Source organism: Somniosus microcephalus, chromosome 33 (assembly GCF_052327205.1).
Source record: "Somniosus microcephalus isolate GS21.2 chromosome 33, FLI_Smic_1.0, whole genome shotgun sequence".
Classification (NCBI taxonomy): domain Eukaryota; kingdom Metazoa; phylum Chordata; class Chondrichthyes; order Squaliformes; family Somniosidae; genus Somniosus; species Somniosus microcephalus.
The window spans coordinates 24,327,070-24,399,158 of record NC_141019.1 but is presented as its reverse complement, the minus strand read 5'-3'; positions in this window follow the sequence as shown (position 1 = coordinate 24,399,158).

Below are 72,089 nucleotides of genomic sequence, written 5' to 3'. Positions count from 1 at the left end.
CTGAGCCACGGGTGACCTTAGCTTAACAACGTTTGAGTGGAGACCTTTTCATCATAGCTGGAATGGGAAGGTGAGGCGAGGTTCAATGTGACCTCACGTTTCACCTATTTCCAACTTTTTCAACAGAAGAGAAATGCCCACACACCATCGAGCAACCCGCTGACGGTCACTTTCCGAGCAGGCACAGGAGGAATGGCCGCTTGGGAGAAGCGTGACCAGCTGGGCCGGCCTGTGACCACGGAAGCCAAACCTCAGGAAAAGTCGTCGCTTTCAGGAGCGGAGTGGAGAAAAGTTAGAGGGGAACAATAAAATGCCCTTGGGATTCCTTGGGTTTAATTAGAATGATTAATACAGCAACTGGAACGCTGCACTTGCGAAAACAATGGGTCACAAAAGCTCTTAATTGCCGAGACTTATTTGAGCACCGTGGAGGTGGGAGGATTTTTTTCCCCCAAGGACCCCTTTTAAGAGCCATAAGGAAAATGTATGCATGCAATAGGACAAAATTACACACCGCATAGGTGTGAATCTTTGGAATTCTCCCCCAGAGGGCTGTGGAGGCTCAGTCGTTGAGTATATTGAAGACTGAGATCAATAGATCTTTGGATATTAAGGGAACCAAGGGATCTGGGGATAGTGCAGGAAAGTGGAGTTGAGGTAGAAGATCAGCCATGATCTTATTGAATGGCGGAGCAGGCTCGAGGGGCCGAATGGCTGACTCCTGCTCCTATTTCTTATGTTCTTAAAGGGGCAGAAAAGCCAGGATTCCACAGCAACTAAGCTGCCAAGAGAAAACGGTCCAATCAATGAAGAACAGACAAAGATGATCAAAAAGTATCTTGCTGTCTGTATTCTGCTGGAACAATTATTAAGAGTGTCAAAGATCGTAAACATTGTGCTTTGAATTACCATTTTAACTGCTGTTTTTGCCTTCTGGTTGCCAATTAGCATCAGCCCACTGCTTATCGCATGCAGCTCTCCGATAACTTTAGACTATATTAATTTTCTTTCATTTTTTTTTAAAGCCAGCACAAAATTAGTACTTGATTATCTTCCGTGCGAACGTCTGCGATTCCTTCTCTTTGAGAATTTTTGGTTAAATTGTTTCGATTTAATGGATGTAATTAAATGCCTGTTGCAATGTCGGCTCCTGTGCACAGGTGTGTGTGGGTGATTGGAGTGTGGATTTATGAAATCATTTTTTTCTTAATGGGGAGCAAACACAACACCATCAATTTGGAATCATTTGGCAAGCACAAAAAACATGAGGCATTGTGTGTTGCCGAACTCAACAATTTGTATTTTTTGAAACCTCTTTTTGAAACTGCCAACTCCCGCTGGCAGTGTCCCTTCTGAGACAGTGAGCCGGAGAATTTGAACTCTTTGCCCATCCGCTCCAAGTGAGTGATTCCTGTGTTTTGGGTGAAAATCAACTATTGTTGTTGGGTACATTTTAGACGGATTTTTCGATGGGATTCACAGGGAAAGAAAGCTAAAGAGGGGAAAAACCTATATTTAGAATTAACACCTTATCACAGCCCTTCACATATATATAAAAAAAGACTTGCATTTATATAGCCCCTTTCATGATGTCTCAACGCGCTTTACAACCAATGAAGTACTTTTTGGAGTGTAGTCACTGTTGTAATGTAGGAAACACGGCAGCCAATTTGCGCCCAGCAAGCTCTCACAAACAGCAATGTGATAATGACCAGGTCATCTGTTTTAGTGATGTTGGTTGAGAGATAAATATTGGCCCAGGACACCGGGGAGAACTCCCCCTGCTCTTCTTCAAAATAGTGCCCTGGGATCTTTTATGTCCACCTGAGAGAGCAGACAGGGCCTTGGTTTAATATCTCATCCGAAAGGCAGCACTTTCGACAGTGCGGCGCTCCCTCAGCACTGCGCTGGAGTATCAGCCTAGATTTTTGTGCTTAAGTCTCTGGAGTGGGACTACGAACCCACGACCTTCTGACTCAGAGAAGTGCTACCCACTGAGCCACGGCTGACACTTTTGAGCTACTTTTGAAGACTAGTGGGGTACCGCAGGGATCGGTCCTTGGACCCCAGCTATTCATCACAATATATGTTAATGATCTAGACAACGGAACTAGATGTAATATCTCCAAATTTGCAGATGACACAAAGCTGGGTGGGCGTGTGTGCTGTGAGGAGGATGCCGAGAAACTCCAGTATGATTTGGACAGGTTGGGTGATTGGGCAGAAGCATGGCAGATGCAGTATAATGTGGATAAATGTGAGGTTATCCACTTTGGTGGCAAAAACAGGGAGACAGATTATTATCTGAATGGCAATAGATTGGGAGAAGGGGAAGTGCAACGAGACCTGGGCGTCCTTGTGCACCAGTCGCTGAAGGTAAGCATGCAGGTGCAGCAGGCGGTTAAGAAGGCAAATGGTATGTTGGCCTTCGTAGCGAGAGGGTTTAAGTACAGGAACAAGGATGTCTTGCTGCAGTTGTACAGGGCCTTGGTGAGACCACATCTTGAGTATTGTGTGCAGTTTTGGTTGCCTTATCTGGGGAAGGATGTTCTTGCCATGGAAGGAGTTCAGCGAAGATTCACCAGGCTGATACCTGGGATGGCAGGAATGACGTAGGAGGAGAGATTGGGTCGATTGGGCTTGTACTCGCTGGAGTTTAGAAGAATGAGAGGGGATCTCATTGAAACTTTTAAAATTCTGACAGGACTAGACAGACTAGATACAAGAAGGATGTTCTCGATGGTCGGGGAGTCCAGAACCAGGGGTCACAGTCTAAGGATAAGGGGTAGGCCATTTAGGACAGAAATTAGGAGGAATTTCTTCACCCAGAGAGTGGTAAACCTGTAGAATTCTCTACCATAGAAGGCAGTAGAGGCCAATTCATTAAATATATTAAAGAAGGAGTTGGATATATTTCTTAAGGCTAAAGGGATCAAGGGGTATGGGGAGAAAGCAGGGACTGGGTACTGAATTTGGATGATCAGCCATGATCGCATTGAATGGCGGAGCAGGCTCGAGGGGCCGAATGGCCTACTCCTGCTCCTGTCTTCTATGTTTCTATGCAGTTACTGTTGTTTTTGTAGGGGAACGCAGCAGCCATTTTGTGTACGGCAAGGTTGCACCAACAGCAATGATGTGGCTGTTTTGGCTGGTGTTGCTTGAAGGACACCAAGTGAACTCAGAAAATTGGGGCTTTTGTCACTGGAGCAAAGCAGGTATAGAGGAGATCTAATAGAAGTTTTCAAAATTAGGAAATGTTTCGAGAGGGTGAATGGTGAAAAATTGTTCACACAGATTGGCGAATCGGGATATCAATTCAGAATGAACACGAGAAAAATAAAGTTGGAGGATAGAATTTTTTTCGCATAGAGGGTTATTAGAAAATGAAGGCCTAGAAATCAGGCACTACGCGGCCTACTAAGGCCCCCAAATCGTGGGTAAGAAGCGAGGGCACTCTACCAGCCGGAAGTGCAGCGACCGCCATATTGTGTAAGGACAAACAAGCCCATTCTGGAGGTCCATTGGCATTGGAGAAGGTTCTGGGCCAGAAGCTAGACCCCGATTTTAACCTGGGGCGGGACAGCGGCGTGTGGGGGCCAGGACGTGAGTGAAGTGGCCATGACGACGCCACTTTTGAGTGGTCCAGGCCATTTTAACTCCTGGGCCTCATTCTAATAACAGAAGTGAGACTTCCACTCGAAGCTGGCGGGAATGACGTGGAAGCTGGTGGGCGGGAGTAGGATTTCAGGTGGCTGGAGGCTGTCATGCGGACCTGAGGGAACGTTCTTTGATATTAAGTCATGGGGGTGGGGTCCAGTGCAAATTGTGACTGCGGGGAGGGGAGCAGGGGAAGCCCCGGGGGCAGAGGAGGCCCATGGTTTCCTTGTGGGGGCGGGGGGAGATCCTCCTGCTCCTCGCGGCCCACAAAGAAACCATTCAAAAATGTTAGTGTCACTTACCTAGATCTCTCCTGGCCCTGGATCTTCTCTGTCGCCATCTTCTCCAGCATCTCTGGCATTGGGCGTTGCAGCTGCGATCCCCAGTTAAGATCGGGGTCCGAATAGGAGCTAAAATGGCGGCGGGCGCGAATGCTGTGGGGACGCAATGGGTAGCGGCCAGCCGCCATTTTAAACCACTCCCACCAGGGTTAGTATCGGGGCTATAAAATGTGGAAGGTGACTTTGAGCAAGCCTGTTCAATGGCACCATGCCATCATCACCTCACCACTACACATCCCTGTTTACTAGAACACGGCCGAAATCTGTCGCCCTTGTCCCAAAATCTATCCCGAGCATTTTACCAGAACGTTGATGTCCCTTCAACTCATTCCGTTACATCATCAATTCAACAGCCAATATAAATTCCAAGTTGAGAGCTGTCATGAAATGATCGCCGTCGCAAGATGGAGGCGATAGAATATGGTAGCTTTGATTTACGTAACTGCACAACGTGCCATCATCAACCGGTTACGGCGAATAATACAAGAGTGTGTCTGCCTCGCAGTAAGATGGCACGAGACCAACCTTTTAGCATGCAGCCAAGAAAACTAGTGTTGTGGAAGACAGCAAGCCCTGTAACAGTTTTATCATGCTGTGATTGTTGATGAATCTCTATATGTTGTCAAGATCCATTTTTTTTTACATGATTATGGGGTTTTTCTGCTCCCTTTTCTGATCACTTTCTCCCCTTCCCTCCTGTACTCCTTGCCGGGATATGGTTCCACAGGCATTGCGTGCCCATTGATACCTTGCCCAACTCGCCATTCTTCATATCTTGGCCCAGGCCGTGAGTTCTGGGAGGATAGTCAATTGGCGGCTATCGCAGCTGACCCCGATCCCGACCTCACCTGAAGTCCAGTTTCGGCAGGGGTAGCTGGATAGTGATTGTGAACGTGGCCCTGGCTGGTTTCCCCCTCCCTAATCCAGGGGTTCCCAGTCCAACTGTAGCGCCCCCGCCTGCCACTCTCGCTGAGCTGAATGACCTCAGCGCAGACTGAGATCTTCCTGGTCTTTGTGGCTCAGCTACTCACTGCCTGAACCAGCTGCTAATTACTTTCTAATTGGCTTCTAGGAGCGGTTTAATCTAGCTCTTTTGATGCCCTCCAGTAGCCCATTTCCTGATTTATGCCCTGCGCTACAACTGGAATACCGTGTCAAGTATTCAGAGGATCTCGAGGCCGCCTTCTTTTTAAAAAATTTGTATTTGGGATGTGAGCATCACTGGCAAGGCCAGCATTTATTGCCCATCCATAGTTGCCCTCGAGAAGGTGGTGGTGAGCCGCCTTCTTGAACTGCTGCAGTCCGTGTGGTGAAGGTACTCCCACAGCGCTGTTAGGGAGGGAGTTCCAGGATTTTGACCCAGCGACGATGAAGGAACGGCGATATATTTCCAAGTCAGGATGGTGTGTGACTTGGAGGGGAACTTGGAGGTGGTGGTGTTCCCATGCGCCTGCTGCCCTTGTCCTTCTAGGTGGTAGAGGTCGCGGGTTTGGGAGGTGCTGCCGAAGAAGCCTTGGGATAAGAGGTCTGTAGTTTGTTCTACGCCTGGAGTTTGCTTACAAATGTTATCGTTAGGCTGACCTTGAAAATTCAACCGTGAACAGCCCACCATGGGTCGGGCAGGCCATTAGTGTACGACCCAACTTCCAGTCCGGCTTGCGTTTGTGCCGTGTTATTTTAAAGTACATGGGCATGAAGTGGACATTTTTGTAGAAGATGCAAGTGGATTTCTCAATGCGCATGTAAATAGAATGTACAGCACAGAAACAGGCCTTTCGGCCCAACTGGTCCGTGCCGGTGTTTATGCTCCACACCAGCCTCCTCCCACCCCTCTTCATCTCACCCTATCAGCATATCCTTCTGTTCCTTTCTCCCTCATTTGTTTATCGAGCTTCCCCTTAAATGCATCAATACTATTCGCCTCAACTACTGCCTGTGAGAGCGAGTTCCACACACCCAGTAATTCTGTGCTGTTAACCACATTGTATCCTTCTCCAGATGCACTTCTCCTCAGGCTGTGCACTGATGCACACTTAGGCCGTGATTTTCTGTTCGGTTTCGGGATGGGTGCGGGCCAGCTGCTTTCTGGTTCTGCCCCCAGCTGCCTCCGCTCCACAGACGTGATTTTCCCTTGACTGGCCTTGTTGAGCCCGCCCTGCGGGCTTGACGGCCAATTAACAGGACGCGGCTCTGATGACGTCATTTGATGATGCGTCATCTGCCGGTTTCCTTAAAGGGACCACGCACAATTTTATTTTGACAGTTGATTTCTCAGTGTTTGACATTGAGGTGCTGAAAACACTGACAATCAATGCACAAAGGTGAACTCTTGCACCTAGGCTCTCCAATGACTCCCTCCATAGGCTGGAATAGATGGCAGCTGCAGATGAGATGACAGAAGCGATCTGTCACTGGTGAGAGAGGTTCTCCCAATGAGGTGGCACTGGACATATAGTTGGATTTAAAAACTTGTAAGCTAAAGAAGTCTGTAACTGTTTTTAAAATGCAGTACCCAACATTTTCTTTGCTCTGAAACTCACCATCTGTAACATTGCATCCTTCACACCACTTCTGCAGCTGTTATCATTGCACAAACATTACAGCAGACTCACAACACTCCACACTTACCTGGTGTGGTGTCCGGACGTCGGGAAACCCGACCCAGAAGCGGGAAAATCGAAAAACAGGCTCAACACTACTGACAAGTACTTGTTAATAGGCAGGTAATTGCCTTTAATCCATTTCCCGCCACTAGGTGTCGGGTCCATTCGCAAATCGGGGACCCGACACTTGGGAAGGTTGTTTGGAGGCGGGTTGACGGCGGGTTCGGGACCCGCCGTCAATCAATAGGACTTTAACCTCTGACCCGCCTCTCTGAGCACCGGCAAAACCGCGGCCTTAACTTTTACAACTGGCGCATACATCAAGTTGTATGAGGTCGCAGTTGTGTGGGTGAAAACTGCCCTAATATGGCCAGGCTGTGAGTGACTGGGAACTGGGAGGTGAGGAGGTGGTTGATGCAGACCCACGTGCGCTACAGGCTCTGTTATCTGCGAACGAAGCGCCTTTGGCGTGTGCGCGAACTGTCAGGAAAAACTGCGACGCGTACGCCAATCTTCTGCTGTAAATGTTCAAAATGCAAATAAATAAGAAACATTCTGGTTGCTGGTGCCATGGGGGAGGGGGGGAGAAGTTTCAACAAACCATTAGTCACGGCTTAATGGTTGCATAAACGCATGGGCAGGCTTGACATTCACAGATTGAATCCAACCATAACTGCGAACAATTCTACCCTATCGTTCCTGACCATCCTTTCACACACTGAGTATCCCATCCATGAGAAATGCTGCTGTTGCTCATCAGCCTGCCAGTCTTTTTTTTCTCTCAAATCCAAAACACAGTCGGCTTCTTCATTAAGGACATCATTTTGTCGTGAAGGTATAATTGAATATCAGTAATTCACTGGTGAATGTGTTTCGAAACCGACCAGCTGGCTAAGGACTCTCAATTTGCAATCTTCTTCTGCGCTTGGCTGTCCGAGCCTGAATTTCCCCACTACAGTTAAAGCGCATTTGTGCGCTGTTGTTTCGTTACTCTTAACGGTCAGAAGTACATGTTGGAGTTTTCATGGAAGCAGAACGTCAAGAAACAGGCCCCATTAAAGTGAGTTGCACATTTGGCCTCTCGTCTCTAGGCACAAGGCACGGCAATGATAATCGGGAGAGATGCACGACGGGCATCCGAATCTACATCGCCTGTTTTATACTATCACCCAAAGTCAAAATTTCCCCCCCTCCTCCCCCACTGTGTCTAGACTGATGGGGTCAAAGTTTCCTCTGTCTGTTTGGTCCCACACGAAATGGGTTTGGGCAGTCTCAGTCTGGTTTCTGGTCGGTGTTACGTCCGTGAATAATTGAGACACGGACAGCAGGAGTGAACAAAATAAGTCTTTATTGGTGGAAGTCCATAGTGAAACTAAAAACACAGAGGCTCACTAGCACCTTTTATACAGGGGTGGTCACTGCCGGTACTGCAGTCTGAGACCAGTTATTCTCTTAAAGGTACATACACAACAGTAGGATTTTGGGCCCTTGGCACTGTTTTGGCCATCTGGCTCGCAGCAGCCACCTGAAATGGAGACTGTCAGCCTGGCGTGCTCATCTGAGGCAGTTGGCGGAGAGTGGAGGGAGCTTTATTCTTCATCTTAACTGTGCCATACCTGACTATGGGAGCACTTGATGTTGCGTCCGGCTGTCGGAAATGGGAACGTGTTCCATTCTGCGGCGAAACACGTTCCTTGTTGAGCTCAAAAATCAACCTGTTTTAACGAAAAAATGTAACTGACTGAAATTCTGTTGGAGACCTGTGAGGAGTAACGCTGTGAAGCTCTAAGCTGGCAGCACAGTCTCGTACAATGATTCCTGTCGTGTGCAAGCTGTTTCATCTGAGCACCAGCTTGACACGTTACTTGGTTTCTCCTCGGTCGTTCCTGGAACGCTGGTGGACCTTCGCTTGGCTGTCGCCTGCAACTTGTGGTTGCGCCTTAATTCTAAAGCCTTGTTGTACGTAAACATTTGCAATGCCGTAATACAACAACAACTCGCGTTTACAGGGCACCTTTAATGTGGTAAAAGGTTCCAAGGCGCTTCACAGGAGCGTTACCAAACAAACATTTGACACCGGGCCACATAAGGAGAGGTGACCAAATACCTGGTCAAAGATGTGGAGGGGTGGAGGGGGAAGGGACAAAATGTCTGGTCATGATGCCCCGGCCATCACAGTGTGGGGCGGACTTGATGGACCAGCTGGTCTTTTCCTGCCCGTTAATTTTGTATGTTCATTTCAGTCTAAACCTCTCTACCTCTCTCTCCTCCTTTCAGACGCTCCTTAACACCGACCTCTTTGACCAACCTGTCCTAATGGCCCAGAAATTCGGGTCGGGGGCTTCCCGCGGGTGCAAGCCCCCGACCTGCACTTACCTTGCGCGCCGGCCGTTGAGCTGTGGGCCCGCGTGGAATTCCGATCCGGGGCCTGGTCCAGCTGCCGGCGCGCAGTGCTTGCGTATCCCAGGGGCACAGTTAGTTCGATGCGTCCCCTGGGATCACGTGGGCCATGGGGAGCCAATCGGAGCAGGGAATGCTTCATTCATAAGATTGACAGGAAGACCTCTCAAAACTTATAAATACTACGGCCCCAAAATAGCACTAAATCTTCAAATAATTTTTTTTTAAAACATCACATTTTTTAAATAAACTATAAATTACATGAAATAACTATTTTAAACAATAATTTAAATTTTTGAAAAAAATAATTTTATTTTCTAACGGGGCTAAAAATAAACTTACCTTTCTTTAAAGTATTTAAAAATAATAAACCTGTGGAAAAAATGTTTTAATTTTAATTAATTCACCACTTACCTTGTAAAAAGCAGGTCTTACGACTGCTTTTTACATTTCTAAATTCTGCAGACTTACCCTCCCGGGAAAACCTGTAAAAAAAAACTAAGTTCGATGCGTACGCGCTGCCTCTCCTGCGCACGCGTTCGACCTCTGAACCCCTTTGTTCAGGGGAACGGAAGTGCCGGTTTCCCGCGCATGCGCAGTGCATGCAGGAAACCGGCACTTCCATTGGGCCTACGGGTGAGTACCCCGTGCGTACTCACCCGTGGAGACCCGAATTTCTGGGCCAATATTGTCTCCTTATGTGGCTCGGTGTCACATTTTGTTTGATAACCGCTCCTGTGAAGCGTCTTTGAACGTCTTATATGACGATAAAGGCGCCGTATAAATACAAGCTGTTGTTGTTGTTTAATATTTTCAAGTGTAACAAGTCCTTTAGAATTGGAAACTAACAGTTTGTGTAGGGTTCTGTATCTATGATCTTCCCTTTTCATGGTAAAGATTGTAACTCAATCCAGAACACATTGGCGATAATTGCGAATCATTCAACTCAAAATACACTCTTGAGCATTGCGACAAACGAGACCCGCCCCAACAGTGTGTAAATGACTCAGACTCAAACCTGCACTAGGGAGACCACCTGTCTGTTTATTCAGAGCTGGTGCTTAGATCTCATTCTGGCTTTTAGTAAGTAAAGCAGGGTACGATGAGCAAGGATGTGTCACTCGTGCTTAAAACACTTGCCACCCCGGAGCACCAAAATAAGCGATTCATTGAATCCTACCAAAGCACGCCCAGCTCGGAAGTAACCTGCAATTGTCAGATAACGGAATTTTTGTTCCGTGACACCAAGACTCTCTTCTTTCTTCACGAATTGACAATGAGCCCAGTCGGCAGTAGCGTGATGTGCCCATTTCCCACAGGTAGATGTGTTTGTGTGGCCTGCCTCGCCATTGTCGAATGTTTGAAAGAGAACATCTTTCAAAATGGGGTGGTGGCAGAATTTCAAAATAATCGACGGACTGGGAAACCAAAAGGGCTCTGTGAAGTGTACCAATGATTGTTTTTAAAAAAAAAAAGAAAACCTACTTCATCATATTCAGTAGGTTAGTGACAAAAGGATTGTGTGGTATATTTGAAACATTTAAAAAAAAGATATATTTGAGGTTGCCTCTCCTCTCCGCGCACCCCCCCCCCACCCACACATTCATTGTTCACCACCCTGTACAATGCTCTGAGACATCTCCCTGTACATGAGGAGCTCCGTAGACATGCATGTTCTTGCCTTTGTATGGTGACCCATGATTCTTTGAACCCCGGGATTTGACATTTGACCTGTGACGCCCCAGGCAGCAGTTTACGATGTGCTGGGTTGGTTGCAGGTTGGAGGCCGAGACTGGTTTTCTGTCTGAGAAGTTGCTGAAGGTGTCACTGGATTATATTGACATGAATTCCATTAGCGCAAGAGTAATGTGAAGTAAGAGGGAGAAATATTGGAAGAATTGGAAATAAACCATTTTTGAATTCTGATGCATGTTGTATTGACATTTTTTTGGTAATAAATAGTACCCAGTGATGTAAGTATATAAAATGTTGTTTGGTGTCCAGATACAGTGCATGCACAAGAGATTGATTGCTAACACATATTGAACCAATATACATCCTTGTCTTTCATATAACATTAATATAAAACTGGATGTCTGGCAGCAATCCTGGATAGTCCTGATCTGACTGACATCTGGAAGTCCCCCTTATCCTTTGCGCTCCACTTCCTGTGCAGGGCGGTAAGCCGAATTTAGCCGCCAGGGCGGTACTTCCGCGCCGGGCGCTAAATGTCCGGCCTTAACTCGGTTACCGCCCCCAAATGGGGCGTAACCGAATTTCGCACCCCTAACTTTTCCAACCTCTCCTCACAACTGAAGAACCCTCATCCCTGGTAACATCCTGGTAAACCTCCTCTGTATCCTTTCTAAGGCCTTTACATCTTTCCTGAAGTGTGGTGCCCAGAATTGTCCACAATACTCCAGCTGAGGCCTAACCAGTGATTTAGAAAGTTCGAACATGATCTCTTTGCTTTTATATTCTATTCCTCTATTTAGAAACCCAAGTAACCCACATGCTTTTTTAACCACCTGCTCAACTTGCCCTGCCACCTTGCTTACAATATCCTTTTTTTATTGGTTTAAAGGACTTTTTATCTTGGGTTAGGATGGATACAATGGCCCAGAAATTCGGGTCGGAGGCTTCCCGCGGGTGCAAGCCTCCGACCTGCACTTACCTAGCGCGCCGGCCGTTGAGCTGTGGGGCCGCGTGGGATTCCGATCCTGAGCCTCCTCCAACTGCCGGCGCGCAGTGCTTGCGTATCCCAGGGGCGCAGTTAGTTCGAAGCGTCCCCTGGGATCACGTGGGCCATGGAGAGCCAATGGTAGCAGGGAATGTCCATTCATAAATTTGACAGGAAGAGCTGTCAAACCTATGAATAGAGATCGGCCCCAAAACCTAAATAGAACTTCAAATAATTTTTTTTTTAAATCACATTTTTAAAATAACTATAAATTACATAAAATAACTTTTAAACAATAATTTAAATTTTTGAAAAAATTAATTACGGTTTTTAACGGGGCTAAAAATAAACTTACCTTTCTTTAAAGTATTTAAAAATAATAAACCTGTGGAAAAAATGTTTTAATTTTACTTAATTCACCACTTACCTTGTTAAAAGCAGGCCTTGCGACAGCTTTTTAAACGCGTAGCTCCTGGAGACTTACCTTCCCAGAGAAAGCTGTAAAAAAAAACGGAAGTTCCAGGCGTACCCGCTGCCTCTCCGGCGCACGCGTTCGACCGCTGAACCCCTTCCTTTAAGGGAACGGAAGTTCCGGTTTCCCGCACATGCGCAGTGCATGCACGAAACCGGCACTTTCGTTGGGCCTATGCGTGAGTACCCAGTGCGTACTCACCCGCGGGGACCCGAATTTCTGGACCAATTTCCAGTAAAAATGTACCTAGGAGAGCTGATGCCGCTCTTACTTCCACATGGCGTGATCGTGAGCTATGGTTCTGATTGAAGATGAGGAAATTTTCAGTTACACAAAATTTGACCTTCTGATATTTGTACATTTTTAAAAAAAACTTCTATTTTTGTGGCCCACTGTTATTATTTAATAGGATCATAAAATCTCCTGTCGGCACCTCAATGTCCCTAAGCGTTTAGATTTCAATTCGGCAAAGCAATTTTGTTTTAATCGAGACAGAAGTGTAATTTTGCAGCAAGCTATTAAAAAAAAAACCTGTTTAATAGGGCCCACTCGTCAGGAGTTTTTAAACTACTTATCGAAGATTACCTGTCAGCCATTTTGACACCTTGACATTGTCACTAGCCATTTTGACATCCTGATGTGTCACTGTGCAGAGAGAGCTGATGAGTCTTTCATCGCAAGCTGTTGTCGGAGAAAAATCATAGACGCACTGTTACATTTTCTTTGGCTCTTTTTAAAAAAAAAAGACATGTTAATTTTCTTGCCTCAGATCTCCCTCCCTGCTCGTCCACTGTGGTGACATCAATTATGAGGAGCGATCTTGGATCTTGGTTCTCTCTCAGATAGCATGCGACACACCCACCATCAAGCAGGCCTGAGAATGGCTTGGGACCCATTCGACCTGAGGGAACCATATTTAGAGCAGGGAATGCAATATTTCCTTTTATGGAAAGGGGAGCATTTTAAACAAGTTGGACATTCCCTCTTATTTACTGGTTGTACTCAGTAAGGTCTCCACATCATAAGACTCGAACGAAGTGGGAGAATTAATTTTGAAAAAATTCTTTTGATGTGTGGTTTAGTAATCTCTGGGTAATCCAATAATTGGCAGGATAGGCGCACCAACGTCCGTGTTCTCGCTCAGGCCAACATCCCCAGCATCGAAGCTTTGACCACGCTCGATCAGCTCCGATGGACGGGTCACATCGTCCGCATGCCCGATACGAGACTCCCAAAACAAGCGCTCTACTCGGAGCTCCGACACGGCAAGAGAGCCCCAGGTGGGCAGAGGAAACGCTTCAAGGACACCCTCAAAGCCTCCTTGAAAAAGTGCAACATCCCCACCGACACCTGGGAATCCCTGGCCCAAGACCGCACAAAGTGGAGGAGAAGGCGCCGAACACCTCGAGTCTCTTCGCCGGGAGCAAGCGGAAGCCAAGCGCAAACATCGGAAGGAGCGCACGTCAACCCAAGCACCCCACCCACCCGCCCCTTCAACCACCGTCTGCCCCACCTGTGACAGAGACTGTAGGTCCCGCATTGGACTCATCAGTCACCTGAGAACTCATTTTTAATGTGGAAGCAAGTCATCCTCGGTTCCGAGGGACTGCCTAAGAAGAAGAAAAGAAGATAATCCACTCAAAAACCTGATTGTCTGGATCAAAACCAGGCTTACTCCACGGTTTTGTGACATTTCACAACTTTGGATTAGACCAGAGGTTCCCAAACTGTGGCATGTCTACCCCTGGGGTTACACGAGACATCTCTGGGGGGGAGGGGAGGGTGGGGGTATGCGGGAGAAATTGTCTAATGGTGGATTTTATTTATTAATTATTTGTTTATTGCATTTTGATCATCTGGAAGGGGGCTACGCAATAAGTAAAGTTTGGGAACCTCTGGTTTAGACGATACATATGGGTCGTTCCCTAGGCAAGAAACCGAATGAACGCTCTCTTAAAAAGGGTTCCCTGCATTGTTCTTGGGTTGTATTGTTGTTGGGACTCCCAGTAATCCAGCATTAGTGTGGGTTTAAACAGTTTTACATACAGCAACTCCCTGCTAGCTTGCAAACTCCGCCTTGCAGATTGATCCAACCAGTTGTTTAATTGAAACATCGACACTTTAATGGAAAGTGTCAGCCGGGGCTCAGCGGGCCGCACCCTCACCTCTGAGTCAGAAGGTCGTGGGTTCAAGTCCCACTGCAGAGACTTAAGCACAAAAATCTAGGCTGACACTCCCAGTGTGGTGCTGAGGGAGTGCTGCACTGTTGGAGGTGCCGTCTTTCAGATGAGACGTTAAACGTCTGCTCTCTCAGGTGGACGTAAAAAATCCCACAGCACTATTTGAAGAAGAGCAGGGGGAGTTCTCCCTGGTGTCCTGGCCAATATTTATCCCTCAACCAACATCACTAAAACAGATTATCTGGTCAGGTGTGCCAAATGGTTGCTGCATTTCCCTACATTACAACAGTGACTACACTTAATTGGCTGTGAAGCACTTTGGGAGGTCCTGAGGGTGGTGAAAGGCGCTATAGAAATGCGAGTCTTCCATTCTCTACATTCCCAAACTGATATCACACACACAGTATATATTACCATTTGTTCAGGCAATACCTGAAGCCAAGATTATTGGCGGGGAAGCTGGGCAGTCCAGAATAATAAAATTCACGAGACCCGTGCAAGAGACACATACAGAAAGTGCAGCACTCCCGATCAAAACAAGAGCAGACCTTCAGGTAACTGGTTTCATTCCATTGCTCCCACCAAGGAGACGAGTTCAAGTGTTCCTGCTTTAAGTCAGCACCTCAGACAAAACCGACTATACTCATTGTATTTTTTTTTTACCTTTTCTGTTAGAAAAATGTGTCATTTGATTGATGAATTCAATATTAAACTGTACAGCAAATTACTCGGCAGACATACCACAACCTGTTGGGAGTGTGTGAACGACACCACATGCATACTGAATGTGGTACTTAGATCTGTGTAACCACCACAAAATCTATGCTGCCACCAGGCTTCTTTGCTTTGATATCTTCAGTGAGGCTGCTTTTTTCAGTGGTAATTTAACATCCGTTCTAGTGTCTTGAGATTAAACAGTGAGCCTTGCTGTCAGTATATATAAAAAAAGAGAAAAATTAGAATTCTAGTTGCCTTTTACACTGAATTCGCTTTCTTTCCGCACTGACTTTCCCCTTGATTTGTTGCTGTTAATATTTTGTTATGAGAAGGGAGCACTCGTGACTTTACTGAAAGGGCGAGGGTGTCTCATTTAGAGGAATGAGTGAGCTTCAGAGTTCAAGGCAGGTGTACAGCTGAGGTAATGGAAGTTTGGAAACACACTTGATAAATGACTGTACCTCCACAGAAGTGAACGCGGCTCGTTTACAGTCTCCTACTTTCACACATTCTTTCTCCTGCCCTCAAAACTGTGGAACTCCTTTTGCCTCCCTCATTCTTTCATTACTCTGACAAACCACAGGCTTTTAAAAAAGGAGAGAGGGGGACGGGGAGAGGGAGGGGGAAGGAGAGAGCAAGGGGGAAGGAGAGAGGGAGGGGGAAGGAGAGAGGGAGGGGGAAGGAGAGAGCGAGGGGGAAGGAGAGAGGGAGGGGAAGGAGAGAGGGAGGGGAAGGAGAGAGCGAGGGGGAAGGAGAGAGGGAGGGGGAAGGAGAGAGGGAGGGGAAGGAGAGAGCGAGGGGGAAGGAGAGAGGGAGGGGAAGGAGAGAGCAAGGGGGAAGGAGAGAGGGAGGGGAAGGAGAGAGGGAGGGGAAGGAGAGAGGGAGGGGGAAGGAGAGAGGGAGGGGGAAGGAGAGAGGGAGGGGAAGGAGAGAGGGAGGGGGAAGGAGAGAGCGAGGGGGAAGGAGAGAGCGAGGGGAAGGAGGGAGCGAGGGGAAGGAGAGAGGGAGGGGGAAGGAGAGAGCGAGGGGGAAGGAGAGAGGGAGGGGAAGGAGAGAGCGAGGGGGAAGGAGAGAGGGAGGGGGAAGGAGAGAGCGAGGGGGAAGGAGAGAGGGAGAGGGAAGGAGAGAGGGAGGGGGAAGGAGAGAGCGAGGGGAAGGAGAGAGGGAGGGGGAAGGAGAGAGCGAGGGGGAAGGAGAGAGGGAGGGGAAGGAGAGAGCGAGGGGGAAGGAGAGAGGGAGGGGAAGGAGAGAGGGAGGGGAAGGAGAGAGCGAGGGGGAAGGAGAGAGGGAGGGGGAAGGAGAGAGGGAGGGGGAAGGAGAGAGGGAGGGGGAAGGAGAGAGCGAGGGGGAAGGAGAGAGGGAGGGGGATGGAGGGAGAGAGGGGGGAAGGAGAGAGGGGAGGAAGGAGAGAGGGAGGGGGATGGAGGGAGAGAGGGAAGGAGAGGGGGGGAAGGAGAGAGGGAGGGGGATGGAGGGAGAGAGGGGGAAGGAGAGAGGGGAGGAAGGAGAGAGGGAGGGGGATGGAGGGAGAGAGGGAAGGAGAGGGGGGGAAGGAGAGAGGGAGGGGGAAGTGAGAGGGAAGGGGATGGAGGGAGAGAGGGGGAAGGAGAGAGGGGGACGGAGGGGGGGGAAGGAGAGAGGGGGGACGGAGGGAGAGAGGGGGGAAGGAGAGAGGGGGAAAGGAGAGAGGGAGGGGGACGGAGAGAAGGAGGGGGAAGGAGAGAGGGAGGGGGACGGGGGAGGAGAGAGGGGGAGGAGAGGGGGCAGGACAGAGGGAGGGGAGGGGATGGAGAGAGGGAGGGGGAAGGAGAGAGGGAGGGGGACGGAGAGGGGGGAAGGAGAGAGGGAGGGGGAAGAGAGAGGGAGGAAGAGAGAGGGAGGGGAAGGAGAGAAAGGAGAGAGGGAGGGGGAAGGAGAGAGGGAGGGGGACGGAGAGGGGGGAAGGAGAGAGGGAGGGGGAAGAGAGAGGGAGGAAGAGAGAGGGAGGGGAAGGAGAGAAAGGAGAGAGGGAGGGGGAAGGAGAGAAGGAGGGGAAGGAGAGAGGGAGGGGAAGGAGAGAGGGAGGGGAAGGAGAGAGGGAGGGGAAAGAGAGAAAGGAGGGGAAGGAGAGAAAGGAGAGAGGGAGGGTGAAGGGAGGGGGACGGAGGGAGAGAGGGAAGGAGGGGGAGGAGAGAGGGAGGGGGACGGAGGGAGAGAGGGAAGGAGAGAGGGAGGTGAAGGAGAGAGGGAGGGGAAGGAGAGAGGGAGGGGAAGGAGAGAGGGAGGGGAAGGAGAGAAAGGAGAGAGGGAGGGGAAAGAGAGAGGGAGGGGAAAGAGAGAGGGAGGGGAAGGAGAGAAAGGAGAGAGGGAGGGGGAAGGAGAGAAGGAGGGGAAGGAGAGAGGGAGGGGAAGGAGAGAGGGTGAAGGAGAGAGGGAGGTGAAGGAGAGAGGGAGGGGAAGGAGAGAGGGAGGGGGAAGGAGAGAGGGAGGGGAAGGAGAGAGGGAGGGGAAGGAGAGAGGGAGGGGAAGGAGAGAGGGAGGGGAAGGAGAGAGGGAGGTGAAGGAGAGAGGGAGGTGAAGGAGAGAGGGAGGGGAAGGAGAGAGGGAGGTGAAGGAGAGAGGGAGGTGAAGGAGAGAGGGAGATGAAGGAGAGAGGGAGGGGAAGGAGAGAGGGAGGGGGAAGGAGAGAGGGAGGGGGAAGGAGAGAGGGAGGGGGAAGGAGAGAGGGAGGGGGAAGGAGAGAGGGAGAGGGGGAGGGGAAGGAGAGCGGGAGGGGGAAGGAGAGAGGGAGGGGGAAGGAGAGGGAGAGGGGGAGGGGAAGGAGAGCGGGAGGGGGAAGGAGAGAGGGAGAGGGGGAGGGGAAGGAGAGAGGGAGGGGAAGGAGAGAGGGAGGGGGAAGGAGAGAGGGAGGGGGAAGGAGAGAGGGAGAGGGGGAGGGGAAGGAGAGAGGGAGGGGGAAGGAGAGAGGGAGGGGGAAGGAGAGAGGGAGGGAAAGGAGAGAGGGAGAGGGGGAGGGGAAGGAGAGAGGGAGAGAAAGGAGAGAGGGAGGGGAAGGAGAGAGGGAAGGAGAGAGGGAAGGAGAGGGAGAGGGAGGGGAAGGAGAGAGAGAGAGGGAGGGGAAGGAGAGAAGGAGGGGGAGGAGAGAGGAGGGGGAAGAATCAAAGGGAATCCCTAACTACCACTCCCGCACATACTGACTCAGGAATGCCAGTGGGAATGGTGGCCATTTCCCATCACAATGATGCTTGCAATAATGGGGGGAAAGCTTCCATATGTTGAAAGGTAAGAATGAGAAAATGCCACAAAATGGCTTCTAGAAAGTGGAAGTTTGTGTCTTGCAGGAGCCGGACTGTATTGTACAGTGTGTCGATTCTCTCCTCACCTCAGGCCCACTCACATCTCCACCCTGGCTCAGAAGACTTTTTCCGATGTCTCTTGCTGTCAGTCTGAGTGGAGTGTTGTTTTTTCTTCCCTTTCGCCTGAGCTTTGTGCCAGTGTTTGAATTTTCACTTCACGGCACAGTGTGCAGAAGCGTGGCTTCAGCCTAGCAATTATTGATACAAGGGTGATGCAGCATGCTGAGGTACCAAACTGCTGTGCCACATGGGCCGAGAATGTACATGAAGCCCTGCAGGCTAAGTTCACTATCTTAAGGAATATCAGCAAGGCAAGGAGTCAAGCTGTGGCGTGTAGTTCCTCAATCATAGGGAGAACGAACTGGAGATGAGATGTCCTGTCCTCGTTCCTAAAAGGGAGGGGGGCGGGGGCGGCGCCCCAAAAAAATCATTTGTATGTGTAATAAAAACCTGCATCATAAGAACTGATTCTTAACGTAGATCAATCACTTGATTATGGACAGTCGACCGCACATTGATAAGTCAAGAGCCCCTTTCTATTTTCATTAGCAGATTCAGGCAATCCCTCAGCCACAAACCAGTAACAGTTACAAATGTAATCAGACAAAAACGTCAAGTGCATACCCCGAAAAATTTATCGGTGGTCGGAAAATGCAGCCGGTGTCGGACTTCATTTGGTGTTCAACAATCATCCAAGCCTCACCCCAGTGGTGCAGGAGCCCTGCTGGACCACCCCACCCCACCCCCATTAGATTATGTCTTTGCCATGCACTCCCTTCTGTCCAATCGTCTATACATTAGCGGCTGCACAAAGTGAAAAAACAATTCTGTGACTGTAAATTAAGTTTACAGTTCTGGCATTCAGACTGCTCCAGCAGTACAGTAAGCACTCATATTTAAAGGGCGGTGCCTCTTTATTTAAAGGGGCGGTGCCTCTGTATTTAAAGGGGCGGTGTCTCTTTATTTAAAGGGGTGGTGCCTCTGTATTTAAAGGGGCGGTGTCTCTTTATTTAAAGGGGCGGTGTCTCTTTATTTAAAGGGGTGGTGCCTCTGTATTTAAAGGGGCGTTGCCTCTGTATTTAAAGGGGCGGTGTCTCTTTAGTTAAAGGGGAGGTGTCTCTTTATTTAAAGGGGCAGTGTCTCTGTTTTTAAAGGGGCGGTGTCTCTGTTTTTAAAGGGGCGGTGTCTCTGTTTTTAAAGGGGCGGTGTCTCTGTTTTTAAAGGGGCGGTGGCTCTGTATTTAAAGGGGCAGTGCCTCTGTATTTAAAGGGGCGGTGTCTCTTTATTTAAAGGGGTGGTCACTCTGGGGGAAATTTTAACTTGAAAACACAGATGGGTTGGGGGCAAGGGGGGGAAATTAAAGTATTAAAAATCTAAATCCCGACCCCAACCCGCCTTCAGCCCACCCACTTTCGGCTTTTACTCAGGCATGACAGGGGACGGGCAGCCAACCCGCTGCCAGGAGGCGGGTGGGCATTTTAAATATGATAATGAGGCCCTGAAGCCTCTGCTTTAACCTGCTGTGCAGGTTTTACTGCGGCCAGCCAGGGATCCCGGGCCTTGGGATTCCCGGTAGCTGCAGCGAGGCGAAGACAGCCTCGGGGAGCAATTACTGTGAGCTGGGAAGTGCAGGAGTGCTTTCCCCCGGCCCCACAAGCTCACCCACCAGCTGCCTGCCCCATACAAACACCTCCCCCCCGCCCCCCCCGCCCCCCCGCCGGGATCGGGGATCAGTGGTAGCACTCTCACCTCTGAGTCAGAAGGCTGTGGGTTCACAGAATCACAGAAACCCCACAGTGCAGATAGAGGCCATTTCGGCCCATCGAGCCTGCACCGACACATATCCCACCCGATCCCCGTAACCCCTACACCAACACATATCCCACCCCTATCCCCGTAACCCCACGTATTTAATTCCCCCTAACACTAAGGGTCAATTTTATCATAGCCAATCATCCTAACCCGCACATCTTTGGACTGTGGGAGGAAACCGGAGCACCCGGAGAAAACCCACGCAAACACGGGGAGAATGTGCAAACTCCACACAGACAGTCGCCCGAGGCCGGATTCGAACCCGGGTCCCTGGCGCTGTGAGGCAACAGTGCTAACCACTATGCCACCGTTCAAGTCCCACTCTCGAGCCTTGAGCATAAAAATCTAGGCTGACACTCCAGTGCAGTGCTGAGGGAGTGCTGCGCCATCTGAGGTGCTGTCTTTCAGATAAGACATTAAAAAGAGACCCTGTCTGGTCTCTCGGGTGGATTTAAAAGATCCCATGGCACTATTTCGAAGAGCAGGGGAGTTATCCACGGTGTCCTGGTCAATAATTATCCCTCAATCAACATCACTAAAAACAGATAATCTGGTCATTATCTCATTGCTGCTTGTGGGAGCTTGCTGTGCGCAAATTGGCTGCCGCGTTTCCCACATTACAACAGTGACTACACTTCAAAAATGTACTTCATTGGTTGTAAAGCGCTTTGGGACGTCCGGTGGTTGTGAAAGGCGCTATAGAAATGCAAGTCTGTCTTTTTTTATATATCAATCTAGTGAATCTGTTATAACTAGCATCGACCTGTGTGGGAAAGTGTTCCTGTATCCTGTTGTACAGCAGTGCTGGTCAGAAGCAATGGGTTTCACATCAAGGCTTCATGGAACATTTACTAATTATTTTCATAATTAAATATTGATTTTTCTATTTTGTGTGAAAAGATTAGGAATAATACAGAACCCACTTATAATGAAACTCTACTTATGGTAAAAAAAAATTCAAGGTCCCAATTCAATTATCTTGAAAGTGAGTTCTAAATTTCCACTACCGTTTGTGTGGAACAATTGCTTCCTGATTTCACTCCGAAATGGCCGAGCTCTAATTTTAAGATTGTGCCTTCTGGATTCTCCATCAGAGGAAATAGTTTCTCTGTATCTACCCTGTTGAATCCCTTAATCATTTTAAACCCCTCGATCAGATCACCACTCAACCTTCTAAACTCAAGGGTATACAAGCCAAGTTTATGAAGCCTGGCCTCATAGTTTAACCCGTTAAGCCCTGTTATTATTCTGGTGAATCTGCGCTGTATCCCATCCATACTCAACATGTCTTTCCTGAGGTGCGGTGCCCAGAACTGAACACGGTTCTCCAGATGGGGACTGACCAAGGCTCTGTACAACTGAAGCATAACTTCCCCCCATCTTCAGCTGCTTCATCAATGACCTTCCCTCCAACATAAGGTCAGAAATGGGGATATTTGCTGATGACTGCACAGTGTTCAGTGCCATTCACAACTCCTCAGATAATGAAGCAGTCCATGCCCGCATATAGCAAGACCTGGACGACGTTCAGGCTTGGGCTGATAAGTGGCAGGTAACATTCGCGCCACACAAGTGCCAGGCAATGACTATCTCCAACAAGCGAGAGTCTAACCACTGCCCCTTGACATTCAACGGCATTACCATCGCCAAATCGCCCACCATCAACATCCTGGGGGTCACCATTGACCAGAAACTTAACTGGACCAGCCACATAAATACTGTGGCAACAAGAGCAGGTCAGAGGCTGGGTATTCTGCGGCGAGTGTCTCACCTCCTGACTCCCCAAAGCCTTCCCACCATCTACAAGGCACAAGTCAGGAGTGTGATGGAATACTCTCCACTTGCCTGGATGAGTGCAGCTCCAACAACACTCAAGAAGCTCGACACCATCCAGGACAAAGCAGCCCGCTTGATTGGCACCCCATCCACCACCTTAAAAATTCACTCCCTCCACCACCGGCGTACCGTGGCTGCAGTGTGTACCATCTACAAGATGCACTGCAGCAACTCACCAAGGCTTCTTCGGCAGCACCTCCCAAACCCGCGACCTCTTCCACCTAGAAGGACAAGGGCAGCAGGTGCATGGGAACACCACCACCTCCAAGTTACCCTCCAAGTCACACACCATCCTGACTTGGAAGTATATCGCCGATCCTTCATCGTCGCTGGGTCAAAATCCTGGAACTCCCTCCCTAACAGCACTGTGGGAGTACCTTCACCACACGGACTGCAGCGGTTCAAGAAGGCGGCTCACCACCACCTTCTCAAGGGCAATTAGGGATGGGCAATAAATGCAGGCCTTGCCAACGACGCCCACATCCCATGAATGGATAAAATAAAAATTCCAGCCGCCTTAAGATAAAGGCCAATATTCCATTAGCCTTTTTGATTGCTCTTTGTATCTGTCCACGAGCTGTTAATGACCTGTGTACTTGGGCATCCAAAGCTCTTTGCTCCTTCACAGTTCCTAGTCTCCCGCCATTATGAACAAAAGACCAATTTGGGGGGGTGGGGTTGGTGGAGGGGTGTGGTGGTAAATTAAAAGATCTATGTGAAAATGTAATTGGCCGGGGATCTCCTCAGAGCTGCTCCCATTCTGCCGCCGGAAGCGCGGCGGAAAACCCCGTTTACCCGCGGCAGGGTGGGAGCAGCTCCGAGGGAATTCCCGGCCATTGCTTCTGTCGCAGCATCAGCTTTCGTGGTGGCGCGCATGGCAGCTGTAAAGTAAGGTTTCAGAGCAGGTTGGCCCTGGCTGTTCCACAAGCAGCCTGCCTCAACATTTCCACAACAGTGTAATGATACCCTTAAAGGAGTTAATTTAAAAATTGTAGGGCACTGCGCTTTTAAGCTGCCTTGAGTACCAGGCTGTCTCCACTCTGTTAATTCACCTCGGCTTTCTCTGTTTACCTCTAATTTAATGGTTGCCTCGTCTGATACACATAACCTCGTGAGCCAGCTCCAGATTATATTCCAAATTTCTCTCACCAAACAAGATCTCATGTGTACTTAACGTTGCAATACCAAGAGGTTGCCTCTGCAAAACACAGGGCAGTATTACAAGTGGACTGTTGCTCATTCAGGTTATATTTTTTGCCGTCAATACGTGTCAACCATTCGCCTTTAAACTATCGACTATATGTCAATTTCAATATTTGATTTGATACACTGAAGAGATTGCCTCAAAATTGCTCCCTACAGCCCCAAACATATAGGGCTGGATTTTCATTGCGGAGGCGGGTAGGAGGCGGGACTACAACTTTCGGGGTTGTAGTCCCGCCTCCATCGAGTTCGAGCCAACCCACGCAGTTTTGACTTGATTGACCTTGTTGAGCCCGCCCAGCAGGCTCAGCAGGCCAATTAAGGGCCACCTGGCAACAAGTGACGTCACAGATTGATATTTCATCTGTCAAGGCCTTTTGACAGATGAAATATCAGCGTTTGACAGCTGTTTGAAGCTGTCAGACACTGACAATCTGTACTCCAAGTTAATTCCTTCCTCTCAGGATGATTTAGAGATCTCCCCGGAACAGAAAGCTGAATGCTGGAACTTTTGACAGCTCGCGGCCATTCTGCTTTCTGTGCCGGTGAGATGAGGGACTCCCGAGACCTGAAGGAAGGAAGGCTGTAAAGGTAAGTAAAGGTATGTAAAACTTCTTTAAATACTTTACACACACCAAACACACTTACCTCTGCACTCATGCACCCATCACTCACCTGAACACCGGACATCTCGAACCCTCCAAGTCCTTCAGCCCGACGGCCCGCCTCGCTAACTTGGCATGGTTTGGAGCCGTCGGGAATCCCACACTTCACCAATGAAAATAGGGATTAGGCTAAAAACTGCCTGTTAACTACCTGTTAACAGGCAGTTAATTGGCACTAATCCCCTTCCCACCTCGGGGAGGCGGCTCCCAGTGCGGGTCGGGTATCCGCCTCCTTTGAAACTGGCATGGAGGCGGGTTGGGGGCGGGATGGGTTCGTGCCCCCCCGATTTTGGGATTTTAACCCCCTACACGCCCCCAATCCCGCCTCCACGGCCCAATGAAAATCCTGCCCATAATGTTCTGACGATTCGCAACTACACAGATAATGAAGCAGTCCGTGCCCGCATGCAGCAAGACCTGGACAACATTCAGACTTGGGCTGGTAAGTGGCAGGTAACATTCGCGCCACACAAGTGCCAGGCAATGACATCTCCAAAAAGAGAGTGTCTAACCACTGCCCCTTGACATTCAACGGCATCACCATCGCCAAATCCCCCACCATCAACATGCCTACTTCATTGGCTGTAAAGCACTTTGGGACGTCCTGAGATCATGGAAGGCGCTATAGAAATACAAGTCTTTCTTTACTCCTTTCGCGAGTACTCCATTTTGTGACCAACTTCTGATCCATCCCATGTGCTACCCTTGACCCACGTTTAATCCTGGATAAATGTTACCAGTCTGGCGTGCTCAGATGTAACTTGTTTAATTTGGGTTAGAACGAGGTTCTGATACATCTCTGCTGGAGGATATCCGTGGAAATGAAAAAATAAACAAAGGACACATTTTCAGCATCCCAGGGTACAGTTTAGCGGTTGTACTAACACGTTCAATAAATACTTGCCTAAGTATGGACACATGGCATGTGCAGCCCTGACAAAACACATCAGACCTTGAGTGAGAAACACTCATGGGACTCCAGCGCACTACCTCAGAGCTGTGTTTTTGCCTCTATACAGCTGGGCCTCTTGGTTTCATTCAAGTAAAGAAAGCGAGACACTTTTAGCATATCCCCTTGCAATAAACAGGACATGTCGGTTCTGTAATGATGACTGGGAGACTTCACAGGGTGTTGGCAGCCTGCCTGGAGAGAGAAGGGTGGTGTGCTGTTAATTATGTTCTTCACGTCTTCGGCAGCAGTGAAGGGATCCTGGGTGTACAGACCAAATCCTTGTGTGTGGTCTTGACTGAAGTCGTTTAATTACTGGTTTAATTGGAGTCTGAGATTGATTTCTCTCCGTGTCGTGACTGTGCTTGGATCTGCAGTCTATTCCCTGAAACGAACCATTTTCTCCCGAACCGCGCTCCATTTGCCAAGTTGAAGGAGAGCTTGACGGTAATCAAACCTCCTGGAGAATTGGAATCGGCAGAGTAACGGAGCCATTTGAAAGCAGCCTGGACGAATCCATTTTGCAGCGGAGACCCCATTGAGTAAACATCAGTTCCATGTCTCCCTCACAGAGATGCTGGACAATTTGGGGGTCAGCTCTCTATACTGATGTCAAGTAAAAATGAGGCAAGGTTGTAACTTTCCAGTTTACTGAAAAATCTCATGAATCAGTGCAGGGCAATTAAACGGCCAAGTGTTCTCCGTTAACGATCAGATTGGTTTCTGCCCCTGTGGACGGTTTATGTAACGTCCGTGTGTAATTGAGACACAGACTGCAGAAGTTGGTTATAACAGGTGTTTACTGAATGGAGACAAAACTGGAACTACTATACAAAGTTACTACACAGGCTTATATACAGGGGTGGTCACTACTGGTACTGCAGTATACAGGGGCTGCAGAATATAGTTCCTTCTTCAAGGTACATACACTACAATTCCTCCCCTTTTAGCTAAACAGTACATAACATTCGATTAATAATTAAATAACATATTTACAATTACAGTTGCTATATACATTAGCTGAAGTTAATCAATTATAAATTCAGTCTTTGAGGAGGCTTCCTGATTCTGTCCGGATAACGCCTCTTTGGGGTATCAGGTTCTTCTGGCAAAGTTGATTCGGGATCAACGTCGTTGTTTGGTTCGTCTGCTTCCAATATCACCGATTCTGAGGTAGATGCAATTGGTACTTCGGTTTCATCACCAGGTGTATAGGATCGTGGTGTAGATTTGACGTTTTCCAGTGACTCTAGAATCTGGTCAGCATGGCGTCTTACAATGCTCTCTCCAACGTCCACGGTATACATTAGAGGTCCTTGCCGTGTGCAGATCGTTCCTGGCTGCCATTTCTCTGTGCGGTAGTCCCGGGCCAAAACTGGTTGACCTATCTTAAAACTCCTGGTTGGCCTTTCATTCATATTCTGAAACTGCCTGTTCTCCACATCTCTTCTGATGTTTGGCTTAACCAATTCCAAGCGGCATCTTAGTCTTCGATTGAAGAACATCATGGCTGGAGTTTGGTTGGTAACCGCATGTGTCGCATTCCGGTAGGCAAACAAGAAGTTATCCACCTTGTGTTGTAGGGGTATGTCTTCATTACACATTGCCTTGATAGCCTTCTTGAATGTTTGAACGAACCTCTCAGCCAATCCATTGGTGGCTGGATGATATGGGGCGGATGTGTAATGCTTAACACCATTGTTCTTTAAGAACCTCCGGAACTCTTCAGACACAAACTGTGGTCCATTGTCAGAGCAAATCTGTTCAGGCAGCCCATTTCTGGCCAATATGGTTCGTAAGACTGATAGTTTTTTCTGTGGTGGTTGAGGACATTTTTATTACCTCTGGCCACTTTGAATGTGCATCCACCGCAATTAAAAACATCGAGTCCATAAATGGACCAGCAAAATCAATGTGTACCCTTTGCCATGGAGATGAGGGCCACTCCCATGGATGTAGAGGGGCTTGTGGTGGGGCGTTTTGGACCTTCTGGCATCCTGTACAGCTCTTGGTCATCTCTTCGATTTCTCTATCGATTCCCGGCCACCACACAAACGCTCTGGCTAAGTTCTTCATTTTTACCCCTCCCAGATGACCCTCATGAAGCTCATTGAGCACTCTATCCTTCAATTTGGGTGGAATTACTACTCTGGATCCACACATCAAGGTTCCTCGGCACACTGACAACTGTTCTCTTCTCGGCGAGAATGCTGGCAACAGTGGTTCGCCATGTGCTGGCCATCCCTTCACCGTTAAATCATAGACCCTGGAGAGTGTCAGGTCATTTCGTGTTTCCTTTTCTATGTTTGCATTCGTCACAGGTAGACATTCGACTATGGTCGAGTGGAATATCTCCACAGGATCCACTGCAGGTGCTTCTTCCACCGTCGGCAACGGTAGGCGCGACAATCCATCAGCATTCCCATGCTGTTTAGTTCCTTTGTACTCGATGTCATATTGGTGTGCCCCTAGGAAAAGGGACCACCTCTGTAGCAGTTGTGCTGTCATTATCGGGACGCCCTTCTTAGGGTTGAAAATGGAGACAAGAGGTTGATGATCAGTTAGTAGAGTAAATTTCTGTCCGTGCAGGTAGTGATTGAACTTCTTCACCCCCCACACCAGGCTGAGGGCCCCTCTGTCAATCTGGGCGTAGTTACGCTCGGCTGCAGTTAACGAGCGTGACGCAAAAGCTAGCGGCCTCTCTGAACCATCAAGGGATTTATGTGACAGTACCGCTCCAACGCCGTAGGGAGACGCATCACACGCCAGTCTTATCGGCAGTGATGGGTTGTAGTGAGCCAATACATCTCTTGAAGTGATCAGGCCTTTACACTTCTGAAAGGCCCGCTTACATTCATCACTCCATTTCCATGCTACTCCAGTTTGTAGCAGGGCGTTCAGTGGGTGCAGAATTGTGGACAAGTTCGGCAAAAACTTATGGTAGTAATTCACCAATCCGAGGAATGACCTCAGTTGCGACACATTTTCAGGCGCTGGAGCCTTAACTACCACTTCAATTTTGTCAGGGGACTTATGTAACCCCTCTTCATCAATCACGTGGCCACAATACGATATTTGTTTCTTAAAAAACTCGCACTTGGGATTGGCTCGTAGCCCATGTTCTCTTAGTCTAGTGAGCACCTGCTCTAGGTTGGCAAGGTGTTCACTGTCATTTTCACCCATCACTAGGATGTCGTCCAAGTAACACTGAGTCCCCGGAATCCCTTGCAGGACTTGTTCCATCGCTCTTTGCCATATAGCCGGAGCTGATGCTACTCCGAGTACCAGTCGATTATACTGGTAAAGACCTTTGTGAGTGTTTATCGTGAGATATTTCCTAGAGGATTCTTCAACCTCCATCTGCAAATATGCTTGCGCTAGGTCAATTTTTGTAAAACGTTTCCCTCCAGATAGTGACGCAAAAATATCTTCTATCCTCGGAAGAGGATACTGTACTGTGTGAAGGACTGGGTTCACAGTCACCTTGAAGTCCCCACTGATGCGAACCTTCCTTGGCTCCTCAGACTTATTGTTTAACGTTTTGTTCATGACAGGAACGATGGGTGTCGCCCACTCGCTCCAGTCTACCTTAGTTAACATGCCTGCATTCTCCAGATTCTCCAGCTCTGCCTCGACGGCTGGGCGAATTGCATACGGTACCTGTCTTGCTTTGAAAAACTTGGGAATTGCATTCTCTTCTATTTTTATCGAGGCGGTTACGCCTTTAAGAGTTCCCAGTTCTTGTTGAAATACCTCTTTAGCGTTAGCCAAGATTTTTGACAATCGTCCAGGTGTGACGTCGTCATTCTTTTTACCAGCCACCGTCAGTGCCTGAATGGAGTGCCAGTCTAAACTTATCTTTCTGATCCATTCACGTCCCAATAATGGTGGTCCACCATCTTGCAGTATGTTCAGATACAATTTCTGTATTTCCTTGCCGTTGTATTCGACAGGCACCCTTATTTTCCCTCTGGGGTATACGTTCTGCCCCGTATATGTCTTCAAGACAATGGATGTGTCTTTCAAGGGTATGTGTGAGTATAGCCGCTCGTAGTCTCGTCGATTCATGACGGTCAGGGCTGATCCTGTATCCAATTCCATTTTGACTTGGGACCCTGCTATCGTGAGGGTGACCCAAATGGTTCGGTGATCCTCTTTTGTGATTACGTTGTGTAGTTTGAGACAGCTTAGTCTCTTGTTCCCGGATTCACTATCGCTCTTCTGGTCTTTGGAACTACTGTCTGTCATCTTTTGTACTTTCCTGCACTTTTCATTAGTAGTCTTTTTGTTGTCGTTAGTCTTCTTCCCGGACCTGCAAACTCGTGCAATGTGTCCCATCTTTCCGCATTGCCTGCATGTTTTGTCCTTGGACCAGCAGTCCTTCTGGTCATGGGTTGTTCTGCCGCAGCGATAACATTTTTCAAATCCCCGTGTCATTTCATGGGTGCCATATTCCTGTGGCTTTTGCTGTATTTCCGCAGCTCCCCTTGCTGCTGCTTCGTACGATACTGCCACGCTGAAAGCCTTATCTAGCGTCAGCTCTTTCTCTGAGAGTAACCTCTTCTGGGTCCCGTAGGGTATCTGCCAGTCCTGCTCCGAACTGGCAGTGCTTTGATAGCTTGCGTAGTTCCGTAAGGTAATCAGCGTTGCTCTCATCTTTATGCTGATTTCTCTTGTGGAATTTAAATCTTTCTGCTATCAGCAGCGGTGTAGGATTTAGGTGTTCCTGTAGGATATCAACAATTTCGTTAAAACTCTTCGCCATCAGTTTGACTGGAGTGATCAGGTTCCGCAATAGGCCGTACGTTCTTGCGCCCATTAAGTTTAGTAGTACCGATGCCTTTTTCTCATCGGCTACTTCATTTGCCTTGCAATATACTTCGACTCTTTCCACATACGTGGTCCAGTCTTCTATTGCATTATCGAAGGCAGTGATATTGCCAGTCTTCGGCATCTTGGAGATCTAAGATGGCGCCTCCCGCGCTTTGCCTTCTTCCCCGATTGAACAAAATGGCGCCTCCCGCGCTTTGCCTTCTTCCCCGCTGGATTAAGATGGCGCCTCCCGCGCTTTCTGTCTTTTCCGCTGCTGCTAGCGCTGTTGCTGGCGTTTTTGTGCCTTGATGGCGACGCCCTATGGTCTTCGCGCACTTCCCCCCCGCGCTGCTGCCAACGCCGCTCTCCGCGGTCCCCGTGGCAAACTGCAGCTTTCTGCGCTTCTAATTTCTTTTATTTTAATTACTGTTCCCGTCGTCAGAGCAGACCCTATGGGACACTTTCCTCCCTCTTCTCGGGTCTGTACGCTGCCCGGCTTCGTAGCACCGGCCGCGCCCTGTGTGCTCCACCCTCTCTCTCTCTCTCCTCTTCCCGACAACGCTGCTTGGCCCCGTTGAAAAGCCACCCGATCGAGCTCTAGCCCGCCGCAGCCCAGGAAGGATCAGTGTACTACCTGCCACCAGCCCGATTAGCTGGAACAACATAGACTGGATAACCAAGCCCAGCTCTCAACAGCCTCTCCTGCAAATCTTCGAATTCGATGAATCAGAGGGCGGTTGCCCACGGTCGACGCCCGTTTCTTCTGTTTGTTTTTTTTTTGGATTTCTTCCTTCTGGCCTCGACCTCTAACAACTTCGCTTCAGGGATGGATCCCCGTGAGGTGGTGCAGAACTGTAGGTAAGTTCGGATCTGCTCGTCGCCAGTGTAACGTCCATGTGTAATTGAGACACGGACTGCAGAAGTTGGTTATAACAGGTGTTTACTGAATGGAGACAAAACTGGAACTACTATACAAAGTTACTACACAGGCTTATATACAGGGGTGGTCACTACTGGTACTGCAGTATACAGGGGCTGCAGAATATAGTTCCTTCTTCAAGGTACATACACTACAGTTTATTGCCCCTTTTATTGCGGTGATGGGTTTCCATTCTTTTCCCCAGCACTTTTCTTCCCTCCTCTCCCGAAGGCGCTGACGCTTGCTGGGGTACAGTTCCACGGGCGCCAGCAGCCCTTCAGTGCCTTGCCCAACTATATGGGTCTAGACGGTGAATGAGGGCAGGATTTTGGACCGTGGTTGAGGGCGGGGGTGGGGGTATCCCGACCGAGCCCAATTCCTAACCTCACCCAACGTGCACACTTAACACTTTCCGGCATGGATCACTGGACGTTGATGAGGAATGGGAACCCTGGTGGGTTATTTTTTATGCCACCCCCCCCCCCCGCCATATTGTAGCTACCGTATGGCCAGCCTTGGCCACGATCACCTAATCCAGCACAGACCAGGAATATGGACCACCCTGATCTGCATGGCGAAGTCCCACGTTGAGTCGTTCATTAACTGAGCCATTGGGCATCTTTGATGTGCCCTGTGTGTGCCCATCAAGAGCGTGGCATAAAGCATAGATAAAAAGACATTGGCCTATCGAGCCTCTTCCTTTCAAAAGGCCTGGTACAACTTGTGCTCTCACACGTTCTCTCTCCTATTTATTTCATCTCCTTGGGTTGTTGGGAGCATGGAATGCTTGAGGCAAAGACCATTGCATGTTTCAAGAGAACAGTAGATAAACCTTTGAAGGAGAGGAAGTTACACGGCTATAATGAGCAAGCAAGGCAGTGGGATTGGTCTTTGATTGCTCTAGCAAAGAGCTGGCGCAGACACGATGGGCCGAAAGGCCTCCTTCTGTGCTAGCAATGTCTACAGTTCGAATGGGCGATGATAAAGCACAGGCAAGAACTCCAAGAATACAAAGGTCTGTGAAATTGTGCCCGATGGTAAGCCAGTTAAACTCCAGGATCTCAATCTACAAGAGTACTCAACCCTGAACGGCATTCCTCAGGTGGAGAGTCCACAGTCCTCACACAGCACTTACTACTCACCTGTATTGGTGCTGATAGTTAGAACTAAAAATTCTGTTTTAAATTTGGTTTTTGTTCATTTCATTTTAAGAGTGAAAATACACCATAAAAAGCAGGCTAAGAATGAAATCCTGTTCGTTCGCTCGCTCTCTCTCTCTCTCTCTCTCTCACTCTCTCTCCCTCTCTGGCTTGCTCTCTCTCTCTGACTCGCTCTCTCTCTCTCTCTGACTCTCTCTCTCTCGTTCTCTCTCTCTCTGTCTCTCTCTCACTCTCTCTCTGTCTCGCTCTCTCTCTCTATCTCTCTGTCTCTCACTGTCTCTCTCTCTCTGTCTCTGTCTCTCACTGTCTCTCTCTCTCTGTCTCTCTCTCTCTCTCTGCCTCTCTCTCTCTCTGGCTCGCTCTCTCTGTCTCGCTCTCTCTCTCTCTGACTTGCTCTCTCTCTGACTCTCTCTCGCTCTGTCTCTCTCTCTCTCTCTGGCTCTCTCTCTCTCTGACTCGCTCTCTCTCTGATTCTCTGTCTCTCTCTGTCTCGCTCTCTTTCTCTGACTCTCTCTCTCTCTGTCTCGCTCTCTCTGACTTTCTCTCTGACTCTCTCTCTCTCTGACTCTCTCTCTCTCTGACTTGCTCTCTCTCTCTCGCTCACTCTCTTTGACTCGCTCTCTCTGTATCGCTCTCTCTCTCGCTCTGACTCGCTCTATCTCTCTGACTCGCTCTCTGTCGCTCGCTCTCTCTGACTCGCTCTCTCTCTCTCTATCTCGCTCTCTCTGTCTCGCTCGCTCTCTGTCTCACTCTCTCTGTCTGTCTCGCTCACTCTCTCTGGTCCGCTCGCTCTCTCTCTGTCTCGCTCGCTCTCTGTCATGCTCTGTGACGTAAGAAAACTACGAGGCACTTGGTCTGAGTATTAAACAAGGCTTTAATCAACTGTTTTTCAACATGGAGATCTAGTTGTGTCCTTCACTAGTTCCTGTTAAAGAATGTCCTGAGCAAGCTGGGCCCATGCCCGAGTATTTATACTCTCCCTGGACAGCGCCACCAGCAGGCCACCCAGTATTACTTCATAAGTCATTTCCACATGAATGACAAGATTCATGTCACTCTGTCTGTCTCGCTCACTCTCTCTGTCTCACTCTCTCTGTCTGTCTCGCTCACTCTCTCTCTGACTCGGTCTCTCTCTGTCTCGCTCGCTCTCTGTCTCGCTCTGTCTGTCTCTCTCTCTCTCTGCCTGTCTCGCTCACTCTCTCTCTGACTCGGTCTCTCTCTGTCTCGCTCGCTCTCTGTCTCGCTCACTCTCTCTCTCTCTCGCTCTCTGCCTGTCTCGCTCACTCTCTCTCTGACTCGCTCTCTCTCTCTGTCTCGCTCACTTTCTCTCTGTCTCGCTCTGTCTGCCTTGCTCACTCTCTCTGTCTCGCTCGCTCTCTGTCTCGCTCTCTCTGTCTGTCTCGCTCACTCTCTCTCTCTGACTCTCTCTCTCTCTGGCTCATTTGCTTTCTCTCTGTCTCGCTCTCTCTCTTTCGCTCGCTCACTTTCTCTCTGTCTCGCTCTCTCCCTTTCGCTCGCTCACTCTCTGTCTCACTTGCTCACTCTCTCTCTGGCCCGCTTACTGCATCTGTCTCGCTCACTCTTTCTGCCTCGCTCACTGTATCTGTCTCGCTCACTCTCTCTGTCTCACTCGCTCTCTGTCTCATTCATTCTCTCTGCCCGCTCGCTGTATCTGTCTCGCTCGCTCGCTCGTTCTGTCCCGCTCTCTCTCTGTCTCACTCGCTCTGTCTCGCTCGCTCTCGCTCACTCTCTCTGCCCGCTCGCTGTATCTGTCTCGCTTGCTCGTTCTGTCTCGCTCACTCTCACTCTGTCTCGCTCGCTCTCGCTCTGTCTCATTCACTCTCTTGCTCTCTCTCTATCTCTTCACTGACTTCAGCTCTCTGCCAGTGTTCTTTTTCACTGCATATTTTCAACTTAAATTTAAAAAAAAAATTAGTCTTTGATTTTTTTTAACATTATGCGAAAGGCATGCTGAGCGTGGTAGGGATGATGTGACATATGGGAAAAGGAAATATGATGATGGTGCCTGCAGATACATACATATGTAATAAGTTCCTTTGTAGTCGGAGTTTTCCTGGCAGTGGATAGCTAAGACATGATTAAGTATGTATTAAAAAGTGCAAAATGTTGTCTGCTTTTCCCTTTTATTTGTCATTCTTTAGATGTGAAGAGGTGGATTTTCCTCCGTTATTCTGCCCGCAATTGGCAGAAAAGTGGCAAAAATTGGGCAGCGAAGCCTACTGCTGCCTCACTGCCCCAACCTGAATTCCCCTCTCCCCTCCCGCCCCTGTTGGGGTGACCACTGGTCGATCCTTCACCACCCGCCCCATGGAAATGCCAGTGGGGAGGGGAGGGTGCCGGGCTGGGTTCTTGGCCCATTTCCCTCCCGTCCATCCCTATTCCCTGGCACCGCCAGGTGAAGCCTGGCCGTAGTTCCTGGGGTAGTGGCAGGAAGCCCCCCACACCCCACCCTGCCGACCAAAATCTCTTGATGGAGGAAGAAAGCCTTGTACTAATCTCTTCTCCCTCCATTTCAGCATCCAACACTCACCACGGTCTCAGCCGAGGCCTTCAGTGGGAGGTTAGATGAAACCTTCGGAGCTCTAATGCAACTGTCCCACTCCAGGACCACTGGGATTTCCCCCTGGGCCACTGGGATTTCCCTCTGGACCATTGGCATTTCCCTCTGGACCTCTGTCATTTCCCCCTTGGCCACTGGCATTTCCCTCTGGACCACTGGCATTTCCCTCTGGACCATTGGCATTTCCCTCTGGATCACTGGCATTTCCCTCTGGACCCTTGGCATTTCCCTCTGGATCACTGGCATTTCCCTCTGGACCACTGGCATTTCCCTCTGGACCATTGACATTTCCCTCTGGATCACTGGCATTTCCCCCTGGGCCACTGGCATTTCCCCCTGGGCCACTGGCATTTCCCCCTGGGCCACTGGCATTTCCCCCTGGGCCACTGGCATCCCCCCCCCCATGGCCACTGGCATTTCCCCCTGGACCATTGGCATTTCCCTATAGACCTATGGAATTTCTCCCTGGGCCACTGGAATTTCCCTCTGGACACTGGCATTTCCCCCGTGGCCACTGGCATTTCCCTCTGGACCATTGGCATTTCCCCCATGGCCACTGGCATTTCCCTCTGGACCATTGGCATTTCCCTATAGACCTATGGCATTTCCCCCTGGGCACTGGCATTTCCCTCTGGACCACTGGCATTTCCCCCATGGCCACTGGCATTTCCCTCTGGACCACTGGCATTTCCCCTATGGCCACTGGCATTTCCCTCTGGACCTCTGGCATTTCCTTTTGGACGACTGGCAATTCCCCCTGGGCCACTGGCATTTCCTTCTGGACCGCTGGCATTTCCCCCTGGGCCACTGGCATTTCCCCCTGGGCCACTGGCATTTCCCTCTGGACCACTGGTATTTCCCCCATGGCCACTGGCATTTCCCTCTGGACCACTAGCATTTCCCTCTGGACCACTGGCATTTCCCCTTGGACCACCGGCATTTCTCCCATGGCCACTGGCATTTCCCTCTGGAACACTGGCATTTCCCTCTGGACCACTGGCATTTCCCCCTGGACCACTGGCATTTCCTTCTGGACCGCTGGCATTTCCCCCATGGCCACTGGCATTTCCCGCTGGACCACTGGCATTTCCCCAATGGCCACTGGTTTTTCTCTCTGGGCCACTGGCATTTCCCCAATGGCCACTGGCTTTTCCCTCTGGACCGCTGGCATTTCCCCCATGGCCACTGGCATTTCCCTCTGGACCACTGGCAAGCTTCCACTTGCTGGCGGGATTCTTGTCAGGAGCCCGCCATGAATGCCTACTGACCCTGACTCAGGAAACTGAACCAGGGTCATGACGGGGTTGGGATTAGTAGGCGTAAGTCTACCTCGATCCTGTAGGGACAGGAGGAGGGACATCCAGCTGAGAAGGCATTGATTGAAGGAAATTCTTCCTGGATCTCTTCAGGCCTGTATTATCCTCAGTTGAAAGGGCCGGCGGATGGGTGACCTATTCTTAAGTGCCTGCCAAAAGCACTTTGAAAGCAGATGTTGGTTAGAGCCCTAAGCCGCAGAATTATCCTTCTTGTTCTGCTCTCAACTCTCATTGTCCTTTTGTAGGTAGACTACACACAAACTGCACTATCATCTCAAAGGGACAGGGAGAGCTCAGCTTACAAGGCTACTTCTCTCACATTTGATTCAGCTGTAAATTTCTACCTCAGACAGCCAATAAACATTTTAAGGGCATCACACATCCAAAACAAATACAACCGTAACTGCTCAGGTGGCAGTCTATCCTCTGTGGGTTTTAATGTTGTGCCTACAGCTTCTCTGTTCAAGTTTAGCAATTGGATCTCACCTCAATGTCTTCACCTTCGCTGCATAGATGTGTCGCCCATTGTTTTTTTTAAATTCGGGTCATCAAGATCAGGCATGGGAAAGAGAACTTTTTCCCACTGCCTCCGCCCTGTGTTTGCACTCTCAGGTCAGGCCTAGTAGGGTAAAGATCCCTCGACTGTGCCACAAACGAGCCTTTCCCCCAGTCCCAGAAGACCTTAACTGCATCAGTGTGATACTTTCCATTTCTCAAACCAGCCACCCCATGTGTTGTCTGAGTGAGATTAAGGGTCATTGACCTGAAACGTTAACTCTGTTTCTCTCTCCACAGATGCTGCCTGATCTGCTGAGTGTTTCCAGCATTGTCTGTTTTTATTTCAGATTTCCAGCATCCGCAGTATTTTGCTTTTTATTATTACTAACTCGGTACCAATTCGCATTGGAGCAGTTTTGTGATGTGGACCCAACCAGGGACTGGATTGAGACTACCCAAACTCGTGTCATGTAGGACCCTTGCAGGCCACAGACAAAGGAGCCTTTCGTCCCACCAGGCTCAGGTGAATGAAAATACAGGTTCAAGAAGTAAACAATCAGTGTGCCAACCCACAAATCCACCCAGCCTTCCTTATAGTAACTGTTAATGCCTTGATTTTAAAATTCTCATCCTTGTTTTCAAATCCCTCCATGACCTCGCCCCTCCCTATCTCTGTAACTTCCTCCAGCCCCACAACCCCCCGAGATCTCCAATTCTTGTCTCTAGCGCACCCTCGAGATATCTGCGCTCCTCTAATTCTGCCCTCTTGAGCATCCCTGATTATAATCACTCAACCATTGGTGGCCGTGCCTTCTGTTGCCTAGGCCCCAAACTCTGGAATTCCCTGCCTAAACCTCTCCGCCTCTCTCCCTCTCTTTCCTCCTTTAAGACGCTCCTTAAAACCAACCTCTTTGACCAAGCTTTTGATCACCTGCCCTAATTTATCCTTATGTGGCTCGGTGTCAAATTTTTTGTCGTAAAATATTCCTGTGCCGCGCCTTGGGACGTTTTACTACGTTAAAGGCGCTCTATAAATACAAGTTGTTGTTGTTGTTGCCTGGGCCCTAAGCTCTGGAATTCCCTCCCTAAACCTCTCCGCCTCTTAAGACGCTCCTTGAAACCTACCTGACCTGTCCTAATATCTCCTTATGTGGCTCGGTGTCAAATTTTGTCTTATAACATAAACATAGAAGATAGGAGCAGGAGTAGGCCATTCGGCCCCTCGAGCCTGCTCCGCCATTCAATGAGATCATGGCTGATCATCCAAATTCAGTACCCTGTCCCTGCCTTCTCCCCATATCCCTTGATCCCTTTAGCCTCAAGAAATATATCCAACTCCTTCTTGAATATATTTAATGAATTGGCCTCCACTGCCTTCTGTGGTAGAGAATTCCACAGGTTCACCACTCTCTGGGTGAAGAAATTCCTCCTCATCTCTGTCCTAAATGGCTTACCCCTTATCCTTAGACTGTGACCCCTGGTTCTGGACTCCCCGCCATCGGGAACATCCTTCCTGCATCTAGTCTGTCTAGTCCTGTTAGAATTTTATAAGTTTCAATGAGATCCCCTCTCATTCTTCTAAACTCCAGCGAGTACAAGACCAATCGACCCAATCTCTCTTCATACGTCTCCTTCATAACACTCCGGTGAAGCGCCTTGGGACGTTTTACTACGTTAAAGGCGCTAGATAAACACAAGTTGTTGTTGTTGCAGTGAGTGCTACCTTTTAAAAAATCCCCCGGCACGCTGACCTGGGCAATGTTTTGAGTACTCACCTTGTGACCAACTAGCGCTTCCAACTCCATAGAAGTAAAAATGTGCTGGAAAACTGACTGGGAAAAGCAAAGAAAAAAAACAGAGTATATTTTTTGGTCAACAGTTATAACTGAGCCCTTTTATGATATAAAATCCTGAGAGTAAGCAGCTTGGTTCCACCACAGTAGGTTCTAGAAATGGAGGGCTTGGATTTCAATTTTTTTTGGGAGCCGAGATATTGTGCTTGCACTTGTTCAATCATTCATATTTTTTCAAACAGCTGAAATGTTCAAAGACATTGGAAGGACGTTTTTGCCTTCGGAGATTTGCTCCCGAAAAAACGAACAGGGTTGAGGCTTTAAGACACTCGCAAAATACTGCGGATGCTGGAAATCTGAAATAACAACGGAAAATGCTGGCAACGCTCAGCAGGTCAGGCAGCATCCGCGTAGAGAGATAACAAACAGAGTCAACGTTTCAGGTCGATGACCCTTCGTCAGTACTGGTTTCTGTTGTTAGTTGAGGCTTTAAGAACTGGCTCTTGTTGCTATTTTTCCCGGATAGTGCCCGCACTTTCTATCACCATGACTGAAATTTGGAATAAGACGGTAAGGGTGGATGACAAACTTCCTGAACATCCCACGTTTTGCGGGGGCCATCTTGGTTACCATTCTCAGTGGGTAGCACGCTCGCCTCCGAGTCAGAAGGTTGTGGGTTCAAAGTCCCACTCCAGAGAGTTGAGCACAAAAATCCAGGCTGACACTCCAGTGCAGTGCTGAGGGAGTGCCGCACTGTCGGAGGTGCCGTCTTTCGGATGAGACATTAAACCGAGGCCCCGTCTGCTCTCTCAGGTGGACGTAAAAGATCCCATGGCACTATTTCGAAGAAGAGCAGGGGAGTTATCCCCGGTGTCCTGGGCCAATATTTATCCCTCAATCAACACAATAAAAACATTATCTGGTCAATATCACATTGCTGTTTGTGGGATCTTGCTGTGCGCAAATCGGCTGCCACATTTCCCACATTACAACAGTGACTACACTTCAAAACTACTTCATTGGCTGTAAAGCGCTTTGAGACATCCGGTGGTCGTGAAAGGCGCTATAGAAATGCAAGTCTTTCTTTCATTCAGAAGTGGAGATATCAAAATATTGAAATATGGTCTGAGGACAAATGGATTTCAAATCCTGCTAATAAATGCTCGATTTTTTAGAGCTGGTTTCTAGGAGTCCCCATGAGAACGGCCTGAATGAAGATCATGCCATTTAACCTCAGAGGAAAACAGTTAGCCTCCTCTCAGTGCCTGCCCTGAAACGCTGTGTAGGTGGAAATCATGGGCATCCTTTACAAGGATGGTACCAGAACCGAGAGGTTATAACTATTCTCTGGCTCTTTTCTCTGGAAAAGAGAAGGCTGAGGGGTGACCTGATGGAGGTCTTTATAATTCTGAAGGGGTTCGATAGGGTAGACGTAGAGATGATTCCACTTGTGGGGGAGTCTAAAACTCGGGATCATCATAAATATAAGATACTAATAAATCCAATAGAGAATTCAGGAGAAACTTCTTTACCCAGAGAGTGGTGAGAATGTGGAACTCGCTACCACAGGGAGTGGTTGAGGCAAATAGCAGAGATGCATTTAAAGGAAATCTGGATATATACGTGAGGGAGAAAGGAATAGAGGATTATGCTGATCGAGTGAGATGAAGTAAGGTGGAGGAGGCTCATGTGGAGCATTAACACCGGCATGGACCAGTTGGGCCAAATGGCCTGTTTCTGTGCTGCAGATTCTATGGAATTCTATGTCTAAAATAATGGAGTGACTGCTGCCAACGAACCGGAAGCTGTTGCCAATGACCGGAAGCGTTCTGCACATAAATCTGTGGTAGTTTAAGTATGAATGTATATAATATAGTCATAGCGCAGGCCTAAATCTATGGAGCTATGGGTTGGTTTCATAGAATCATAGAATGGTTAGAGCACAGAAGGAGGCCATTTGGCCCGTGCCGGCTCTCTGCAAGAGCACCTCAGCTAGTCCCACTCCCCCGCCCTTTCCCCGTAGCCCTGCAAATGTTTTTCCTTCAGGTACTTATCCAATTCCCTTTGAAAGCCATGATTGAATCTGCCTCCACCACCCTTTCAAACAGATCCTCTATAATAATGTATAACAATAGTTGGCTTAAGTATCAATGTATGATATTTTCACGGAGGGTTGCGGAGATTTATTTGGACGGCGCACAAGCTCCGTGTGATGGGAAAGGGGAAGAAAATGGAATTAAAATGGCCGCCTACTGTGTTTTGCTGGCTCTGTTCGGCAGTAGCGATCTCTCTTCACCACCCCCTGCCCTCTGTTCTCTCTGGAAGTGATTCCTTTGTAATGGCGACAGTATTTTCTTTTCAGCTCGCGGACAGCCGGAAAAACACCGAAACTGCGGGCGCGCGCAACGACTTCAATTTCGTTGGCAGCAGTCGCCTCCATAAAATAATGAATCCCAGTGAATCCAAACTCATTGTTCTTGCAAGTGGGCTCTCCACAGAATATCAAGTGACTTTGGGCCTAAATGTATTGAGGAATCTTGCTTTCGCAATTAGGAGCAAAAGCAAAATAAATGTGCTCGAACGTGCATAGTGGTAAAAATAGACCAGTATGAGTTATTCAGGCATGAGATACATTTGTCTGAAGTAAGCTTCTTGGCCCAATTGATTTTATTCTTGTTAAACACAAAAATTCTTTTGTCTTCACTTCAATATCCAGCTGCTTCTTAACCCAGATCACAGCTGTAACCGAGTTCAATAGGAATGAAATCATTTTCACGTAGACTGACTCCAACTCAAAAATAATCCACAAACCAGAGGGCAAGTAACTTTTCTGTTTTTTTCCATTTTCTCCCTTCCTCTCCTGAAGCTGCCTTATGCTGGATGCCGGCAGCACACTGGTGCCTCGCCCAACTGACCATTTTCCATGGCTGAGCCAGGACACTGAGCGCTGACAAGCTGGTCGACTGTGATCGGCATCACAGCCAAGCCTGATCCGCCTCCTGAGATTCGGCAAGTCCTAATCTCACCCGACACCCACATTTTCGGGCGGGCGTTGCTGGCTGACCAGAAGGACAGCGAAGCCAGTTGTGTCATCTCCGTTTGTTGCCCTCGTTGAGATCAAAGAGTTCAGCACGGACCAAGAATCAAACCGGGGAACTTCCATGATTTGCATTGCTCCGTAACCCCGCACAGTCCATTTACCCCCTGAGCCATCAGGGAACCCCATAATTGGCATTTAATACACAAAACATGCCTCACCTCTTGGAGCTAATTGATCATTTTGTCCGCACAAAGCTATAATAAGTTTCAAACACTGCATTGGTATCACAAGAGGCAGTTCCATCTGTGGTAGCAGCTCCGTCATTTAAACAGGAAAAGAAAGACTTGCATTTATATAGCACTTTTCACGACCACCGGAGTCTCAAAGCGCTTTACAGCCAATTAAGTACTTTTGAAGTGTAGTCACGGTTGTAATGTGGGAACTAGTGTCTGTGTTGGCACCTCCAGCAATGCTTTCTCCCTATCTCACTGGAAGTATAGCCAAAAGAAATTGATGCCGTTGGGCACTGCGTGCCACCATTTTGTTTTCCAGCGCCCAGCCTGGTCATGTGACATTTACATTGCTGGCTTGTTCGGGCCGCCTCCTGACATTGGGCAAGGCGCGCGACTGAACACACGGCAGGGCTTTAATTTAAGATAAACAGGCCTACCAACCACAATTAAAACTGCGAACACATTTAACCCGCGCACCACCAGAGGAAGCTCATTGACTTCTTCTGGGACAAAAGGAAGCACTGGGTCTCTGCCACGGTTCTGAGTCTCCCGCTTAGGGAGGGCGGTCAGGCGTTGGTGTGCCTACGCACCCGGGTGGCGACTTTCTGTCTTCGGACTCTGCAGAGATACTTGTACGTGGAGAATCCTCCTCGATGGTGTGCGCTGGCGACGTATTTCTTCCACCAGCTGCACGGCCTCAACTACGACACGCAGCTCCTGTTTGTGGAATTGGGCCGTACGCGTGCCTACCTGCGGGAGCTGCCTGTCTTCTACCAGGAACTGCTATGGGTCTGGAACAGCGTCGCCTCCAGGCGGAGTTCTCCCCCGTCAGGAGTGGCGGCTCTCCTTCGGGAGCCGCTGCTCAGGAATCCACACCTCCGCAACCGCTGGGTCGGGTGGCTGGCGGTGAGCAGGGCTGTGCCTGGCAAGGTGACCAGGGTCGGGGACCTGCTCGATGGCGGAGGAGCGGGCTGGATGGCGCCAGAAGAGCTGGCGCGCTGCCTGTCTAGGGCCAGCGTTCGGCCGATTCCATCGAGATGCTGAAAGCGGCACTGGGCCCTGAGTCCACTAGGTGTATCGAGGAGGCTCAGGCACGTGGGGCGATCCCGTCTGAACTGACCCCCGTTCGGACGGGATTCCTCATCGGCGCGCGGCCCCGAAACCCCTCTCGGGAACCGGCGCCTCACAACTTGAGCCGCCTCGGGGAAATGCCCTCCGTGCCCTTTAGCTCTGCGCGGAGGGGTTTCCTGTACGGGCTGCTCCTGCACACTCTCCACTTTGTCATCTTCACCTGCCGACCGGACACGCCTTGGCGCGCCATCCTGCCGTCCGGCGGGGGCGGAGGTCCCCAATGGAGGGCTCTCTACGCGGGAGTCCTCCCCTTTTCTATTGGGGACTTGGCCTGGAGGGTGTTGCACGGAGCAGTCCTGTGCAATAAAATGTTAAGTAGGTTCACGGACTCCCAGGCCGCCTGCCTTTTTTGCGGCCTAGAGGAGTCCGTGTTCCATGTTTATATAGAATGCGTGAGGTTGCAGCCCCTGTTCCATTATTTAAAGGGGCTGCTCCTCGATTTTTGGCTGCACTTCAGCCCCACGCTCCTGATCTTCGGTCACCCGGTGTGGAGGGGAGCGGGCGGGTCGGAGGACCTCCTCGTAGGACTGCTCCTGGGCCTGGCCAAAGTGGCCATTAACAGGTCCAGGCAGCGGGCGGTCGAGGGGGTCATCCGGCCCGATTGCCTGCCTCTCTTCCGTGGCTATGTTCGCACCCGGGTGGCCCTGGAGGTGGAGCACGCAGTGTCCGCCGGCACGCTCGAGGCCTTCCGAGACCGGTGGGCGCCGCGGGGACTGGAGTGCATCATCACCCCGGCAAACCAAATTTTAGTTTAATTTGTTAAGTTTTAGTTAAAGTTTTATTAAGTTACAGTTAGTTGACAGTTAATTTGGTTCAACAAAAGAGGACCAGAGGAAGCGGACTCCCACAGTCATCAACTTGGCTTGGAAGCAGCTGTGCCCGCACGACGAGAGTGGCCGCTTCCCGTTTGTCACCTGTTTTTGTCTTGTCCACCGGGTCTTTAAAGGGGAGGTTCAGGCTTCAGCGCAATTTATATGTAAAATACTGAACAGGCCACAACTGGAGTATTGCATCCAGTTCTGGTCACCACACTTTAGGAAGGATGTGAAGACCCTTGAGAGGGCGCAGAGGAGATTTACCAGAATGGTTCCGGGGATGGAGGATCTTAGCTACAAGGACAGGTTGGAGAAGCTGGATTTGTTTTCATTAGAACAAAGGAGGTTGCGGGGTGATTTGATAGAGGTGTACAAGATTATGACGGGTTTGGATAGGCTAGATGGGGAAAGGCTGTTCCCACTAGTTGATGGTACAAGGACTAGGGGACACAGATTTAAGGTTTTGGGCAAGAGATACAGGGGGGGGACCTGAGGAAAAACTTTTTTACGCAGCGAGTGGTGAGGACCTGGAATTCGCTGCCGACGGAAGTGGTGGAAGCGGAGACACTCAATGTTTTCAAGGGGAGACTGGATAGGCACTTGAGGGAAATAAACTGGCGGGGCTACAGGGATAGAGCGAGGGAATGGGACTGACTGGATTGCTCTACAGAGAGCCGGCATAGACTTGATGGGCCGAATGGCCGCCTTCTGTGCCGTGATGACTCTATGACCTCGCCATGCCACACTTCGTGCCACTGCTGGCGGAGATGACTGGCAAAGTCAACCGCATGCCAGCGCGAGAGGGCTTTTTCTTTGGGCCAGGCTTTGAAAGTGAAGGCGGGGGGGGGGGGGTGCTTTCTGCTTCAGTGCGCCCAACGTCCAGCGAGAAATTGCACGCACCCAGCCCGCGTTCCATAATGGAGGGAAAATCGTGGGCTGGTAATGGCCAATTTCTCCATATACACTCCTGGAGAATTCCTCGCCCCCCAAGACTCTCACCCCCTCCACTTTAAGTGTTAATGAAACAAGTGAGAAGTTCATGGGTGTTAATGAAAATTCTGCACTCAGTGAAAGAAAGGATAGGATGAATTTAAAAAGCACAGAACGCTTCGATTTCTCTGTATTTCAGCCACAGCTAGGGGCGTGACCTCACTGTGTAGTGACAACGCAAGTGGAAAACCGCCATTTTTCAAACCTCCTCTCATGTAGATGAAAAGATATAAATGAACTGAGTGCCGGTAATGTGGTATTAGAGGACTGTTCAGTATTTTACATATAAATTGCACTGAAGCCTGAACCTCCCCTTTAAAGACCCAGTAGACAAGACAAAAACAGGTTATTACAGCCAACTGTGCAACTCAGCAACTTAAAAATACATTACATGGATGGGCAGTGCAAGAACCATAGATCTACAATGTTAAGACATTTGTATCATAGTTTCCTGAAATGTCCATTCATAACTTGTGCTTCATTGAAAGGCATAAATATTCTAATTGTGACATAAAATCTGCCAGTAATTCCTGTTGGAAAGTCATCTCATTTATTTGTGCTGGCATGTTATTTTAAAGCAGAGGCTTGTTTCAATCGATTACTGTAATTACAGGGTGCGGGAGAACTTCACACAGCTAATTAAGGCCTACCGTCTTTGGGCAACTGTACAAGAGGGACACAAACCATGGCCAATTAATAGAAACTTAGAAACATAGAAGATAGGAGCAGGAGTAGGCCATTCGGCCCCTCGAGCCTGCTCCGCCATTCAATGCGATCATGGCTGATCAGCCAAATTCAGTACCCGGTCCCTGCCTTCTCCCCATATCCCTTGATCCCTTTAGCCTTAAGAAATATATCCAACTCCTTCTTGAATATATTTAATGAATTGGCCTCAACTGCCTTGTGTGGTAGAGAATTCCACAGGTTCACCACTCTCTGGGTGAAGAAATTCCTCCTCATCTCAGTCCTAAATGGCTTACCCCTTATCCTTAGACTGTGACCCCTGGTTCTGGACTCAAAAGTGGATAGATGAATATTATAGTATCGCGAAGATTTTGATATAAGTACCAGAAGGTAGGCATTTTAATGTTCTTTGGTGGGTTATAAGGATTCAGTATGACTGAGAGGAGGTCAACTCTCAATTAAAGCCATCCATCCTAAAATGGCTTTACTTTCCCGTGATGCCACCATGTGTAAATTTGTCAGAATGTTTTCAACACTACAGAGAATTTCTTTAATGCAATGAATTTGTATCTTGCTATGATCACTATTGAGAATGAGGGATGTTTTAGCAGGGCTTTTTGGATATTCTGGTAAGCCATAGCTTCATTAATCTTCCACAGCACTCGAGCTGGAACAGCGAGGACTATTCTTTACATAGTTCTTCTGACCCCATAAGTCAACAGAGTTAAGTATTTGTTTGTTAACTGATATTAAAAAGAATAAGTAGGCTTGAGGTGATAGTCCCTGCAGCAATGTTGGAATCCAACCAGAAGAACTAAATTTCAAAACTTAATCTTGCGTTTAAATTTATCTACTCCCTGCATCTCAGTTGGGTTATAAACAAAGCATTGAATAGCAGCCTGAGAGCTTCAGCTTGAGAGGATTGGAGAGGGAGAGAGGAAAAACTGGCAGGGTTACTCGTGTCATGCAATGCACCTTCTGTTGGTTGATCATGGAGTGACGATCCCACTGGATTAAGTTGTCCTGCTGTGCAGCACGGTGGCATAGTGGTTAGCACTGTTGCCTCACAGCGCCAGGGACCCGGGTTCGAATCCGGCCTCGGGCGACTGTCTGTGTGGAGTTTGCACATTCTCCCCGTGTCTGCGTGGGTTTTCTCCGGGTGCTCCGGTTTCCTCCCACAGTCCAAAGATGTGCGGGTTAGGTTGATTGGCTATGATAAATTGACCCTTAGTGTTAGGGGGATTAAATAGGTGGGGTTACAGGGATAGGGTGGGATATGTGTTGGGGTTACGGGGATCGGGTGGGATATGTGTCGGTGCAGGCTCGATGGGCCGAAATGGCCTCTATCTGCACTGTGGGGTTTCTGTGATTCTGTGAAGGAAGCACGGCACCAGAACAAATAGTGCAAGGAAGGAGGGTTGAATAAGCTCGTTAAAGTTGGTAGGTGGAATCTCATTTACGAGGTATACCTGCAGGATGTTTCTCTTTTTGATCACCCCTCCCTGATCCACCGCACATCCTCCTTCCAATGGCAAGGTCGCACAACTGAACCACACGGTGCTTCAGTAGGAAACTTGGATCAAGAAGGGTCGAAAGATACGTTGTCAGATTTCGTGTGACTTGTGCCACATTTGCCATGTTGACGTTAATCGCCTTCGCCCAATGAAAGTTCTAGAAGAGACCAACAAAAAAGTTGCAAGACTTTAGGCTGCAAGAGCTTTCTGTACAAATGCAGGTTGCCAATGCCGTTTTCAGAACGGACCGTTGTCGGAGCTTCACGTGTCAGAACGCTCCTCATTACTTCTCTTTTAGGCAAGGCAATTATCTTGCCTTTCTGGAAAGGATTGACTTGAGCCACCAGCAAAAGATGGACACGTTCACACCATCCCCTACAGTGCTGAATAGCTTTAGAAGCCTTTTGCACCATCAGTCGTTCAGCTGGAGATTGTAAAATTTCTGCACAAGGGCATGACAAGCCTGCAAATGTGTGAGTCTCATCCTTAATGCATGAGGCTTGACAGGTTTGACTTAAAAGAAGGATTTTTAGGAGAGCTATTTATCACATTCGGTAAAAGATAACCATTTAAACATACCTATTAGTATATGGCAAGTGTATGTCTTGATGCCAATTCTTGTCTGTGGATGCTGCAAACTCGGTAAGTAGTATGCCCATTATAAGTGAAGACTCTACTTGAAAAAAGGAAATCCATGCTAATGATGAAGGAAGCAGATAAAATATGCGCCACCTCTCTATTGCATAAATAATGTACATGTCTCCTATAATATACGCAAGATGCAGACACTAATGTTAAGTTTTTATATGGTATGCACTGTACATTGCCTGCTGGATAAGTTAATCAGCCTGCAAGAGCTGCGGAGCTGGGTATCTGAGAATGAGACAAGCTAGTTAATGATTGAGGAGATGGGATTTGAAAACAGGACAGGCTGGTTGATGATGGAGGAGCTTGTGTTTCAGAATGGAATAGTTTTGTTGATGATTGACGAGCTGGTATTTGAAAGCAGGTTAGCTGGATTGCAGATGGAGGAGCTGGTATTTGAGAGTGTATAAGTTATTTTGGTGCCTATCAGCATCTGTGATGGTGTCCACCAACAGCAACAACTTGTATTTATATAGCGCCTTTAACACAGTAAAACGTCCCCTAAGGCGCCTCACAGGAGCTTCATCAGATAAAATTTGACACTGAGCCACATAACGAGATATTAGGACAGGTCACGAAAGCTTGGTCAAAGAGCTGGGTTTTAAGGAGCCTCTTAAAGGAGGAGAGAGAGAGGCGGAGAGGTTTAGGGAGGGAATTCCAGAGCTTAGGGCCCAGGCAGCTGAAGGCACGGCCGCCAATGGTGCAGCGATTAAAATTGGGGATGTGCAAAAGGCCAGAATTGGAGGAGCGCAGAGATCTCGGAGGGTTGTAGGGCTGGAGGAGGTTAGAGAGATAGGGAGGGGGCGAGGCCATGGAGGGATTTGAAAACAAGGATGAGAATTTTAAAATCGAGGTGTTGCCGGACTGGGAGCCAGTGTAGGTCAGCGAGCACAGGGGTGATGGGTGAACGGGACTTGGTGCGAGTTAGGACACGGGCAGCAGAGTTTTGGATGACCATAAGTTTACAGAGGGTGCAAGGTGTGAGGCCGGCCTAGAGTGCATTGGAATAGTCAATTCTAGAGGGAACAAAGGAATGGATGAGGGTTTCAGCAGTAGATGAGCTGAGGCGGGGCGGAGACGGGCGACACCTGTATGAATGTCATACATCTGTCGTAGACATTCTTACGACAGCAATATTTTTTCTGCAAAATGTGTAGTGTTTTTTACATAATTCTGCACAAGATTTTTTTAAATGTAATAGATAAACTTTCGGGGTCACAGTGCTTCATTTGGTACATGGGTCGATTAGGCTTATGTTCGCTGGAGTTTAGAAGATTGAGAGGGGATCTCATTGAAACTTATAAAATTCTAACAGGACTAGACAGACTAGATGCAGGAAGGATGTTCCCGATGGTCAGGGAGTCCAGAACCAGGGGTCACAGTCTAAGGATAAGGGGTAGGCCATTTAGGACAGAGATGAGGAATTCCTTCACCCAGAGAGTGGTGAACCTGTGGAATTCTCTACCACAGAAGGCAGTGGAGGCCAATTCATTAAATATATTCAAGAAGGAGTTAGATATATTTCTTAAGGCTAAAGGGATCAAGGGATATGGGGAGAAAGCAGGGACTGGGTACTGAATTTGGATGATCAGCCATGATCTCATTAAATGGCGGGGCAGGCTCGAGGGGCCGAATGGCCTACTCCTGCTCCTATCTTCTATGTTTACATGAGAGAATGGAGAAAGTTAAACGTATTGGTCAAGATTTTGTCAGCAGAGGCTCAATCTGTGTAAAGTGATAGTGAAAGTAAAGTGTAAAGGCACGGTGGCATAGTGGTTCGCACTGTTGCCTCACAGCGCCAAGGACCCGGGTTCAAATCTGGCCTCGGGTGACTGTCTGTGTGGAGTTTGCACATTCTCCCTGTGTCTGCGTGGGTTTCCTCCGGGTGCTCCGGTTTCCTCCCACAGTCCAAAGATGTGCGGGTTAGGTTGATTTGGCTATGATAAATTGACCCTTAGTGTTAGGGGATTAAAATACGTGGGGTTACGGGGATAGGAAGGGATATGTGTCAGTGCAGGCTAGATGGGCCGAAATGGCCTCTCTCTGCACTGTGGGGATTCTGTGATTCTGTGAAGGACGAGACTGAATACCAAAATGTGGAGGCAGTCACAAACCTCCCAATTTAGTAAACAGTAGGTTTTTAAAAAAACATTCCTGTTTATAATGAGCAAAAAAGGGCTGATTTTTCCCAAATGATCATGGCAAAATCAGTGCGCCCACTCCCAATAACCTGCACACGAGGAGCAGGCCACTACGGCTGTTCATGCCGGGCACTATTGAGAATGTGGGGCTTGTCTGGTGGCTGCCAGGTAAACCCATTGGAAACATAGGGAAGGAACATCACAGCCCACTCGAAGATTGAAGGCATCGACGCGAATGCCAAACATCAAAGGATGCTCGCTTCACAAAAGCCGAGATGAATAATTCACAAAAGCCGAGATGAATAATAAGTTATTGTAGATGTGAGTACAGTATACAGTATAGTTCGGTTGTGAACTTGCACACTTTGGGAATACAAAATGACAGAGCGAATGCCGTCATTTCAAAGTGTGAAGCTTTCATGTTAAACTTTAACTCTTTCCCACCCGTTTTGATGGTGAAAGCGAAAGCATTTTTAAGCGTTGCAGTGGCTGTCTGCAACATTGCCCAAAATTGTCAAGCGCCTGTCCGTTTTAGAGATATCTTAAAACTGACATTGTGTGTGAATAGTTTATGATGCTTGCATCAAATTCCTTTTTTTAGTTAGGCTTATGGTAATTGTCCAATTTATTGCTTCACTTCACAGCCATTCACCCTGTCACTTTACAGCTGCACTTTATCAAAAATCGCTTCTTGCAAAGCTTTTGCCCAAACAAGGTGACTTGAATTCTTCTGGTCTGCAGTGAATTGGTGACTGAATTGTGCGCTATGGGTGCTTGTACCTACTGGTGGGGGAGAGGGGCGGTCTGTCAGTACAGGCAGGAGTGCCCCTTCAGGGCACCAATTGGACAATGTACCCTGATATTTCTGTCACAGATAGGGAGGTCTCTTGCTTTTCACTTTTGAAATATAAAACTCTCTGGGGGGGGAAATTGGCTCGCGCCCCCTTTGGGGCGATAACTTCGCTACTTTTAGCGCCCCGAAAAAGTTAGCGCCCCCGCGCCTGAAATTCAATGGTAGCACCCCAAGCAGGAGTCGGGGTGCTACTGGAAACGCTCCCCCTCCCTCTTGGGGCGTTCCCATTGAATATCGTGGCGCTACGTGCAGCAGCGCCACCCGCGTCGGCACGTAGCGCTGCGGTACTACAGGCCTCCCTCCCCTGATTAAAGGGGAGGGGCCTAGCGCAGCACGCACCGGGGCCCTGCTGGACCACCAGGGAGCCGGGTGCCAGCAAAGCAGCCCAGCACTCAAGATATCTCTAAAGAGCGGGCGCTAATGGGAGGCGCAAAACAACCGAAATTTTCCCCCTATGAGGTAGATCTTGAAAAGAAAGACTTGCATTTCTATAGCGCCTTTCACAACCACCGGTCATCTCAAAGAGCTTTACAGCCAATGAAGTACTATTTTGAAGTGTAGTAACTGTGGTAATGTAGGAAACCTGGCAGCCAATTTGCACACAGCAAGCTCCCACAAACAATGATAATTATCATATAATCTGTTTTAGTGATGTTGGTTGAGGGATAAATATTGGCTAGCACACCAGGGAGAGCTCCCCTGCTCTTTTTCAAACTAGCGCCATGGGATCTTTTACATCCACCTGAGAGAGCAGACAGGGCCTCAGCTTAATGACAGCACCTCCAACAATGCAGCACTCCCTCAGCACTGCACTGGACTGTCAGCCTAGACTTTTTGTGCTCAAGTCTCTGGAGTGGGACTTGAACCCACAGCTTTACTGATTTAGAGGCGAGGGTGCTGCCCACTGAGCCACACTTGACACTTGATGTTGTGTAGTTGTGTAAAACTGGTGATAGCAAGTCGGCAGCCCGTTTTACATCTCTGCCCATTTTTATTTCCATTGCAGTCAATGAAGCTTACTGCTGGCTTCTGTTATCTGGGTTGGGAGAGAAGCCACATTCATCATGTATGGCTGGAAATGTCATAGGGGCCAGTGTGCCATTTTACATAGAATGTACAGCACAGAAACAGGCCATTTGGGCCAACTGGTCCATGCCAGTGTTTATGCTCCACACGAGCCTCCTTCACCCTACTTCATCTCGCCCTTTCAGCATATCCTTCTATTCCTTTCTCTCTCATATGTTTATCTAGCTTCCCCTTAAATCCATCTCTACTATTCACCTCAATTATTCCCTGTGGTAGCGAGTTCCACATTCTCACCACTCTCTGGGTGAAGAAGTTTCTCCTGAATTCCCTGTTGGATTTATTAGTGACTATCTTATATTGATGGCCTCTAGTTTTGCCAGGACGGGTGATCTCAACTGCTTTGATTTTTTTTAGCCAATCACTTCAGGCACATGGCAGAACTTTGTAGGTCTGGGGTCCATAGACCAGCGTTGTCCAATAGAAATCGCCGACTCGCCACAGGCGTGGCTACGGCGACACTGCACTGATTTTAGTAGAAAAGGCCTTGCGTGCAATGCAGGTAAAAGGACTTCACGTGTATAGTCACTTAACAGAGATCCCTGGTCACGATTGAGTGACAGACCTATACCAGACACAGAACTATATTCAGCAGCTTTCCCCAGTGTAGCAGTTCTGCTGGTTCCATCGACGTAGCTGAAACATCTGTGCGTAATTTTTGGACCACGGCTTCTGGTCCAGCTTTAGTATTATTGGGAGAGTTAGTGAAGTGTTGTGTCATTTATTGTATTTGTATCGGAGGAGGTGTAAGTTGAGCCTCTGCTGTTTTACTTTCAGCAAACCCGATGTGTGGTTCACAGCCTGTGTCGTACAGTCTGAAAGAATGTTTATTTCTCCGCTATCTAATGACCAGGAGAGCTCAAGGAGGCTGGTATCATTTCCAATGATCAAATTGCCGTTACAAGGGTGTTGTGTTTGACCCCCGGACAAGGCTACTATCCCAGATATTGTGTGTACAAGGCCACACTTCATTTTGTAGGGATTGAGGCCTTGCTGACAGGGGTGGTCTTTGATGCTAAGCGCCAGGAACTATCTGGGCAAAACTTAACAGTCGCGGCCACGCAGTTTGGATCAGAGTATCGCTGACGTACCACAAACAGGCTATTCAATTTACTTTTTAATTGAAGCAAAAAAAAATAATCAGCAGCAAAGCAGTGTTTGAAATGAATACATTGGTGAGCTTGAGGGACCCGGGCAAAGAATGAGTGTACCAATTAGAAGAGCTCTGGTTTCAGGCTCACGGCAAGCACAAGGAGGCTCGGGGCCTACATGAAAAAGGATGAAACAAAGTGACAGGACGGATATGAGGCGGAAGAAAAGCAGCATCAGCAGATGGAGGTTCCATACAAACACAAGGCAGAGGAAAAGGAGAAGCAGCACTAACATACGCTTGAACTGGCTTGAGAAAGGCACATTAACGTTGAGTCTGGTAAATGACGATCCAGTTAATTCAGCCCCATACTTCAATATGGAATCATTTTGCTAAATCCAGTCTTGTACCAAAGAAGGGGTATGGCATAATTGTATTCTTAAGAGCATTTAAATTGTGAGCCAACATGGACACTCGGATAAAGGGGTTTGGTTAGAGAGGTTGACCCTGTCGCTTAGACAGAGATCGATAGATTTTTGAATATTAAGGGAATCAAGGGATATGGGGATCGGGCAGGAAAGTGGAGATGAGGTAGAAAATCAGCCATGATCTTATTGAATGGCGGAGCAGGCTCGAGGGGCCAAATGGCCTACTCCTGCTCCTATTTCTTATGTTCTTAGTGCTAATGCACTTGATGCATTTTCGTGTGGGGTTCTGAAAGACAGTGCGGACGATGTTACTTTAAGACGTGCTATTTGTTATAAACCTCATCACCAAGAAACTACTTATGAAATAACACTGGACGGCCAGCTGGTGGCGCCGTCCAAGGAGTATAAATACTCGGGCATGGGCCCAGCTTTCCAGGGACATTTTGTAAGACAAGGAACTAGTGAAGTACAACTAGACCTCCATGTTCTGAAACAAGTTGATTAAAGCCTTGCTTTATACTCAAACCAAGTGCGTAGTGAGTTTTATTACAGGAAACTTTGTGATATCCGACACCGACGGGACCGGCATGTTGCCGATCTATCAAAACTGCCGGACATACAAAGTTAATGTTGAAGCATACGGAGGTTTTCATCTCCGTACCTGACAACAAACACTGTTGCTTAGCAACAGCTTCTAAAGAGTCGGCTGCAGCTGCAAGCGTCTGTAGCTGAAGCTGTTGCTATAGCTACAGACCTTGCAGTGGCTGACTGGGGAAAAAAAAGAACGAGATCTAAAAAAACTTACAGAAAACGGCTCCTGATTTTTGCCGTTAGAGCGAGTATTCCGGACATACAACCTCCGGATAAACCAAAGTTTCCTGTACATCACTATTCTCATGGCTTAGGACTCGATGCCTGAAGCGCATTTGTAGAAATGTTTAATAGTTGGGGAAAGCTCCGTGTGGTATTTTATAGAGCTGGAGGATGTTTGGAAATTGTGGATTAATGGGGAAAGTGTAACAGATTAGAAGGAACTAAGTCAATTGACGTTAAGGGATGGTCTTCTGGAAGAGGTTCCAGATGATTTAAGGATATGGCTGCTTGACCAGGAGTGCAAACTCCCGAGGCAGTTGGGAAAGCGAGCCGATCATTTTGCGATTTCTCAAGTGCAGGGAAACCATTACACATGTTAAAAAAAAAAGACAGACACCCCCGTTCATTTTCTCCGTGCATTCTCTGGGAGCTCAGAGTAATTTCCCCCCTAAGTATAAATAAGCAATCCCTTACGCTAACACCCAGAGCAGTGTCCACCCCCTTCGATATGGGTTTAAAAAATTATCAGAAAAAAGGCCTAGATGACCGAGTGAGATCAATATGCTTTCCTCATTCCTGTATCCCCCTGTTCTTGGGTCATTGTCTTGCTATTTCCCTTAGTGGCTCCAAAGCTATTGTTTTATACCCCAGTTATTAAGATTAACAAAGTGAAAACTGCATTGAGAGAAAGACTGGGTGACATAATGGGTTAACAAGCTGTTCCTTTCACCTCTGAGACCAAGGCTCAACTTCAGTCCCGACTGGTGGGATGACAGTCTACGTTGTCTGCTGGCTGCTAGGGCCCTTTTGTGAAATGGGTTTGGCCAGTTCCTCGAAGGCACAAACTCAGCCTTGAAGGTGAGTGGTGTGGGAAAGGGAGAATGCCCCACTGGCATGTTAGGGGTGATCTTCCAAGGTTTGGACACCATTAGGGCAAAGTAGAGGGGACTTTATTGTTATACCTGACCAAGGAATGCTGGATGCTTGAATTTGAAAAGTATTCCATTCCCCAGTGCTAACAGCTGGTCAGATCGGGCGTGAGCTCGGGGCACCGAGCTGAGGGAAGTTTGCTGTAATGAACAGATTGCATAATATAGAGGAGTTGTTCGAAACAGTCATGTGCCTCCTTTGGCCTTTATTGACTACAGTAACCAGGTTAGGGTCAGGTTCGTGAGACCCGGAGAGTTGAAGAGTTAGGCTGAGGGACAGTGCCTAATATAAGCAACTTCTAGCAGTTGCCACAAATTGTTTTTTGCATGAATACAGCATGAGCTGCGGGGTTTTTCAAATTCTTAAACCAAACACAGCACTCCAGATGGCAGACTTAAGATGACTGAAGGGGGGAATAGGTGGGGTCTAACTATAAGTATTAACACCGTAACCTTCCCTTCAATAATCATATAATTTCAATTTTACTTATTTTGAGGATGTAGGATTGAAATGAAAGGACATGCCAAACAAAAGCTGCAAACGTAATGATATATTGTCTGAAAGCACACTGCAGCTGAAGCATCTCCTGCTTTAGGTAGCATTCTCATCCTGCTGATCATGCCTTCAAAAGCTGGGTCAATTGGCAATTTGATCTCCTTGTTCTTTGCACATGTCCATCACTTTGAACTCTAACACAATTTCACTCGAGCGTGACTTTAAGCCATTCTGTTCCTCCTTTAGGGAGTCATGGCATCTCAGACTTCAGCGTCCTGTGTCCTAAACACAAAGTTGTCTGCCAGGATGACAGATTGATCACCGGTTTAACTCCTTGCCGTAGGGAAGCTGACGAATGTTGCAGCGCTGTGACCATACTGGCCCAGCTGCTCTGATTCCGCCGGCACAGTTCAAATTTACACAGTCGTGTCCAGAATTTGGATTTGGCCAGATTTTTAAGAATGTGAGTCCTTCTTCTCCTCTTAGGCAGTCCCTCGGAGCCAAGGATGACTTGCTTCCACACTAAAAATGAGTTCTCAGGTGACTGATTAGTCCGATGCGGGACCTACAGTCTCTGTCACAGGTGGGGCAGACGGTGGTTGAAGGGGCGGGTGGGTGGGGTGCTTGGGTTGACGTGCGCTCCTTCCGCTGCCTGCGCTTGGCTTCCGCTTGCTCCCAGCGAAGAGACTCGAGGTGTTCGGCGCCTTCCCGGATGCTTCTCCTCCACTTTGTGCGGTCTTGGGCCAGGGATTCCCAGGTGTCGGTGGGGATGTGGCACTTTTTCAAGGAGGCTTTGCGGGTGTACATGAAGCGTTTCCTCTGCCCACCTGGGCTCTCTTGCCGTGTCGGAGCTCTGAGTAGAGCGCTTGTTTTGGGAGTCTCGTACCGGGCATGCGGACAATGTGGCCCGTCCATCGGAGCTGATCGAGCGTGGTCAAAGCTTCGATGCTGGGGATGTTGGCCTGAGCAAGATCACTGACATTGGTGCGCCTATCCTGCCAATGGATTTGCAGGATCTTGCGGAGGCAGCGTTGGTGGTACCTCTCCAGTGCTTTGAGGTGCCTGCTGTACATGGTCCATGTCTCTGAAGCACACAGGAGGGCAGGTATCACTACTGCTCTGTAGACCATGAGCTTGGTGCTGGGTTTGAGGTCCTGGTCTTCAAACACTCTCTTCCTCAGGCGACCGAAGGCTGCACTGGCACACTGAAGGCGGTGTTGGACTTCGTCATCGACGTCTGCCCTTGTTGACAGTAGGCTCCCGAGGTATGGAAAGTGGTCCACGTTGTCCAAGGCTTCGTCATGGATTTTGATAATCGGGGAGCAGTACTGTGTGACGGGGGCAGGTTGGTAGAGGACCTTTGTCTTACGGATGTTTAGTGTAAGGCCCATGCTCTCGTACGCTTCGGTGAAGGTGTTGACGATGGTTTGGAGTTCGGCCTCCGAGTGAGCGCAGACGCAAGCGTCGTCTGCATACTGTAATTCGACGACAGAGGATGGGACGACCTTGGATCTGGACTGGAGGTGACGGGGGTTGAACAGTTTCCCGTTTGTTCTGTGGATTAGCTCCACTCCAGTGGGGAGCTTACTGAGGGTGAGGTGGAGCATTGCAGCCAGGAAGACTGAGAAGAGCATTGGTGCGATGACACAGCCTTGCTTGACCCCGGTTCGTACATGAATTGGGTCTGTGGTGGATGTACTGGATGGCTTAGCACATTGTGTCCTTTAACCTCTGGGACCTGGATTCGAATCCAGCTTAAACTGATGGGATGGACGTCTCTCCTTGCTGATGGCTTTAAGGGTCCAAAGGGAAGCGAGTTGATGGCACAAAACTAGAATTACAAAGTATTTACAGCACAGAAACAGGCCATTCGGCCCAACTGGTCCATGCTGGTGTTTATGCTCCACATGAGCCTTCTCCCACCCCACTTCATCTCACCCCATCACCATATCCTTCTATTCCTTTCTCCCTCACGTACTTATTGAGCTTCCCCTTAAAGGCGTCTGTGCTCTTCGCCTCAACCACTCCACGTGGCAGCGAGTTCCACATTCTCACCACTCTCTGAGTGGAGAGACTGTCCTTGAATTGGCCGTATCCAGGGAGACCATAAGAATGGCGAGTGTGGGAAATGGACTAAATACAGACTGCTGCATTCGGAGCTACTCTTTCGCCCCAGTTGTGAACTGGAAGAAAAAAGGCAATGAGGAAGTTTGAATGTCAATTGACACTGATTTAAATTTGGGACTCCTCCCCTGTTGATAGGGACTCTACTTGACCAGTGAAGCTACCAGACTGCCCCAGTGCTCTGAACACTTTTCACTGATGTTAAATGGGTATCTTTTCAATGTGTATTCTTTATTACAACGAAAGTATACCCTATCTTATAAGTGCATCAAATGAGAATGTAGTTACAAAGGAATAACTTTATGAAGCCATTTATAATGGACCCGAATATGAAAGAAGTCCCCAGCAGTGTACCCTGGAGAGCGGGTACTTAATTAACTACTTAATGTGCTTCTGAAGGGATCAGGACAGTGCAGCCCAGCAATTTGAATTTCACCTATGCCCTTGAATCCTGCAATTTAATCAGTAATTAATGGATTGTTTATTAAAACTGTAAACTTAAAAGATTTAAATATCTTGAAGATATAGCTTCAGTATTGCAGACACATTTATATTGCTCTCCCATTGAATGTGTTAGGGGTGAATCTCAATTGAATGCCTCGATTTGCTGATTCAGCTCACGGCATCTTTCACTGAAACGCTGTGCCCAAAAAGCATTGAGGTTTGATGTGTCCCGATTGTAAAGTGGTAAGTGAACCAGATTCTTCCCATGGCCTGCCACCAGGCTGATCAAGGACCTTGACCAATGGCTTTGAAGCTCTTCGGGGTGAGTCAGAGGGCTCTCATACCTCCTGAGTCAGAAGGTCACAGTTCGAACCCCCACTACAGGGACATGAGCACATAATATAGGTTGACACTTCAGTGCAGTGCTGAGGGAGTGCAGTCCAGAACGCCAATGAATTTTTCATGGAAGTAACAGAAAACTGGCCAACCATGACCCACCTGTAATAATGCTCCTTTCACACTTTTCAAGCAGTTAATGACCACTGGAGCAGTAGAAAGAACAACATTTAATTCAGTCAGACTTGGAGTGTGCGGCACTTGTGGTGGAATGGCTCCCTGGAAGTGGACAAAATCCCAATTGATCCATACCGCCCTGAATGCATTGAGCATTCCAATATTTGGACCAAAGCATCGGTGCTCTTTAAATATTCATCCATGACTTCCGTTTATAGAACCCACTTAGACATCTAACTTCTCTCTCTTTACAATTCTGTCTTTGATACGTAATAAAAATTTAAATCAAAGTAATATATTTTAATTTGAACTCCGCTATTATTTATGCACTCAATTAATGCCAAATTAACTTTTGACAGTCACCTAAACCAAATCATTTGACATGTTAAATTAATAGCATGAAATTGACTCAATTAGCTGAATGAAGATTGAATTCATTTCAGTCCAAGTCATTGAACCAATGGTATCCCAGTACTGGAAACCTTAATTTCACTTGAGAGTTTCTATTCCGAAGGTAATTAGCACCCTGGGGAGTCATTTTGATTTTGAGCGATGGTGTATATTGGGCGTATATCGCCCGTTTTACACTATTGGCCAAAATCAAAATGACCCCCACTATCTTGTGTCAACTGTGGAAAACATTGTAATGTTGATTACATACAATAAGTGTAAACTTCATCATCTAGTATTACATAGAATTTACAGCACAGAAACAGGCCATTCGGCCTAAGTGTTTATGCTCTACACAAGCCTCCTCCCATCCTACTTCATCTCAGCCTATCAACATAACCCTTTGTTCCTCTCTCCCTCGTGTTTATCGAGCCTCCCCTTAAATATATCTCTGCTATTCGCCTCAACCACTCCCTGTGGTAGTGAGTTCCACATTCTCACCACTCTCTGGGCAAAGAAGTTTCTCCTGAATTCCCTATTGGATCTATTCGTGACTATCTTATATTTATGGACATTTCCAATTCACTAATTGATCGAACTTTGGTGATCAAGCACATGCAGTGGAATGGAAGCAGATTTTAAAGTCACATTTATTATGCAATGGCATAGCCAGCACTTGTGGTGGTTGGAATTTTACTCATCAACGTTTTTGCGATTGCACCTGCAAGTCAGAATGCAGCCTGCCTACCATTGGATAATCCCCAGTTACAAATTGACTCAGGAATGTGCAATCTGACAAATCGGGCAACTGGTCCCAGGGCATTGCTCAATGTTGATTGGTCCTCAAATGTTCCATTGCTCTTTCTCCATGCGCTGCCATGGGCAACTTGGCGTTTGTTGCAGGCGGTTACTGTGGACGCCTATCGAACGCCCGGACCAATATGGCGTCGCACACACTTCCGCTATTGGCCAGCGTGGGACATCACACCCCGAAACCTTGTGAGAGGCATCAGAATCTCTCTCCTGGACTATCATAAGAACATAAGAAATAGGAGCAGGAGTCGGTCATACAGTCCCTCGAGCCTGCTCTGCCATTCAATAAGATCATGGCTGATCATTAACGTCAACTCCACTTTCCCGCCTGATCTCCATATCCCTTGATCCCTCTAGAGTCCAAAAATCTATCTAACTCAGCCTTGAATATACTCAAAAACTCAGAATTTACAGCCCTCTGGGGCAAAGAATTCCAAAGATTCACAACCCTCTGAGTGAAGAAATTCCTCTTCGTCTCAGTCTTAAATGGCTTACCCTATCTATTAACAACTGTGCCTAAGTGTTCAATGTAACTTTCAAATGTCAATATTTTTCCCCAGTTATCTCCCTGAAAACATGTTCTGCCAAGTGTATAATGGTGATTTGTAAATGTATAGATTCTGCAAACCATGTGAAAATAAGCAATATTTGTGAAATTGTAACAACTGTCTGAATGGTCCAAATGTATCACACGTGTGAGTGAGTTTTTTTTAAATGAATTCTCGGGATGTGGGCGTCGCTGGCAAGGCCAGCATTTATTGCCCATCCCTAGTTGCCCTTGAGAAGGTGGTGGTGAGCCGCCTTCTTGAACCGCTGCATTCCGTGTGGTGAAGGTGCTCCCACAGTGCTGTTAGGGAGGGAGTTCCAGGATTTTGACCCAGCGACGATGAAGGATTGGCGATATATTTCCAAGTCAGGATGGTGTGTGACTTGGAGGTGAACTTGGAGGTGGTGGTGTTCCCATGCACCTGCTGCCCTTGCCTTTGTGGATGGTAGAGGTCGCAGGTTTGGGAGGTGCTGCCTAAGAAGCCTTGGCGAGTTGCTGTAGTGCATCTTGTTGATGTTACACGCTGCAGCCACGGTACGCCGGTGGTGGAGGGAGTGGATGTTTAAGGTGGTGGATGGGGTGCCAATCAAGCGGGCTGTGAGAGAAGTTGTCTCATGTAACTTTTGTGTGGGGATTAAGGCTAGCACATTAAAAAACTCTAATCTCAGTAAATTAAGGCCACAGCATGCCTTTGTTGAGCTATACATGCTGTATTGCAAATTAATTCAGAAAAAAGCTCTATGAACACAACATACAAGCAAATGTTACCCAAAAAGCAGCAACTGCTACCACAGTTACAGCTGTGACAATTCATTTTTACCATAGACAGTAATCACATAGCCATCAGCATGAATTTATAATTAGGGTCTGTTGTGTGTTTATATTTACGGTCTGGGAGAAGTAACTCCTGTAAAGTGCAGATTTTACTGTAATCATGACAGATTCACAAAACATGTTTATGTAGCTGCAAACAGTTAATGCATTTTATCCATTAAAATTCCCAATATTGCAAGAGACTTGGACACAAACAGCATTCTATCTGAGATAGATGAGTCACAAAGCAAAGAGATGGATAAAATGGGGCAATGCTAAACTGAAAGGATTATGGTTTGGTGTTTGTTTTATAAAGTGAGCCTGGATTGGGTTAGTTTACAGTCAGGATTTCAGGCTCTTTGTACTGCTTTAGTTGCAAATAAAAAAGAAAGACTTGCCTTTCTATAGCGCCTTTCACGACCTCAGGACATCCCAAAGCGCTTTACAGCCAATGAAATAATTTTGAAGTGCAGTCACTGTTGCAATGTAGGGAAACGCGGCAGCCAACCTGTGCACAGCAAGCTCCCACAAACAGCAATGTTATAATGACCAGATAACATGTTTTAGTGATGGTACCTGAGGGATAAATATTGGCGTCCTCCTGAGAGGACAGACTTGGTTTAACGTCTTATCCGAAAGACGGTACCTCTGACAGTGCTGCACTTCCTCAGCACTGCACTGGAGTGTCAGCCTAGATTTTGGTCTCAAGTTTCTGGAAGGGGATCTGAAGCCACAATCTTCTGACTCAGAGGCGAGAGTGCTACCCATGAGCCACAGCCGACATCTTCATGAATGATCAATAAATAGATAGTTTGTAACATTTTCCACGTCACAAAAAGTCCAGACCTATATTTTTCATGATAATTGTCAAATAGCTGTTTTGAAGTTCATGTTCCCATTGAAAGACTTTAAAAATAGAGGTTTGTCAAAGATTCAGGTGTCCTCAAGTTGCTGTGACAGCCTTCACAGTACATCAGATATCATGGCTTTGAGCTGTTTAGAAATGCTATTATTTTTGGTACAATCGATCCATCGCTAGATCACCTCACTACAATTTTTTTACTAATCTGACACATTAGTCCAACTGATCGGTTTATATATTTGTTTCAAACAAATGACAACTGAACTTTTACAATGTATTGGGCAAATAAAAACTGCATGCTTGATCGAACATAGCCATGATTACCTGCTATCATTTCTTAAAAACTTCTGAATTGCCTACAGCATTGTCTTGTTGGACACTATGGGGGAAAAATTCAGTTGTTTGCGCCTCCCGTTTGCGCCTTAAGAGGGCGCTAATGGGGCGCAAAGCAACTAGCGCCCGGGCACAGCGATGTTTGCGCCGCTCGCGAAATTAACTAGACATTTTGCGGCGGCGCTAAACACTACCGCCACGATCTCCTGCGCCGGCAGATCGTGACGTCAGTCGAGTGCGCAACGCCCTGTTAGCGCCCCGGACCGGATATTGAGTGGCGCCCCCTGCCTTACCGCTTGCCGCTAGTAACGACAGGTTGAGGGGAGCGTTATGCTGTCAGAAAGGGACTGGGGGAGCGCTATTTAAAGGCGACCGCTTCCTGCCTTTTTTTGTCGGTGACATTTTTGCACCACGCATTCTGAGAGCGAGAGAGACTTCTGGAGAGATTCAACGCTGTGTGACTGAGCAGCACTTTGCAGGTTGATTTTGATTTGCTCTTCCTTGTATCGATTTAGAAGAGACTGTGGGGTCTGCACTCTGAGCACTTTCCCCGGACCTCTCCATTGTTCTTTCCAGCAGATTTGATGTACAGGTCTCTCCAGGCTGAGATTCAAGGCCGAGATTCAAGGCTGCAATGAGCAGGATGTGGATGGAGAGCAAGATCAACCCTCCGCTTTAAGATAAAAACAGAAAATGCTGGAGAAACTCAGCAGGTCAAGCAGCATCTGTGAAGAGAGAAACAGAGTTAACGTTTCAGGTCGATGACCATTCGTCAGAACTCCCCTTTAAGAACTGGCCGGCGCCAGTGTGTCTGTGTTCCATTGCTGACTGACATCACATGAGCTTCGCCAGCGCTGTGAGGTAGCGCCTCGCTCCTTGGCCTTAGCGCCTTAAGAGAGGTGTGTAGCGCCTGATTTAGCGCTCCAATCACCTCCAGGGGCGATAGAGGCGAATTTTGCAGTCGGAGGCGATAATTAGCGCCGGGCGCTAAACTTTGCGCCCAGCCGATATTAGCGCCTCAAAATGGGCGATACCTAATTTTTCCCCCTATGTTTAGCTTATTTTCGAGCAATTAATAAGAGCTACGCTGACTGAAATCTCGCCCTTCCTTCGGATAACTAACTCCTTCTGTACTAAATGTAAGTTCAGGGCTCAATTTTAGTTTACATTCCTCCCAAATCCTGTAAGTAAAAAAAAAAATTGCCTACGGTCAGTTGCTGAATGAGTGTTTTTTTTGATACAAGACAGCGATGGAGTTGGGAGAGAGGTTTTAGACACTCACTCCACAGAGCCACATAATGGTCACAGCCTGCAACTACAGCGTGACAGCTGACATAATAAAAATGAATGGGAAATATTGACCTACCAACTAACAATGGTAAATGTTAGTGCAAAAGCAGGACCAAAAATTCTGACAACAGGAACTAAGGTTTATGGATAGGAAATGTGCATACTACGCAAGATTTCTTTAATATATTCGATGGACACAAGATGCCTGTTTCCGAAGGTGACTCGCAAGTTTAAGGTTATACAAATGCTACTTGAGCGGCTTAATTCAGAGAGCTAGGTCTCTTCACAGTAAGTGTTTTTATGAAATAATTATCCTCAAATACTGGAACCTCGAATGTGAAAGTTTAAAGCAATCTTGCCCCATACATGATTACTTAGCACTCAATATGTAGTGTTAAAGCTGGAATTGTAAATAGTTCAAAATAGAAGCCATTAACATAATTGGAGCTGCGGCTGATTGTCTCTCTTTAGTGTGCTGTGAACTCCCATTATCTCTCGTTCATATTTGTGGCTTGTCTGTATATTTTTGTCTGATGGAGATAGTTGGTGTGGCTCATCTGCATAATGTATTTGAATGGGATCAGACTGTGCTTAATATGTTTGTATGAAATGCCTTTGTTCACTATGTCACCTATGCTTACGATACTGGACAAAGGGGTTTCATACAAACCTGTTAAACATTTGGACACGAATGTCACACAGGACGATTTCACCCCAAATTTTCAGTCATAACAAGTGAAAAATCTGCCTCGGGTATCAGAGAATTCCAACTTTAATAACAGTTGTGACAAGAGATCGGGGCCCAATTTCCCCGTGACGTGCTACAGGGCACAAAGCCAGACATGTCAGCTTTTTACTTGTACCCTGAGTTTCTCACTGAGATAGTCTCCCTCTTTTCCTCTCTCAGCCTCTGTACTGAGTGACTCCTCATCCTAGGTGATGTCTATCTCCATCTCAATTCCCCTTGCCCCCTCTCCCCTGAAATCACTGCCCTCCTGTCTTCCCTATGTCTCTCCCTCCATAGAAACTCTCCTACCCATATTCACAGCCACCTCGCATCCCCAAACCCTGTCCCTCACTCCCATGATCTTGATAATAGACAAGGCCATCTCTGACCATTTCTTTGTAGCCCTAACCACCCACATCCCCCTACCCACTTCCCGCCTCACTTCCTTCTGTGTCCATCCTTGGGAAGAAAAGTCAGCACCCAAGTTGTTTAAAATTGTACTTTCCAACTTCAAACTGCCCAGCTTTTGGCTTCTATTCACTACGACAGTTCTGCAGCTATCGATTTTCTCAACCGTGGCCGCACTCCGCCTTTGATGCTCTTGTCACCAGCTAAACATTTGCTCTCTCCTGTCCCCATCTTGGCTCCACCAAGTTTAAGGGGTGCAGACTTGAGCGCATCTGGTGCACATCTGTTTTAGTCATCTATCGCCCATCAAGTGCTATTTGGCGTCACTCTCCTCTGCCAAAACCATCCACCACTCCAGGATCAGCCTGGAGAGCAAAGATAACACCCGGCTTCTTTTCTCCACTACCAAGCATCTCCTTAAGTCCCTCTCCCCTGTCCCCTACACCTTCGCCTCGAAAAGCAAATGTGAGGAGCTCATGCTCTTCTTTGCCATTATGTTTGAGACCATCCTTTCAGCTGCTTCTGCTGCTCCCCTCCCCCTTTCCCACAAATCCAAATCTCCCTCTGCCTTAGCCCTTAACCCACGTCTTTCTCTTGTTTCTTTCCCACCTCCCCTCATGCTCTCTCCGAGCTAATCTTGTCCATGAGACCCACCTCCTGCTCCCTTGACCCCATTCCTACGAAACTGCTGACCACCCAACTTCCTTTCCGGGCTCCCATGCCAGCTGATATTGTAAATGATTCCCTCTCCTGAGATACTGTCCCCCTCCCTTTCGAAACCACCGTCATGACCCCCTTCTCAAAAAGCTCACCCTCGACCTCTCTGTCCTTGCAAACCACCACTCCACCTCATATCTTCCTTTCAAGTCCAAAGTCCTTGCGCGTGTTGTTGCCTCCCAAATCTGTGCCTACCTTTCCCACAACTCCCTGTTTGAATCTCCCCAACTAGGTATCCGCCCCTGCTACAGCACTGAAATAGCCCGAACCAAAGTAACACTTAGCATCCTCTGCGACTATGACGATGGTGTACTATCCCTCCTCATCCTTCTCAACCCCTCTGCAGATTTTGACACGGTTGTCCTACACCACCCTTCTCCATGCCACTGCTCCATTATCCAGCTCAGTGGGACTGCCCTCACTTGGTTCCATTCTTGGCTTTCTGATCGTAGCAAGAGTACCTTCAGCAATGACTTCCCTTCCCGCCCCCTGCATCATTGCCTCTAGAGTCTCCCAAGGTTCTATCCTTGCTCTTTTCCTCATCTACATGCTGCCCCTTGGTGATAGAAACATAGAAACATGGAAGATAGGAGCAGGTGTAGGCCATTCGGCCCTTCGAGCCTGCTCTGCCATTTAATGAGATCATGGCTGATCATCCAAATTCAGTACCCGGTCCCTGCTTTCTCCCCATATCCCTTGATCCCTTTAGCCTTAAGAAATATATCTAACTCCTTCTTGAATATATTTAATGAATTGGCCTCAACTGCCTTCTGTGGTAGAGAATTCCACAGGTTCACCACTCTCTGGGTGAAGAAATTCCTCCTCATCTCTGTCCTAAATGGCTTACCCCTTATCTTTAGACTGTGACCCCTGGTTCTGGACTCCCCGACCATCGGGAACATCCTTCCTGCATCTAGTCTGTCCAGTCCTGTTAGAATTTTATAAGTTTCAATGAGATCCCCTCTCATTCTTCTAAACTCTAGCGAGTATAAGCCTAATCGACCCAATCTCTCCTCATACGTCATTCCTGCCATCCCAGGTATCAGCCTGGTGAATCTTCGCTGCACTCCCTCCATGGCAAGAACATCCTTCCTCAGATAAGGTCATCCGCAGACATGACGTCACGTTCCACGTGTACGCTGACGACACCCAGGCACACAACAGATAAGATATTAAACCGAGGCCCTGTCTGCCCCCTCAGGTGGACATAAAATACATGGCATTATTCGTCTGTTGGTCAACATTCAACCCCCACCTCCCCCCCCGCCCCGCCCTCAACCAACACCACCAAAAAACCAATTAACTGGTCATTGATCTCATTAATGCTTGTGGGACCTTGCTGTGTACAAATTGACGGCTGTGTTTGCCTACGTAACGACATACTTCAGAAGGAACTCATTGTTTGAAGCACCTGAGGACATCCTGAGGTCGTGAAAGAGGTGCTATATAAATGCAAGTATGTCTGTTCATTGCCAATTCACAGACTAGTGGAAATAATACTGTTTACCCTCTCAACACCTTTTTGTTCATTTCTATTCCATCTCCCCTAAACTTCTTCCTCTGTGCCAGTTAATATTACCCTAATTTTTCAAGTCTGTCATCGTAACTATGTCCTCTCATTCCTGGTACAGGTAGACTATCCTTTATCCGAAAACCTCGGGACCAGCCGTGTTTCGGTTTTCGGAAAATTTCGGATTTCGGAAGGTATTTTATAAGACTGGGAAATTTGTCGGGGGTGGGGGTCGGCGGGGGTCGGGGTCGGCGGGGGGGTCGGCGGGGGGGTGGGGGTCGGCGGTGGGGGCCGGCATCGTGCGTACGACTTACGCTGAACGAAAACACTTTCGGTTTTCAGAGGATTTCGGTTTTCGGAAGTGCGGATAAAGGATACACTATCCCTTATCCGAAAGGGTGGGGGGTCGGCGGGGGGTCGGGGAGAAAAGAATATCGGACAGGCCGCTGCAGCTATCGGACGGGCCGCTGTATTGTTGGGTTCACTCTCCCGGTATACCTCCTTCACACTGCCCGGCTCGGCCTGCAATCTCCTACCCAGGAAGGAACTCAGTGACCCTCTGCCCTGCTCAGCGTAAGTCGTGCGCCACTCTGGTCATGTCGTGCGCACGACTTACGCTGAACGAAAAAACCTTCGGTTTTTAGAGGGTTTCGGTTTTCGGAAGTTCGGATAAAGGGTAGTCTACCTGTAATAAATACATTCACGTGAACTCCCTTTGCTCCACGATTTTAACATTATTTATTCGAAATGGGTTAACAGCTTTGTTAAAATGGTAGATAGGGGCACCTCACACCAATGTATTAATGTGTATGTTACTAATAACCCTGATGAGAAAATTGCACAGACATCGGCCCTGGGGAGTTGGATTTCAGGTTTTCTTCCCCGTTCAGTGTTCCTGCTGAATATTTAAAGGTGATTCAATTGAGCTGTGACTTTATTGAATTGTGCTTAACAAATCTTCCAAGAGAAAAAGGATTGCCTGTGAAACATCTAAGGATGAACATTACTGTGAATTTTTGGCATTTTACTTAACATCACGGAATATTTCTTCAGACGCACTCCTCGGAAATGAACTGTAACCATATTGTAACTTTGATTTGAACAACGAATGCAGCAAATGTCCCCCGAGGTTTAAGATGGTGTACAAGAGCCTTGTAAATCATCAAAAAAAAAATTGGATACTATGTCAAACATTTGATTTAAAAGGACCTTAACTTGTATGAACAGAGCTTGTGAAAACTTCATAAATATTTCAGAGCATAAACGTCACACCAAAGGGAGGGAGATGTTTATATCTGTGGCTTCATTGCTGTGTAGCAGCGGTTTATTAATTTTAAAGATTGTATGATTTCTTTATTTTCAGCAATAAAAGTGGAATTTTATACGGTGCCGTGTGCATTTATAAACAGCACTGCTGCAATATCTGGTCAAAGAACAATGTTTGAGATCAAGGTCCCTCACGCCTAATCACTGGAATGCCCTCCTTAAACCTCTCCATCTTTTAAAAAATAATTCCTTTGACCAAGATTTTGGAAGCTCCATCTCCAATTCCTTATGCCTATAAAGCATCTTGACAACTTTCTTTTTACATTAAAGGCGCTATATAAATGCATTGCTGTAATTGTTGTAGTAAATTTGCCAATCCTGTGCCCCCTTCAAATGTGGCTTCCTGTTGGTGAATTTAACCTGTTGAATCCTGGGACCATTTGGTTTCATTGTCTCTCACTCATTGACACCAAATTCTGTCCTGGTCAATGAGATTTTATCTGCCCAGGTTAATTGGCCAAGCAGATGTGTTTATTCATGGTCCATTCCACATCAAGGTAATAACATGATGACTAACATTTGATTTGTCAATAATCGATGTGCGTGAGAACTGTGTGTATTTTGTAACCAAAGGAGTGTTGTTAATGGAAGTCACTCCTGTCAAGAATTCCTCTGGGTCAGCCATGGTTCAGTGGGTAGTCCTCTTGCCTTCTTGCGTCAGAAGGACGTGGGTTCAAGTCCCACTCCAAAGCCCAAAATCTAGGCTGACACTCCAGTGTAGTGCTGAGGGAGTCTTCTTCTTCTTCTTAGGCAGTCCCTCGGAACCGAGGATGACTTGCTTCCACATTAAAAATGAGTTCTCAGGTGACTGATGAGTCCAATGCGGGACCTACAGTCTCTGTCACAGGTGGGGCAGATGGTGGTTAAGGGACGGGTGGGTGGGGTGCTTGGGTTGACGTGCGCTCCTTGCTTGACTTCCGCTTGCTCCCGGTGAAGAGACTCGAGGTGTTCGGCGCCTTCCCGGATGCTTCTCCTCCACTTTGTGCGGTCTTGGGCCAGGGATTCCCAGGTGTCGGTGGGGATGTTGCACTTTTTCAAGGAGGCTTTGAGGGTGTCCTTGAAGCATTTCCTCGGCCCACCTGGGGCTCTCTTGCCGTGTCGGAGCTCTGAGTAGAGCGCTTGTTTTGGGAGTCTCGTATCGGGCATGCGGACGATGTGACCCGTCCATCGGAGCTGATCGAGTGTGATCAAAGCTTCGATGCTGGGGATGTTGGCCTGAGCAAGAACACTGACGTTGGTGAGCCTATCCTGCCAATGGATTTGCAGGATCTTGCGGAGGCAGTGTTGGTGGTACCTCTCCAGTGCTTTGAGGTGCCTGCTGTACATGGTCCATGTCTCTGAGGCATACAGCAGGGCGGGTATCACTGCTGCTTTGTAGACCATGAGCTTAGTGCCGGGTTTGAGATCCTGGTCTTCAAACACTCTCTTCCTCAAGCGACCGAAGGCTGCGCTGGCACACTGAAGGCGGTGTTGGACTTTGTCATCAACGTCTGCCCTTGTTGACAGTAGGCTCCCGAGGTATGGAAAGTGGTCCACGTTGTCCAAGGCCTTGTCGTGGATTTTGATAATCGGGGGGCAGTACTGTGTGGCGGGGGCAGGTTGGTAAAGGACCATTGTCTTAAGGGAGTGCTGCACTGTTGGAGGTGCTGTCTTTCAGATTAATTGAAGGCCCTCTCAGGTGGATGTAAAAGATCCTATGGCACTATTTCGAAGAAGAGCAGGGGAGTTCTCCCCGGTGTCCTGGCCAATATTTATCCCTCCACCACCACTACTAAAAGGGATGATCTGGTCATTATCTCATTGCTGTTTGTGGGAGCTTGCTCTGCTCAAATTGGCGGCCACATTTCCTACATTGCAACAGTGACTACACTTCAAAAAGCATGATATAAATGCAAGTTCGTTCTTGATAATTGATGACAAGCTTAGCACATGGAAGTGAATGTATCTTTATCAGCACATCACAAGATAATTATAGATGAGGGAGGCCATTCAGTCCATCTTAGTTTCCTATTGCAGCATCCAAATCTTTCTTCAATGATTCCAGGGTTTTCACCTCCATTGCTTTAACGAAGAGTCCATTCCATGTGTCAATCACTCCTTGTGTGGCGAAGAACTTCCTGATATCAGTCCTAAATTTGCCTTTTACTAATTTCAAGCTACGACCCCTTATCCTACTCTCACTGTTTAACTTAAAATGTTCTGTATTTACCTTTACCATGGGTACTATGTTATACACCGAAGATCACCGCTCAAGACACCTTCTTTCCAGGCTGAAAAGTCCCGATTACTTCCTCATAACTCAGACCCCTGACACTAGGGTTCAGCCTCTTGAATCTTCTCTGCACTGCCTGCAAAGCTTAAGGGGGAAAAATTTGGTTGCTTTGCGCCTCCCGTTAGCGCCTAAGATAGTGGCCTAGAAATTCAGTGCCCTTAGCGCCGATTTTGCGGCGCTAGAGGGCCTAGCGCTGCAATTGGCGCCGGCGCCTAAATTGCCTGGGGCCCTTCCGCCGCGGTAGACCGGTAGCGCTGCGCCGGCACCGATGACGTCATCGGTGTGCGCAGCGTCCCGGTTGCCATGGTAACCCGCCCGAACTGGGAAATTGACTTGCGGCCGCCTCGCCCGTGGCAGCCGCAAGCAACGTTCTGGCAGAGGTGCCTTGCACAAGTTTGCGCCGGCGCATTAAAGGCCCCGCGGCGGCCGGCCGCTTTCCCGCCGCCCGCCTGGCCGCAGCTCCCTCCCCGGACTTCCCCCCCACCCCCCCGGAACAGAAGCAAGCCCGGCACTTGTCCGAGGTGCCGGGCTCATTTTTAATAAGATTATCGCGGGCCGCGGCCGGGTGCAGGCAGGTCCTCCTTAAGGGAAGGAGGAGGCCTGCACTTCCCGAACCTGCCGCACCGCAGCGGGCGCCGCAGCGCCGGAATAGCGCCGAAATTCAGCGCATAGCGCCAGTTTTCAGGCGCTAACAGCTTTCAGCAGCGCCGGCAGCCGTTTGGGCGCAGAAGTAGTGAATTTTTGGCCCGACCAGCGCGACTTAGCTCCGGCACTAACTTCCGGCGCTAAAGCCGTTGCTGCGCCAAAACCCAATTTCTAGGCCGCTATATCTGACAGGATCAGTGGGGCCTACCTGCGGCCGGGGTGGCGCTAGTTAAAGGGGAGGTGGCGGGCGGCCATTTTTGTTGCTGGCCGTCTGCCAGCGCCTGCCCCCGTTGCTGTCCCCGTGAAGCCCCCCACGGGGTGCCGGCTGCTCTCCGTGAGCCCGGCACTCCTCTCGAGTGCCGGGCTCGTTTGCTGGCACTCCCGATCCTTGGTGGCCCAGCTGGGCGCCGGGACGCGCTGTGCAAGGCCCCTCCCCTTTAATAAGGGGAGGAAGGCCTGCAGCACCATGGCACGTAGCACCATGGTTTTGGCTCGCAGCACCCCAAGAGGGACGCGGGGCACTTCCAGTAGTGCCCCTCCTCCCCCTCGGGGCGCTACCTGGGAAAATCAGCTGCGAGGGCGCTAATTTTTTCGGGCCGCTAAAAGTAGCGCCCCGTCAAAGTTAGCGCCCCAAAGGGGGCACGACTCAATTTTTCCCCCTAAATGTCTTGGTGTCCAGAACACAGTACTCACATTTTGAAGCATTCTTAAATATTGCTTGTTATAGAATATTTATCTGTCTAATAAAAATGTTTGTGAATGAAGTGCCGCTTGTGAATATCTCTCAATTTTGTTTTTCCTCACTGGTTAAGTGTCTTCTTTCGCATTGACTATGATTTATTTCTTCCTCATTGGTTAACTGCCATCATCTTCCTCATTGGTTAACTGCCTTCATCTTCCTCATTGGTTAACTGCCTTCATCTTCCTCATTGGTTAACTGCCTTCATCTTCCTCATTGGTTAACTGCCTTCATCTTCCTCATTGGTTAACTGCCTTCATCTTCCTCATTGGTTAACTGCCTTCATCTTCCTCATTGGTTAACTGCCTTCATCTTCCTCATTGGTTAACTGCCTTCATCTTCCTCATTTGGTTAACTGCCTTCGTCTTCCTCATTGGTTAACTGCCTTCATCTTCCTCATTGGTTAGCTGCCTTCGTCTTCCTCATTGGTTAACTGCCATTGTCTTCCTCATTGGTGAACTGCCTTCGTCTTCCTCATTGGTTAACTGCCTTCGTCTTCCTCATTGGTTAACTGCCTTCGTCTTCCTCATTGGTTAACTGCCTTCGTCTTCCTCATTGGTTAACTGCCTTCGTCTTCCTCATTGGTTAACTGCCTTCGTCTTCCTCATTGGTTAACTGCCTTCGTCTTCCTCATTGGTTAACTGCCTTCGTCTTCCTCATTGGTTAACTGCCTTCGTCTTCCTCATTGGTTAACTGCCTTCGTCTTCCTCATTGGTTAACTGCCTTCGTCTTCCTCATTGGTTAACTGCCTTCGTCTTCCTCATTGGTTAACTGCCTTCGTCTTCCTCATTGGTTAACTGCC